Source organism: Schistocerca gregaria, chromosome 4, assembly GCF_023897955.1.
Source record: "Schistocerca gregaria isolate iqSchGreg1 chromosome 4, iqSchGreg1.2, whole genome shotgun sequence".
Taxonomy (NCBI): domain Eukaryota; kingdom Metazoa; phylum Arthropoda; class Insecta; order Orthoptera; family Acrididae; genus Schistocerca; species Schistocerca gregaria.
In genome coordinates this window covers 69,556,137-69,628,225 of record NC_064923.1, presented here as the reverse complement: position 1 = coordinate 69,628,225, position 72,089 = coordinate 69,556,137, and positions in this window count along the sequence as shown.

Sequence of the window (72,089 nt, the reverse complement as noted above, 5' to 3'; positions counted from 1 at the left end):
TCGTGCCATCTCTTATTTTGCATCCTATTTTCGTGTTGCCACCTCCTTATGTTAGTTTCAATTTCTGTTGTCACTGAGTCGCTGCTTTGTCTGCCCGTCAGCGGCAGCAACAGCGCCTATCGATGTAGCATTCACGTGTTATCTTTGCTGCACTGCTATGACTTCCCGGTTGTCATCTGTCGTGGAGTGAGTTGGAACATGCCAGGAGGGCAGTTCGGACCAGCCAGTCGTGGAGTAGGAACGCGGCACTAGTTCAGTCGAGTTGGAGGCCTGCATGTCCATGGCTCGCCCGACCGTTGCCGCCACACATCACTTGAGCCGGGAATGGTCTTCGTGCATCGTCGGTCTGTCGCTCCACTGGACGACGTGAATTGGCTCGCCGATCGCTTATGGGTTGGCTGGCTGTGTGTGTGTGTGTGTGTGTGTCGACTCCCGATTTGTCTTCATGATTGCACAGCCACTGTTGAGTGCCGTTCAAGTCTTCGTGCAAGTGTCAAATTGTGTGTGTAGTTGGTGTCATTTCCACTGACACCTTGTTTTAAATGTTGTCGGCGTACAGGCAGTGAGTCGGTTGGTTGGAGCGGATCAGCGAGCAAGTCTCCGTGTGTCGCAGTTAGCGAAGCCCGCTGGCGCTTTCTATGCAGTGTCAGGGACTGTGGCGCACGCCCGAGTGCTACGAGGTTCGTGGCTCACCGACCCAGGACATGATAGCTGAGCGGTGATTTGATTACCGAAGCCACGTCTATTCAAGTAGTCCCCTTGGTTGGTGGTTCGCTGTTAGCAGTATTCCTGGGAGCAACAGCGAGTGTTCGAGTTTAGCCGCCCTGTGGTGGAGTTAACTGTATTCAAGAGCACCAGAGGAATTTTATACCTTGTGGCCGTTAGTGTTCCGGTTACCTGCCCTTGTCGATGACGTCAATTCAGGCAGTGTCCATTCCTCACAAGTTGTCGCTGTCCAACATGGTGTGTAGTTTTTGTCAGCTAAGTTTTGGATCGGGAACTCTGGTATACGGTTCGGTGGTTAGCAAGTCGTCTTGTCAGTGAGTCCCTGACTGTCTCTTGGTTGTGTTGCCGGTGAATTGAACAGAGTTGGGCCGACTTCTTCTCTGACGTAAGCGAACGTTAAGTTCTCCAGGGGAGAATGGGCCCCCTGGAAACTTACGAGCGCCGTTGCCTATACTGTTAGCGTTTAATTGTGTATTTTTAATGGCTCGCAGCCGACGGTTGGAATTTGTATGCTTGTAATTGTGTTTTAAAAACAAAGGCCTTCACCCGTTTTAAAAGTAAGAAAACGCTTGAGCCTTCTGCCTGTAGATAATTTATTGTATTGTTTTTAAAAGCATCGGCCTTCAGCCGCTTTAAGTTTTAAGGATCTTACTTATCTAGTATTACCTTTTGGAAGATAAAGGTGTGGGCTTTCTGCCTCTTGAAAATTTATTGTAGTGTATCGTTTTTAAAAGCATCGACCTTCAGCTGCTTTAAGTTTTAAGGATCCTATTTCTCAAGTATTAGACATTTGAGGATAAAGCTGTGGGCTTTCTGCTTTGTGGGGACGAGCGTTATCGTCCACCAGAAGGACACCATCTCCAATGATAGCAGCGTGGAGCACAACAAAAGGTAGAAGGATCTAGTCTCTATTACTCTGAGCCAGGGCCGGCCAAACGCTGCACAGTGTGCAGACGTGTGGAAGTGCTGCACATGTGCGCACGTGTGCGACAGAGAGCTTTTCGAGGATGATGCTGTAGTATACAGAGAAGTTGCAGCATTAGAAAATTGTAGCGAAATGCAGGAAGATTTGCATCGGATAGGCACTTGGTGTAGGGAGTGGCAACTGACCCTTAACATAGACAAATGTAATGTATTGCGAATACATAGAAAGAAGGATCCCTTATTGTATGATTATATGATAGCGAAACAAACACTGGTAGCAGTTACTTCTGTTAAATATCTGGGAGTATGCGTGCGGAACGATTTGAAATGGAATGATCATATAATATGAATTGTTGGTAAGGCGGGTACCAGGTTGAGATTCATTGGGAGAGTCCTTAGAAAATGTAGTCCATCAACAAAGGAGGTGGCTTACAAAACACTCGTTCGACTTATACTTGAGTATTTCTCATCAGTGTGGGATCCGTACCAGATCGGGTTGACGGAGGAGATGGAGAAGATCCACAGAAGAGCGGCGCGTTTCGTCACAGCGTTATTTGGTAACCGTGATAGCGTTACGGAGATGTATAGCAAACTCAAGTGGCAGACTCTGCAAGAGAGGCGCTCTGCATCGCGTTGTAGCTTGCTCGCCAGGTTTCGAGAGGGTGCGTTTCTGGATGAGGTATCGAATATACTGCTGCCGTGGAGATCACGAATGTAAAATTAGAGAGATTCGACCGCGCACGGAGGCTTTCAGACAGTCGTTCTTCCCGCGAACCATAGGCGACTGGAACAGAAATGGGAGGTAATGACGGTGGCACGTAAAGTGCCCTCCGCCACACCCCGTTGGGTGGCTTGCGGAGTATGAATGTAGATGTAGATGTAGACAGCGACATCTGTTATTAGACATGTGCCCTGAATGAGCGGTGGCGGCTCCACTTCCCTGTGGTACAAGCAAGAGCGCAACATATCCATTCTCGTTTACCCCTGGTTACAGTAAACCTTAACTGAAAAGTACTGAGAAATGGCAAGTACTGTGAAAAAGCAAAGGACGGGCGATCTATGCACTCAGCCGTTGAAAAATGACTGGGAACAGAAATTCTTTTTTGTAGCCGATGGTGAAAACTCACAGTGTTTGCTGTGCCGCCGAATAATGTGCGGCCAGCGTAAGTTCTCAATTGAAAGACATTGCAATACAAGTGTAGTGTACTTAACAGTTAAGAACGGCAAGCAAAATTAAATGTCCTTAAGAAAATAGTTGAGACACATCAACTCGATTTTACTGTACGCCAAAGTAACTGATACCTCTTGAAGTCTTAGTTTCTTGTGTTATATTTATGTCTGTTTTACTGTGCGCTGTACAATGTACTGTTTTCAATTTTCCAGAATGACAACCACACTAAATCATCACTGCGAGCAAGTTTTAAAAACGTATTAAGAATTGCACAATCTGGGAAACCCTTTTCCGAGGGGGAGTTTGTGAAAGGGTGTTTGATTGATGCTGCAGAACTTGTGTATTCCACGAAAGTTTGCAGGTTTCAAGAAATCAGTCTATCATAACAAACAGTGCAAGACGTATCAGTGCTATGGCCGGCGATCTGCACAGGTAGCTAATAAATACTTTGTTGCTTTCTCTGTTGCTCTCGATGAAGCAACAGATCTTACAGATACAGTCCAGGTTGTCATATACACACGAGGTGTCGATAACGCACTTTGTGTAACAGAGGAGCGACATCTGTGCGCAGAAACATGCACTACATGAACGCTGACGGCTGCGGCGAGCACGCTGTGACCCGGAAGTTGCACATGTGCAAGAGCACAGCACGCGTGCAGAATTTCTGGCCGCCCCTGCTCTGAGCAGGGCACAGAGGCCCGTACGTCCGCCAGTACTGACTCCTGCCCACACCATCCGTCCACCGCCATGGTACGGTTGCACGTAAGTTCCAAATTATATCCGGATGAGGGAACGACGATAATTCGACTAAACACAAAACGCTGACTCATCTGCGAACAGCAGCCGGCCTTTGCGTTGTGACTCAGTCCTCCTCCGCCCAGTTTCTGCGGGCTAAACGGTGACGTAGATTTAATGGGAGACACACATCATAGGCCTCCGCGTGTGGAGACCACGTTCCCGAAGGCGATTTCAGACTGTTTGTGTTGATACTGCGCCTTCTGTTGCTGCCTGGTGGGTACGTAGCAGCAGAGTTGCAGTCAGCCTCCTGTCTCGACTGGCTGTTAACCTGAGATAACGGTCATCTCTTGCTGATGTTACTCTAGAACGACCTTGGCATTGCTTTCTTTAAACGGTTGCTGTTGTCTGAAATCGCGTCCAGGTCCTGGAAATTACACTTTGGGACACTCCAATAGCTGCAGCCATCTCCCTCTGTGCGTGTCCTGGCTCCAACCGCAGTAGGGCTCTCCAGTGCATGGCTTCGGGTAAGTCGCGTTGTTGTTGCATTGCACTATCTGCTCACTACACTATCTGAACCCAACTGCTTGTGTAATTCGTTTGGTAGAGTAAACACAAGTCAACACCAGCCTCCCTGCAGCACGTTTCCGTTATTACCACTATTTCGGTGACCGTAATTGTCTCCTCTCCATAGAACTGACAGAAAAAGGTCGAACAACTTCAGTTCATTCTGCCGATGACAATACTTCAGAACCTAGATATCTCAACTGAATCTCTTATTGTTATGACCAGTGTTCATTTACGTCCTTCAAAATCAAATTCTTTACTGTTCGTTTTCCTATGTTGTTAATGCTACTAATGCCCTTTACGTCAATTTTCTTTTTACAGTTTGCTGGTAACACTAAAGTTCTGACTATTAATTTATTTTCCGGCTTATATTTATCTTCATTGGATTCGTACTGAAAACACACACTGATCATCGCTACATAGCATTCTTTATCACATTCCTACATAAGAATATCAAGATTTGCAAATGTTATTGTATTCTGCATTCCACTTACCTTAACGGTCATATTGTCCTTCTCCAAATTGACGACTTGAGCGTAGTGTACCAACAGATTCCTTCCCATAAGAGAACTGACACATTCATTAGTTACCACCACGTTAATCATTCTCACTCCCTTTTCTCTACATCTCATTTTCTATCAATATTCGTTTCTTTATTCCACCAGCATCCACGACCTAAAATCCCTCCTCTGGTACGTTCTTTCTTTCTGTTATTTGTTAATACGACCCTCCTACTGAAATTGCACTTAACTTGCTGACTATCACAATGATCGCTACTGTTTGAATACTGCCAACTTTAAACCTCACGCTAAGCTGATAATTCTCTTTATTCCAATTTCTTGACATTTTCCTCTTATCCATATTATTATTATTATAAAGTCATCTGTTATTATGAAATATTGAACTTATATCAGGGTTCTCACTGTTTTCACTACATCATCAAAATGTACAGCCTTGTCAGTGTTTTCCCAGTGACAATCATTATTTTTTTTACTGTCTCGAAAACGTAAGCCCCGTCGTTTTCCATCTATTCCTCTCCTGGGAAAACCATTACCGTATCTTTCAGTTTCATTTTTGGCAACATTGCTTACCTTATTAATGTTCTCTTTCCCATTCGTCTTTGATTCCCATCTTACGCCTTCCTAAGTATCACCTTTAGTTGGTTTCTTTCGCGAAGTAACCACTTAACATGAAGCTTTCACAACATTCCCACGTTTCCTTGTATGATTCCCAATATGGCATATATTTCTCTTAGTCTTATGTAATGTACCTATTTTCAATCAGTGGCCTTCAACCCTTCTTTCGACTTATGGTTATCTATGATTACCCTTAGTAGCAAACTGCAGAAAGTAACTACACTGAGGAGCAAAAGAAACTGGTACACCTGCCTAATATCGCGTAGGGCCCCCGCAAGTACGCAGATGTGCCGAAACACGAAGTGGACTCGACTATAACTGAAGTAGTGCTGGGGGAAACTGACACCATAAATCCTGCAGGGCTGTCCAGGCTGTCCATAAATCCGTAAGAGTGTGAGGGGGTGGAGGTCTCTTCCGAACAGCACATTGTAAGGCATCCCAGATTTGCTCAGTAATATTCATGTCTGTTGAGTTTAATTGCCAGCGAAAGTGTTTCAACTCAGAAGAGAGTTCCTGAAGCCATTCTGGACCTGTGGGGTGTCGCATTGTGCAGCTGGAATTGCCAAAGTCCGTCTGAATGAAAAATGGACATGAATGGATGCAGGTGATCAGACAGAATGCTTACTTAAATTTCACTGTTAGAGTCGTATCTAGACATACCGAGGGTCCAATGTCACTCCAACTCTACACGCCCCACACCATCACAGGGCCTCCACCGGCTTGAACAGTCAATTGCTGACATGCACGATCCATGGATTCATAAGGTTGTCTCTGTACCGGTACACGTCCATCCATTCGACGCAATGTGAAACGAGACTTGTCCGATCAGACAACATGTTTCCAGTCATCAACAGTAGGATGTCGGTGTTGACTGGCGCATGCGAGGTGTGAAGCCTTGTGTCGTGCAGTCATCAACGGTACACGACTGGACCTTGGGCTCAGAAAAGCCATTTCGATATTTCCGTGAATGGTTCGCACGCTGACACTTGTTGATGGCCCAGAATTGAAATCTGCAGCAATTTGCGAAAGGGTTGCACTTCTATCACGTTCAACGATTCTCTTCAGTTGGCATTTGCCCCGTCCTTGCAGGACCTTCTTTAACAGGCCATAGCGATGTCGGAGGTTTGATGCTTTACCGGATTCCTTATATTCACGGTACACTCGGGAAATGGTCGTACAGGAAAATCCCCACTTCATGGCTCCCTCGGAGATGTCGTGTTCCATCGCTCGGGCTCCGACTATAACACCACGTTCGGACTTACTTATATCTTGGCAACATGCCATTATAGCAGCAGTGACGGATCTAACAACTGCGCCAGACACTTGTTGTCTTGCAGAGGCGTTGCCCACTGCAGCGCCGTATTCCACCTGTTTACCTATCTCTGTATTTGTATACGCTCGCCTATACCAGTTTCTTTGGCGCTTCGGTGTATTTTTTACATTTTGGTCTTCTTCATTAGCATTTCTCCTATCAAAAACAAACAAACAAAAAAACAAGCGCGACCACGTTTCAGATTTATTTGTTAGCAACCGGTTTCTACCCCTCGCTAAGACCATCACTGTGACAACTGTACTTCTACGGATCTCGCACCGTCTGCCACCACCAGCAACCATAATGGCGGTGTAAGCCTAAAGATGGTCCAAGGAAAGGACCGAAACCAGTTTCCAACAAATAAAAAGTTCGAAAACGGATCAGAACTGTTTTTATTGGTTTTAACATTGTATACCGATCGCTGTGCTGCAGTCAAGAACGCATTCTAAAATCTAAATTTCCTCTATTGTTGTTTACTGCAATAAGTTTCCTCAATTCTGAAACTAATTTCTCTTCTACCCATTTAGCGGTGATGTCAGTTGCTCTTTAAGTAAAATCACTGACCCCTGCTGAATACTGGTTACATTGTCAATTATCTCTTGAGTTCAAAAAATGGCTCTGAGCACTATGGGACTTAACATCTGAGGTGGTCAGTCCCCTAGAACTTAGAACTACTTAAACCTAACTAACCTAAGAACATCACACACATTCATGCGCGAAGCAGGATTCGAACCTGCGACCGTGGCAGCAGCGCGGTTTCGGACTAAAGCGCCTAGAACCGCTCGGCCACACAGGGCTGGCTCTCTCTTGAGTATTAGTTTCTATTAGACAAAGAGTGTGGTATCACATATCAGTATCACCATACAGCCGTCATAGGAACGGAACTGCAAGTTTCCGTCTGACGCCGATAGGAACTGTGCACGATATAGCGGACGCAATGGAGCACGTTCGCTGAGCCACAGGCTACTTCGAGCGGCCTCTGCCGCCGCAACACAGGACGGACAGTGGCAGGTACTCAGTGCACTCACACCAGCAGCTACTTCGCTACGTGATGCTTTGAGACGTCACCTAGTTATGGCTTCAGCTTCATCGTTAGTGCTTTAGTGCAGAGAAATTTTTGCTTGTAGACATTGTGATACCGGACAGTACTCTTGTTGCAACAGCTGTAATAAGTATTTGTACATTTCGAGAAATACACTACTGGCCATTAAAATTGCTACACCACCAAGATGTGCAACAGAAGCGGAATTTAACCGACAGGAAGAAGATGCTGTGATTTGCAAACGATTAGCTTTTCAGAACATTCACACAAGGTGGGCGCCGGTGGCGATACCTACAACGTGCTGACATGAGGAAAGTTTCCAACCGATTTCTCATACAGAAACAGCAGTTGACCGGCGTTGCCTGGAGAAACGTTGATATGATGCCTCGTGTAAGGAGGAGAAATGAGTATCATCAAGTTTCCGACTTCGATAAAGGTCGGATTGTATCCTATAGCGAATGCGGGTTATCGTCTCGCGACATTGCTGCTAGCGATGGTCGACATCCTATGACTGTTAGCAGAATACGGAATCGGTGGGTTCAGGAGGGTAATACGCAACGCCGTCCTGGATCCCAACGGCCTCGTATCACTAGCAGTCGAGATGGCAGGATCGATCCCTGGTTCAACAGATGGGGACGTTTTCAAGACAACAACCATCTGCACGAACAGTTCGACGACGTTTGTAGCAGCATGGACTATCAGCTCAGCTTGACGCTGCATCCCATACAGGAGCGCCTGCGATGGTGTACTCAACGACCAACCTGGGTGCACGGATGGAAAAACGTCATTTTTTCGGGTGAATCCAGGTTCTGTTTACAGCATCATGATGGTCGCATCCGTGTCTGACGACATCGCAGTGAACGCACATTGGAATCATCTACTCGTGATCGCCATATTAGCATATCACCCGTCGTGATGGTGTAGGATGCCATTGGTTATACGTCTCGGTCACCTCTTGTTCGCACTGACGTTACTTTGAACAGTGGACGTCACATTCAGATGTGTTACGACCCGTGGCTCTACCCTTCACTCCATCCCTTCGAAACCCTACATTTCAGCGGGATAATGCACTACCGCATATTGCAGGTCGTGTACGGGTCTTTCTGGATACAGAAAATGTTCGACTGGTGCCCTGGCCAGCACATTCTCCAGATCTCTCAGTAATTGAAAAGGTCTAATCAATGGTGTCCGAGCATCTGGCTCGTCACAATATGCCAGTCATTAGTCTTGATGAACTGTGTTATCGCGTTGAAGCGGCATGAGCAGCTGTACCTGTAAACTCCATCCAAGCTCTGTTTGAATCAATTGCCCAGGCGTATCAAGGCCGTTATTACGGCAAGATATGGTTGTCTGGGTACTGGTTTCTTAGGATCTATCCACCCAAATTGTGTAAAAATGTAATCACATCTCAGTACTAGTATAATATATTTTTCCAATGAATACCCGTTTATCATCTTCATTTCTTGTTGGTGTAGCAATTTTAATGGTCAGCAGTTTTAGTAAATACTCTGCTTTGTTACTTGTTCATCAATCATTTCTGCTCCTCTCTAGCTTTCCTGTAACTACAGTTGCCGCACCACTCTGAAGGCCATCTTTCCTTGCTGTTATGTCTGAAATCATGCACGACACCTGGAGACGAGTTGTAGCCTACGTGGAGCAGTCACATCTAGTAGTTTTCCTCTTTCCCTGTCGTCTTTTGGTATTATGTCCTGCCTTGTTGTCAAATATGATGCGTTTAAGAAGCAAATATTCAAAATGTGTGTGAATTCCTAGGGGACCAAACTGCTGAAGTCATCGGTCCCTAGACTTAATACACTACTTAAAGTAACTTACGCTAAGAACAACACACACATCCATACTGGAGGGATGACTCGAAACTCCGTCTGGAGGGACCGTGCAGTCTGTGTCATGGTGCCCCAAACCACGCGGCCAGTCGAATCCTGCCTCCTCGGATCACTGGGCAAACATTCAAACAAATCGTATTAATCAGTTTTATTACAAAAAAGGGTATGACAGTTCTCTGACAATTGCACAGACGTGTCGCGCGCGAAGGGCGCCATACAAGATAATCAAGGTTCTTCAATATAAACAAGTCGAAATCTGTTACACAGAGAGAACAAGCGAAGTAACTTGTGTCGATGCTGCTATAGAACTCACTGATCTTGAAGCTGATATGGAACTGGGTCATCGCCAGTCGGTCGCGGCGCGTGTGCCCACTTCACACAGGGGCCGCTGCAGTCGCGTTGTCGTCCTGGAGAAAGGTGGGTCAGGGTGTGATTGGCTGACGTCTTCTCACAGCCGTCTGTTCTCTATGGTTCACGACTGGCGTGCCTGCGCTTCACTTTACGCCGTAACATTTTGGTTGCTGTTCTGGGTACCCAGTCTTTGCCTTGCTTGTGGTGTTTATGCTCGGGGTTCTGGGGTTGAAGCATTTGCACGCCCGTTTTTGCTTTTTCTACGCTTCATTTCGAGAATTCGACAGTAAGGAAATGGAGAGAAGGAAACAAATTAGGTGAATATGGATTGGGGCTAAGAAATGAAAGAGGAAGCCGTGTGGTATAATTTTGCGCAGAGCATAACTTAATCATAGCTAACACTTGGTTCAAGAATCACGAAAGAAGGTTGTATACATGGAAGATTCCTGGAGAAACTGATAGGTTTCAGATAGATTATATAATGGTAAGACAGAGATTTAGGTACCAGGTTTTAAACTGTAAGACATTTACAGGGGCAGATGTGGACTCTGACTACAATCTATTGGTTACGAACTGTAGATTAAAACTGAAGAAACTGGAAAAAGGTGGGAATTTAAGGAGATGGGACCTGGATAAACTCACTAAACCGGAGGTGGTACTGAGTTTCAGGGAGAGCATAAGGGAACAATTGATAGGAATGGGGGAAAGAAATACAGAAGAAGAAGAAGAATGGGTAGCTTTGAAGGATGAAATAGTGAAGGCAGCAGAGGATCAAGTAGGTAAAAAGACGAGAGATAGAAGAAGCCCTTGGGTAACAGAAAATATATTAAACTTAATTGATGAAAGAAGAAATTATAAAAATGGAGTAAATGAAGCAGGCAAAAAGGAATACAAACGTCTCAAAAATGATATCGACAGGAAGTCCAAAATTGCTAAGCAGGGATGGCTAGGGGACAAAAGTAAGGATATAGAGGGTTATCTCACTAGGGGTAAGATAGATACTGCCCACAGGAAAATGAAAGAGACCTTTGGAGAAAGGGGAACCACTTGCATGAATATTAAGAGCTTTGATGGAAACCCAGTTCTAGGCAAAGAACGGAAAGCAGAAAGGTGGAAAGAGTATGTAGAGGGTCTATACAAGGGTGATATACTTGAGGACAATGTTATGGAAATGGAAGTGGATGTAGATGAAGATGAAATGGGAGATATGATACTGCGTGAAGAGTTTGACACAGCACTGATAGATCTGAGTCTAAACAAGGGCACCGGAGTAGACAACATTCCATTAGAACTACTTACAGATTAGGAAATGAGACACTTAAAGTAGTAAAGGAGTTTTGCTATTTGGAGAGCAAAATAACTGATGCTGGTCGAAGTAGGGAGGATATAAATTGTAGACTGGCAATGTCAAGGAAAAAGTTTCTGAAGAAGAAAAATTTGTAAACATCGAGTATAGATTCAAACGTCAGGAAGTCGTTTCTGAAAGTATTTGTGTGGAGTGTACGCATGTATGGAAGTGAAACGTGGACAATAAATATTTTAGACAAGAAGGGAATAGGAGCTTTCGAAATGTGGCGCTACAGAAGAATGCTGAAGATTAGATGGGTAGATCACATAACTAACGAGGAGGTATTGAATAGAATCGGGGAGAAGAGGAGGTTGTGGCACAACTTGACTAGAAGAAGGGATCGGTTGGTAGGACATGTTCTGAGACATCGAGGGGTCACCAATTTAGTATTGGAGGCAGCGTGGAGCGTAAAAAGTGTAGAGGGAGACCAAGAGATGAATACACTAAGCAGATTCAGAAGGATGCAGGCTCCAGTAAGTACTGGGAGATGAAGAAGCTTGCACAGGATAGAGTAGCATGGAGAGCTGCATCAAAACAGTCTCAGGACTGAAGACCACTACAGTAACATGCTTCATTGCATTGCTTTTTGGTTTTCGCCGTTTGTCTTTGTCTACTGCTTTATTGTCGTCTTATTTTTCACATTCGTTAACATTGCTACTGAGCCACAATCGTCTGCTGCAACGCCTGCAACTGATCTAACTCAGTTTAATCTGTTTCAGAGTCACAAATGGCGCAACTGCTGGAAGTGATGACTCCCTACATGATGGCGCAGATGCTTTCACACAACATGTCGGGCCCAGTGGCATTGCAACTACCTGCACAAGTTACGCATGCACCACCATTTTGTTAGTTTCACGAGTCGAGGGAGGATTGGACAAAGTAACTCTCATAATGGAAAATGCACACGGCAGCACATCACATACAAGGTACTGACAATCATTTCTATTTCTTGACCACGACGGGAGTGACTGTTTATCGGCTATCCGCTCAGTTGTTTCCTACGTCACACTTTGATTTGGTAAAATATGAGGGCGTGTAGCAGGCGCTTACAAAGTGTTACGAGGACAGGTTACACGTGGCAACTGCCCGTTAAGAATTTCTCAGGTTGCGTAAACAACAACGACAGACGTACAATCAGTGGGTAACTAAAATGCAACACCTTACTGGACAATGTAGATGAAAATGTGACAGTGGCAAATGTTATAGTGATGCTATCATATGTGATGCTACCATAAGTGATGTCATCACGCACAATGCGGATGACTCTCGAATTCGAGAACGGACTCTTAAATACCTGGGCCAATGCTTGCAACGATTTAGAAAATTCTAGACTGTCAGCATTCCGTGAAAGTGCCGGACACCGTTTTGAGATAGCGTCTATTTGTTTCGTAGATAGCCGCACAAAAGGTCACGCAGCCGGCTCACAAACAACGGTCCGCCAGAGTACATACGGCCACAGTGCTTGTGCCAACAAACTGCGCATCCGGCACAAGGTGTGCCCTCGCTGTAGTACGGATCTTAATCGTCGATCTTGTCCCTCACGTGAAGCGACCTTCTTCTTTTTTTAGTGGCAAACGTGGACATGTATAGTCTGTGTGCTTACAGAAACGTAAGCCATCCGCTCCTGTTACTCCTTCACGCAAATCTAAGTCACAGAAAATGTGTAGCGTGTGTTCCAAAACCTACGGTGTCGTTAATGGAAACAACGTCGTAATAGCCGTGCATGAAAATTTCCCAACTCATATGCAGTGCTACGTGAGGACAACAAACTTTTTGTGTCATATTATTAGATAATCAGTCCATTTGTAGCTTGACACTGGAACTTCAGTGTCTTTGGTCAGCCATAGCACTTACTAATTGCTTAGCAAACCTAGGTTGTCAACATCGTGCCATGCGCTGACGGTGTGTTACAGCCGAGACATTCCTCTTTTAGCCACTTATAGCCTGCCTTCAAATGTTACAGTGGTTACCTTGGGAGACAGTGCCAATATTTTTGGTCTAGGCTCTTTTGGTTTGCTTGGGTTAAGCATGCACTTTCTGTTTGTTCCTTAGATCCCAGGGAAAGTGTAGCTAAGATGTAAGCAGAATTTCAGGAGTTGTTTTCTGATGGTTTAGGCTAAGCCAATAATTTTGCCCTTGTCGCAATGAAGAATAAGGCACAGCTATGTTTTGCTAGAGCGTGTCCTGTCCTCACCTTCTAGAACTGGTGGCTCAGGAACTTACTGCTTCGCAAGAAAACGCCTCATACCACCCATTACTGCGTATCAGTATGCATCCTCTTTTGTTATTCTAAAAAGCCGTCTGGCGGACTCAGAGTGCACACCAATTTTAAGAAAATTGTAAGTCGTCGCACATTCAGTGACAGTTTTGTCTCCACACCCGGAACAACTGATGAATAAATTGGGTGCTAGTTGTCACTTTTCCATAACTGACATGTGAGACTTACTTGAAATCCCTGCAGATGAGCGGCGTGCACCAAGTCTTTGACATTAATATTCATGTTGATCTCTTCAAATTTTTGCGATTTCCATTTGGAAATGCTTCCCAACCCGCCATATTTCAGCATTTTCTGGAGCAGCTGACTGCAAAAGTTCATCATCGTTGACGGTTCCAAAAATTTCCTTTCGTGGTTCCTGTGCACCCTGTTATGATTCATTCGACAGTCGACTTCTTGCAGTCAGTTTGTCGTCTCGAGGAATTGCCTCAAGTGATTGTGACTGACACCAGACCTCAATTTATTGCCGCCGAGTATGAACAGTTCTGCACCGCCTCCAGCATCAGGCATATCACGAGTGCACCGTACCACCTGCAATCAGACAGCGAAGCTGAATGCTTTGTACGAATATTTAAGCAGCAGATGTGCTGCGGCCTTCTCCACCAGACGTCACGGCGCCTAGAGTATCAGCAACCAAACTGACAGCCTGCAGCCGCGGTTTGCCCAATTTGCAGGCACACCGAAGCACTACTCAGCCAACAGGCAATATTGATGATCGGCCACAACAACAACAACATTACAGCAAAGACACCAGGGGCTATTACCGGCCCACATAAACGTAAGCAAGAGGTCGTTGCAGATCCTGGAACTATTTTCACACGTAAAACCATGTGATGGAAAATAGCTCCGAAGTACCCATCCGCTGAGGCGCTATAAATGCCGGCACTCGGCCACACATCGGCAGTTCATCGACCGCCAGCAGACGTGGATAGCTGCCGCCCCGGCAGCCAAGATCGGATCTTCTCGCTGACCTCTGGATTAGGCATGGTATATCGGAGAAGTCTTTGGCGGAGATTAGTAGGAAAATATTTCAGTTGTCCTCTATTATTCTTGTATGTAGTTGTGGTTTGAAGACAGATCGCTGTTTTGTGTTAGTGTTATACTTGGAGAACTTCTTTTGGTTAATTGAACAGACCAATAAATTGTTTTCGGACTTTGATCGTTAGTTTCTTCTGCTTACGCAGACATATCAAGATGGACAAACTACGTGCCTCCCATGTGTGGAGTCAAGTTCTGTTGTTATACTTGTCCTCTTACTGCTCCCAGCCATTCAAGCACCCATCGCTGGCTGAGTTGTTATATGGAAGATGCCAACGTACCTTGCTTCACCTGCTGCACCCTCCTCCCCTCCCCCCGCCTCCTCCCGGCCGGCAGCGTCCACCCCACCCAGGGTGGCAAAGTATCACACTAAGAATTCGGTGTTTTGTATGGCGCATGGAGGTACTGTGAGTGAGGTTCCATTGTACTACTTGGTGGACACACTGTACTTCTCCTGCAGGGAACTAGACAGTTGCTAAGACTCACCAGAATCAAATCAGTCCATGTGAACTGCATTATCCAGCTGCATCCTTTGTGCTTTCAGGTTTCATGCGTGCCTGGACGCAGCAGCCCTCGCTGCATCCAGCTCTCGCAGACCCCATGCAGTCAACGCTGATACCGGACCCAATGGAAGTCGACTCCCTTTCGTGGTCGTCGCTGTCTCAACAGCCACCGCTTGTGGATGGTCGCTCTTCCAGAGACTGTCCCATGTGCCACCTTGTGTTCCACTGTATTCGTTGAAACGCCTCTGTTTTCATTTGCCGCTCCACCTCTGGATGCATTTGCGCACCTGGATTTCAGCTGGTGATCCTGCTCAAGCTTAAGGTGTAAGGCAGGGAGCAAGTGTGAGCTTGGCATCAGCTTCAGTTTGGGTTCCTGCTCCTCACTGCTACCTATGCCCACTACTCCCTCCTGTAGTCGTCATTCATCTACACTACACGACGATTGTGAGAAGGTTTGTGGGAGGTGGGGGGACGTGCTATGGCATATCAATACAGGTGTCATAACAGTGGAATTACACCTTCCTGTCTGACGCCGAGAGCGGTCGTGCAGGATCTGGCGGACACAATGGGGCATGCCCCCTGCGCCACAGCTTTGCCTGGCCGGTGGCAGCCGCTTGCTCCACTTGCCCTCAGAGTCACTTGATGCTGTGCAGGTATCATCTGGCTGCATCGTTAGTGCTTTAGTTCAGAGAGGCATATCCTTGTGGGTATTGTGATACCTGCATTATTTCCTTGTTGCTTCATCTGTAATGAGTCTTCGTACATTTGGAGTAATAAAAGTTAAGTAAATCTTCTGTTTTCTGAGTTACTTGATAACTAATCATCCGTGCCCCACTTTCCTAAAACAGAGGTTGCCACACCGCTCTGTATCTCACCTCTCCTTGCCACTGTGTACGAGCTTGTACACAGCAAAGATGACCCAGTTTCATCGGTATTTTTATTTATATTAGAGGCTGACAAATCACATTTTTCAGGCTGTCTACTGAAAATTTCCGAAGTTTTAATATTCTGTTGCATTTCGTTTATGCACCTGCTCTCATTTACTGCAGCTTATCCTTCTCGTGACTAATTTTGATAAATCTTTAGCTTATGCCCTCTGTTTCTTTATCACATTTTCTATTTTCTCGTCTACGGCTTTAAAACATTTTTCAGTCTCCCTGATGTATTTCTGTAATTTATTTGTGGTTTTTGTTAGTTTTCTGAATGACTTAAATTAGCTGTCGTTTAGTACTCTAGTCAGTTTCTTCTGTTTTATTATTAGTCACTTCTAGTTCTTGATCAGTCTCAACTTGTTGTTGCTTAGTGGTTCCAGCAGTTTCTACTCTTTTGTTCTTAGTCTCTTCCAGTTTACTACTTACAGCTGAAAACATCCCTTACATACTAAATTCTGTGCCTTTATTTTGTATACCTTCACTTCCTGCAGTTGTACGTTCGCTGTCAACCGCCTGAGTGCTCGAATCACATACGCTCTCTGTCGGCATTAAATTATGTACTAGTATTTCCTACTCCTCGTTTCCCACAATACCTCTCATTTTAATTACTAATACTTCCCTAGTTATTGCAAACGAAAACATACCACCATTCTCTCGCTCCATAAATGATTCTACACTTATGTCACTCATCATAATTTTTCACTCATACTCTACTGCTTCTATGGAGGGCCGTCTTTAATGTATTAGAGGCCCTGGGCATATTTGGATATTGGGGTCCATATGACCTTGACAGAGCACTATGTTGTTAGAATAGGCAAACAAAGTAGGTAAGCGAGGTTCTAGATATATTTTTATTTATAATGAAAAGTACCAGTTTGCTTTTAATTTGTTATAATGTTGTTTTACCAAGAACTGACGGAAGATTCTGTTAATGTATTTTTATTTCTTTACAGTCACATTAAATGAATAGATAGCACAATATAATCCCCGAAAGTAACTCATAGAATTCACAGGTGAGCGCTCAAAAATCTATTTTGATCGAAGAAGTACCTATCTAGATTTGAGATGAACAAAATCTTTAATCACTTCTTCAATATCTATATTTTCGAGCATATCATATTCTATACCAATCAGCGATAATATGGTTGATCTCTCCTGAAGCATTGTACTTCTTAATTCATGTTTTATTCTTTTCAATTTGGAGCAGGAGTGTTCCACACTGCAATTGGTTACCATTAAGCTTAAAAAGATTTTCAATGCGATTTCTACATTTGTAAATGTGTGTTCAATTTTGTTTTCTTTCAAAAGGTGATATATTTCCAGTATACTATTGGTTCCCCTATTTTTACGATGAATTTTTTTAAGTGTTTTGTTAAATGCAGACATTCCGTTTCCAATTCTCGCTCATTAACACCTTCATAATAAATTTAAGTAAATTCTTTGTAGCTTTGTGTCAGCTCTTCGCAATTCAGAGTTTTCATGAAAAAAAAACCAAAACATTGACTAAACTCGTACGAACTTAATCGCTGTTCTAAATGAACTCTTACGGTATCAGTTATGGGAAGAAAGATTTGTATTTTGAATTTCTCCTTTCCATTCAGTTGGAGTGACGGTGCAGAGCCACCAAAAAACTCGTGAGCTTCTACGTTCTGTTATTTGAGATAGGTCCTCGTAATCAGATTCCGTGTTTCTTTCTTTGGCAGACGATTCGAAGTCATCAGATTTATCCCTGAGGTTAATGATAAAATCATCAAGTGTAGTGAACACATTAATTGCAACGAGCAGTGTAATTCTTTCTTACTTGTTTTGTCAGTTCCTTCCAACATTAAGCTACAAAATTCCGTTAGTATAATAAATTCTAGCTTTCCTATTTTTCTGGACGGACTAGATTCTATTGCCAGTTCTGTATATTCTGCTATGGACATAAAAGTTTGCATAATTTGCTTATGACAATTCAAGGCGCTAACTGCATCTGCTAGGGCTGACCACCTGGTTTGTGAAATACTTTTAACAACATTTTTTGAACCTAAATGTTCTGTCAGTATACTCCATCGGTGGGTAGAGCTCGACAGAAGTTGTACACTTTCTAAACCATTTCAAAAGACTTCGTTGCCTGTTATGCAAATCTAGCAGCTTCGACACCTACGAAGTTTAGTGAATGTCCCGCACATGGCAAAAAGGTGGCAAACTCACAGTTCTCTTTGATTCTTCCTAGCAGACCTACTTGTAGAATTGTCGTGGCTTTGTCCTCTGGAATCTATCTAAAAACCTCAGGATGGTTTCAGATAAGTACTCAGGTTTATGGTCTTTAGTAGGTATAAATTTCAGGAACCTTTCAAGACGGACGCAGTTTTTTACGTATCGAATTATAAAAGTTAGCTGGTCAGCACGACATACACTCCTGGAAATGGAAAAAAGAACACATTGACACCGGTGTGTCAGACCCACCATACTTGCTCCGGACACTGCGAGAGGGCTGTACAAGCAATGATCACACGCACGGCACAGCGGACACATCAGGAACCGCGGTGTTGGCCGTCGAATGGCGCTAGCTGCGCAGCATTTGTGCACCGCCGCCGTCACTGTCAGCCAGTTTGCCGTGGCATACGGAGCTCCATCGCAGTCTTTAACACTGGTAGCATGACGTAACAGCGTGGACATGAACCGTATGTGCAGGTGACGGACTTTGAGCGAGGGCGTATAGTGGGCATGCGGGAGGCCGGGTGGACGTACCGCCGAATTGCTCAACACGTGGGGCGTGAGGTCTCCACAGTACATCGATGTTGTCGCCAGTGGTCGGCGGAAGGTGCACGTGCCCGTCGACCTGCGACCGGACCGCAGCGACGCACGGATGCACGCCAAAACCGTAGGATCCTACGCAGTGCCGTAGGGGACCGCACCGCCACTTCCCAGCAAATTAGGGACACTGTTGCTCCTGGGGTATCGGCGAGGACCATTCGCAACCGTCTCCATGAAGCTGGGCTACGGTCCCGCACACCGTTAGGCCGTCTTCCGCTCACGCCCCAACATCGTGCAGCCCGCCTCCAGTGGTGTCGCGACAGGCGTGAATGGAGGGGCGAATGGAGACGTGTCGTCTTCAGCGATGAGAGTCGCTTCTGCCTTGGTGCCAATTATGGTCGTATGCGTGTTTGGCGCCGTGCAGGTGAGCGCCACAATCAGGACTGCATACGACCAAGGCACGCAGGGCCAACACCCGGCATCATGGTGTGGGGAGCGATCTCCTACACTGGCCGTACACCTCTGGTGATCTTCGAGGGGACACTGAATAGTGCACGGTACATCCAAACCGTCATCGAACCCATCGTTGTACCATTCCTAGACCGGCCAGGGAACTTGCTGTTCCAACAGGACAATGCACGTCCGCATGTATCCCGTGCCACCCAACGCACTCTAGAAGGTGTAAGTCAACTACCCTGGCCAGCAAGATCTCCGGATCTGTCCCCCATTGAGCATGTTTGGGACTGGATGAAGCGTCGTCTCACGCGGTCTGCACGTCCAGCACGAACGCTGGTCCAACTGAGGCGCCAGGTAGAAATGGCATGGCAAGCCGTTCCACAGGACTACATCCAGCATCTCTACGATCGTCTCCATGGGAGAATAGCAGCCTGCATTACTGCGAAAGGTGGATATACACTGTACTAGTGCCGACATTGTGCATGCTCTGTTGCCTGTGTCTATGTGCCTGTGGTTCTGTCAGTGTGATCATGTGATGTATCTGACCCCAGGAATGTGTCAATAAAGTTTCCCCTTCCTGGGACAATGAATTCACGGTGTTCTTATTTCAATTTCCAGGAGTGTATATAGGACGTACTGTAATGCCAATGCTAAAATATTTTTCTAATACAACTTCATTTATATTTTTTTAGGATCTGTCTTTTCATTACATCAATAAAGCAATTACAGATATTCGCTGATAAATAGCTACCTTTTCTAGGATTCCCAAACAATTTAAATAATGTGAAAGGAATTGATCGAATTCGGTTAATAATTCCACACATCACAAATAATTTCCATTGTTGGGAGATCCTAGTATTTCACTGTCACCGCGAAATGAAAGCTCTCTCGATGCCAAAAATTTTACAGCACCTACACTCCGTTTAAGTACAATTCTCCGGCAATCGACTTCTTTTGGATGTTGAGATAATGAGTCTATATCTATTCTACTAACCGCTTTCCCTCGTGCCAGGTAAGTCATCATGGATTGCGTATGTGCGGAGCTATTTTCATATGTTAAAATTATGTAGTTAATCTATTTCCAATCATTACACCCACTCGGAGAGCATAGATTTACATCAGAAGGGTTAAATAAGCAGCATGAAAAACAAAATACGGAGTTTTGGAAAGCGAGTACAACAACCATTTTCTTTCGACGCTTACCTTGTTCTTTAATTTCCTAAAAAATTATGCTTTGTTGAAATACATAGTTCTGGTTTATTACCATGGTTCTGGATGCCTCGAAAAAGTCAGAAACTTTATTATGAATATATGCAGGTCCCTTACGAATCAAAATTTCACGGTTTCTTTCTTTAAAATTTTCATGAAAATAATCAGCGTGATCGTGTGATATTTCGTCTTGGGTTGGAAAACTGTTGTTCTAGTGACACAGTTGTCGCTGTTGGTGAAGTCACCGAAGTTGTTGCACTTTCTTCCTAGGGACGGTCGCTTTCTGATTCAAACCCTTTTGCTAAATTGGTAGAAATCGGAAACTGGTGTAGAACATAAACATTCAGAAATTCCAGCACTTTGCGATCACCACGATTCAACGTGTGGAAGATTTATTATCTGATTGCTACCTGCAGAAGTTACTCCAGTTGTAGAAGTAAAATATGCTGTTAGTGTTGTGTACTTTTCAGTTACTTCCTTCTGATGTATAGCGTTTTTCCTTTTTGCAGATTCACTGGGCTTTGACCGCTTCGACATTTTGTATTATAATTTAGTATTTATTTTTACACTGAAAATAGTCGCTAAACAAAACAAAACAGGGTCAAAAGGATGAAATGGCTCTGAACACTATCGGACTCAACATCTGAAGTCATCAGCCCCATTGAACTTAGAACTACTTCAACCTAACTAACCTAAGGACATCACACACATCCATGCCCGAGGCAGGATTCGAACGGGTGACCTACGGAGCCGCGCGGTTCCAGTCTGAAGCGCCTAGAACCGCACGGCCACACCGGCCGTCTAAAACAAAAGAGGCAAACGACAATTTAATCAAAAAATTCCTCAGAGCACAGTCAGTAACAACTATAAACAAACCAAACGTCACAACACCGCAGACAAATGCAGAGGAATTTCCGATCGTCGAGTCGATTTATTTAAGTCGGTCGGTCACGTGTAATTTTAGGATGCTATTCGCTCCGTGAAGAACTGTGCATTTGCGAAAAGCTAATAAGCAAGTAGGTATTGTAGTCAATCATTATCGTTAGATTTTTCCGAAATAAATTGGTTTTTTGGTAGTAAATATCGGTTATCGTTTGGTGATCTGGCAGGAAATAGGGGGTCCCTATCATTAGCGGGACCCTGGGCACGTGCCCAGCGTGCCCAGTGGGAAACAGGGACCTGTTTGTAAGTAGCGTTAATTAAAATTAAGCAGTGTTTATCGAACTGAATTTAAACTTACTTCGGGTAAGTTTCAATACTCTATTGTGCATGCCTGCATGCCTCCAGGGTATTCCTTTCCTGCCGCTGCCTGTGCTGAGCTACACTTCTGGCCATTAAAATTACTACACCACGACGATGACGTGCTACAGACGTGAAATTTAATCGACAGGAAGAAGATGCTGTGGTATGCAAACGATTAGCTTTTCAGAGCATTTGCAAAAGGTTGGCGCCGGTGGCGACACCTACAACGTGCTGACATGAGGAAAGTTCCCAACTGATTTCTCATACACAAAAAGGAGTTGAGCGGCGTTGCCTGGTGAAACGTTGTTGAGATGCCTCGTGTAAGGAGGAGAAATGCGTACCATCACATTCCCGACTTTGATAAAGGTCGGATTGTAGCCTATCACGATTGCGGTTTATCGTATCACGACATTGCTGCTTGTGTTGGTTGAGATCCAATGACCGTTAGCGGAATATGGAATTGGTGGGTTCAGGGGGGTAATACGCAACGCCATGTTGGATCCCAACGGCCTCGTATCACTAACATTCGAGATGAAAGGCATCATATTCGCATGGCTGTAACGGATCGTGCAGCCACGTCTCGATCCCTGAGTTAACAGATGGGGACGTTTGCAAGACAACAACCATCTGCACGAACAGTTCGACGACGTTTGCAGCAGCATGGACTATGAGATCGGAGACCATGGCCGCGGTTACCGTTGACGCTGCGTCACAGACAGGAGCGCCTGCGATGGTGTACTCAAAGACGAACGTGGGTGCACGAATGGCAAAACATAATTTTTTCGGATGAATGCAGGTTCTGTTTACAGCATCATGATGGTCGCATACGTGTTTGGCGACATCGCGGTGAACGCACATTGTAAGCGTGTATTCGTCATCGTCATACTGGCGTATAACCGGCTTCATGGTATGGGGTGCCATTGGTTTCACGTCTCGGTCACCTCTTGTTCGCACTGACGGCACTTTGAACAGTGGACGTTACATTTCAGAAGTATTACGACTCGTGGCTGTACCCTTCATTCGATCCCTGCGAAACCCTACATTTCAGCAGGATAATGCAGGTCCTGTACGGGACTTTCTGGATACAGAAAATGTTCGACTGGTGCCCTGGTCAGCACATTCTCCAGATCTCTCACAATTGAAAACATCTGGTCAATGATGGCCGAGCATCTGGCTCGTCACAATACGCCAGTCACTACGCTTGATGAAATGTGGTATCGTGTTGAAGCTGCATGGGCAGCTGTACCTGTACACGCCATCCAATCTCATTTCTGACTGAATGCCCAGGCGTATCAAGGCCGTTATTACGGCCAGAGGCGGTTGTTCTGGGTACTGATTTCTCAGGATGTAAGAACCCAAATTGCGTGAAAACGTAATCACATGTCAGTTCTAGTATAATATATTTGTCCAATGAATACCCGTTTATCATCTGCATTTCTTCTTGGTGTAGCAATTTTAATGACCAGTAGTGTACTCCCCCCGCGATGACATCGCGCCGCGTTGCTTCCTCTGGTTACGCGGCTTGCCTTGCCTTGCTTTGCCTTGCCACGCCACGCCCCACGTCGCTATCTTCCCTTTTCCCCGCAACAACGTCTTCTCGATGGGCGTTCGTGAAGATTCACTCGTAGAATGTACGTAATATTGCAGACGAATTTTATTTTCCGCTTCTTTTCCGTCATTAGTCTTTTGAATGGTTTGAGGCACCCCTCCACGACTTCATCTCCTGTGCGAGCCTCCGCTCAACTCAGAGTAGCACATACAACCTACGTCCTTAATCACCTGCAGGATGAATTCCACCCTTTATCTTCCTCTACGGTTTTTCTCTCTATAGCTACCTCTAGCACCATGGAAGGTATTCCCTAATGTCTTAATAGATGTTCTGGCATCGTGTCCCTTCTTCTTGCCGGTGTCTTTCAGACGAGGGTCACTCCAAAAGAAATGCACACAATTTTTTCTTAAATCCATCTTTTATTCTACATGTTTGAATGTTTTACAGTGTGTAGATACATCCTTTAGGAACAACATTTTCATTTCTCCACTTAATTTCCATCCTTCTCAACTGCCTTACGCCATCTTAGAACCAGCGCCTGTATACCCGCACGGTAAAATTCTGGACCAACCTGTAAGAGCCACTGTTTGGCAGCGTCCACAAGGGAGTCATCATCTTCAAACCCTGTTCCACGATGAGAGTCTTTCAGTTTCCCAAAGATATGATAGTCACATGGAGCCAGGACAGGACTGTAAGGCGGGTGTTTCAGTGTTGTCCATCTGAGTTTTGTGATCGTTTCCATGGTTTTTTGACTGACATGTGGCCGTGCATTGTCATGGAACAGCAAAACATTCTGATTTTGCCGATGTAGTCGAACACGACTCAGTCCGGCTTGAAGTTTCGTCAGTGTCGTCACATGTGCATCAGAATTTATGGTGGTTCCCCTTGGCATGATGTCCACAAGCAAGATTCTTTCGGAATCGAAAAATACCATAGCCATAACTTTTCCAGCAGAAAGTGTGGTTTTGAATTTTTTTTCTTGCATGATTTTCCATGATGCCACTCCATTGATTGCCTCTTTGTCTCTGGTGAAAAATTATGGAGTCATGTTTCATCAACTGTCACAGTTCTTCCAAGAAATTCATCTCCACCATTCTCGTACTGTTCCAAACGCTCGCTGCGTACCGTTTTTTTTGTTTCTTTGTGAGCCACTGTCAACATCCTGGGAAGCCACCTGGCAAAAACCTTTTTTAACTCAGTATTCTGCAAACACGTACTTCCTCTATCCCATCGTAGCGTGACAATTCGTTCACTGTGGGCGCAGTGGTTAGACACTGGACTCGCATTCGGGAGGACGACGGTTCAATCCCGCGTCCGGCCAACCTGATTGAGGTTTTCCGTGATTTCCCTAAATCGCTCCAGGCAACTGCCGTGATGGTTCCTTTGAAAGGGCACGGCGTGTGTCAGCAGTCACCAATTCGTTAACTCGCTGCACATTTTCTGGAGTGTGTGCAGTACGAGGCCTGCCGCTGCGAGGACAATCCTCAATACTGCCGTGCACGCTTTCATCACGTAACCTGCTTGCCAACCGACTAACTGTACTGCGATCTCTATACACCTTTTTCAACCTCTTGTGGATGTTTCCCACTGTCTCGTTTTCACAACAGAGGAATTCTATAACAGCACGTTGCTTTTGACCTACGTCAAGTGTAGCAGCTATCTTGAAGACACGCTGTGACGGTGCCACTAATGGGGACAGTTTGAACTAAGTTCGAAAACAAGCGGGAGGAATGTATCTACACACTGTAAAACTTTTACAAATGCAGAATGAAAACTGTATTTTTATAAAAATAGTGTCTATTTCTGTTGGAGTGACCCTCGTATATTCCCTTCCTCGCCGATTCTGTGGAAAACCTCCTCGTGCATTACCTTCTCAGTCTACATAACTTTCAACATTGTTCTGTAGTACTACATCAGTAATGCCTCGATTCTATTCTTTTGCCGTTCTCCCACAATCCATGTTTCACTAAGATACAATGCTGTGCTCTAAACTTACATTCCCATAAACTTCTTCCTCAAACTAAGGCCTATGTTTGATACTAGTGGACTTCACTTGGCCAGGAAAGTTCTTTTGGCAGGTTATAGTCGGCTTTTGATGTCCTCCTTGCTCTGTCTGTGATTCGTTATTTTATTGCCTACGTAGTAGAATTCCTTAACTTCATCTACTTTGTGACAAGCAATCCTGATGTTACGTTACCCGCTGTTCTCATTTCTGAGGCTTCTCATTAATTTCATCTTTCTCTTATTTACTCACATTCCATATTGTGTACTCATTAGACTGTTCATTCCATTCAGCATGTCCTGTCATTATTCTTCACTTTCACTGAGCTTATCATTGTCATCTGCGAATCTTATAATTGATATTCTTTCGCCTTGATTTTTAATTCCACTCTTGAAACTTTCTTTTATTTGCGTCACCGTGTTTTCGATGTATAGATTGAACAATAATGGCGAAAGGGTGCGTCCATACTTTACACCCAATTTAATTCGAGCAGTTCGATCTTGGTCGTTCACTCTTGGTCTTATCCTGTTGGCTCTTGTACATATTGTATATTACCCGTGTTTCCCAATACGTAACCCCAATTTTTCTGAGAATTTCGAATATCTTGGGTCATTTAACAAAGTCGAACGCTACCTCCAAGTCGACTAATCCTAAGAACGTGTCTTGATTTTTCTTTATCCTTGCTTCGATTATCGACTGCAACATCAGAAATTCGTCTCTCGTGCCTTTACCTTTTCCAAAGCCAATCCGTTGGACATCTAACATATTCGCAATTTTGTGTTCCATTCTTCTGTATATTGTTCTTGTCAGTAACTTGGATGCAACAGCTGTTAAGCTTGACAATTCTTCCAATCTTCTGAATTGTATGGATGACGTTTTTCGGAAAGTCATGTATGTTGCCGGACTCATAAATACTATGCACCAACGCGTATGGTAGATTTGTTGTCATTTTTCCCAAATTATTTTAGAAATTAAATTGCAATGTTATCTATCCATTCTGCAGTCCTAGATGTTAAGTCTTCCAAAGCTCTGTTAAAATCTGACTCTAATAATCGATTGACTACCTCTATCAAACCAACTCTTGTTTCTTCTTCCATCATGCCATCAGATAAATCTTCCTCTTCATAGAGGCCTGCAATATATTCTTTCCAGCCATCAGCTCTCTCCTCTGCATTTAACATTGGAATTCACACTGCACTCTTAATGCTACCACCCTTGCTTATAATTTTACTGAAAGCTGTTTTGACTTTTCTACTTACTGAGGCAGTCCTTCCAACAGTCATTTTCTTTTCGATTCCTTCACTTTTTCATGCAGCCATTTTGCCTTAGTTTCCCTACACTCCCTCCATATTTCATTCGTAAGTGAGCTGAATATTTGTGTTCCTGAACTTCCCTCAAAAGTTTTCTTCTTTCATCGAGCAACAGAAGTATTTCTTCTGTTTCCCAAGGTTAGTTATCAGTTAACTTCTTTGTACCAATGTTTTTCTTTCCAGCTCCAGTGATTACAGTATTTAGAGATTTCCATTCCTCTTCAACAGATCTGTCCACTGAACTACGGCTTACCGCAGTGTCTCCAGCCCTGGAGAATTTCAAGCATACATCTCCATTCCTTAGTGCTTGCATATCCCACTTCTATGCGGTTTGATTCTTCCTGGCTAGTATCATAAGCCTCAACCTACTCTTCATGTCTACTAAACTGTTATCTCAGTCGCTTCTGGATACGCCTTACAAACCAGTGTCAGATTTCGGAATCTCTGCCTGACCAAGTAAGATGTAATCTAACTGAAACCTTCCCCTACCTCCCGGCCTTTTCCAAATGTACCTCCTGCTCTTGCGATTCTTGAACAGATTACTAGCTATTTTTTGCTGAAATTTATTACAGAACTCAGTTAGTCTTTCTCCTCTCTCATTTATAGTACCAAGCCCATATTGTCCCGCAACTGTTTCTTCTACTCCTTCCCCTGTAACCGTGTCCCAATCGCGCTTGACTATTTGATTTTGATACCTGTTTATGTACTGAATTACCCTTTCAGTATCCTCATATAGAGGCGAAACACTTTCTGCATTGTTCGACTCCCATAGTTTTACTGTCCGCAAGTCAAAAATTTCAGTCATTTTTATAATTATTCACTTTTCGCTTCCTTTTCAGTGCACGCGCTATCGAACTGCACTTCCTGTTGTTCACACAAATTAGTAAATAGCAGTTAGTTTCATCGCAAGTTATCCAACTACGCTCTTATTTGACACTCGAAAGGTGCCTCATACGACCACTGCAATTTTGCCGTATGCGACCAGTTCATCGCAAGACAAGCCAAGTGCAAGAACTTCCCGTTTAAACTCTAAAAACGTGCCACTTTAGCTAATGAGTCCGTAGAGGATGGTATACGAGGCGTACAACATGACTGCCCGAGCTCTTAAGTCCGAGTTTTGCGGATATTAAGACGATCTGTCCTTGCAAGACCTTAATGAGTCGTCGTGCAAGAGTGTTTCTATATGTTTGGCTAAGAGAGTCTCCAAGTTTGTCCCTAGCAGAACTAGTATCAGCGCCATCGGGTTCTTTGTAAAGTGCAATTATACTTCCTGCGATTCTAAGCGATAGAGGGGTAAGCTATATTATTCGGAAGAACGTTCAGAAACACTACATTATGGCTTATTTATTTAGTAAACACCGTAAAATGATAATATTGACACCCTTAGTAACAGCTAACTGGAAACTAATAATTTCCTCACAGTATGGTCTTACGAAATAAGTAGATCTCAAGTCATCGTATTACCGGTGACTATGGCACGCAGCCTGTACCTTGTACATTTACTTCCTTGATTGATTTCTGGCATTGTAACCTCTAGGCTTCAAATATCTGTACTGGAAAAAGCGACTTCTATTAGCCAAGATTACTTGCTTCGCACCGTAATAACTGTGCTTGCACTAATGTCTTCATGCTGAGGTCACGGGTGTTCTCTTGTCTAACCACAGCGCCTCACACCACCTTCTACTGGCAACTCCATATGGTCCACCGGTTCCTTCACCCGACGTCGGGACTGGACTCTTACTCCTGATTGTGTGTGTTCTGCAGCAACGCTTTAGTAACTGAATGCTACAAGATATATGCAGATACGATACAGAACAGTAAAACTGGAAAGTAAGGAAATAAAATAGAGGTTAAACGGAAGGGGGGGGGGGGCTTACAAGTTGCGACAACCACCTCTCCAGTACAGTGTAAATGCGGATATAAACTAGTTTTAGTCCTCAAGATGAATCTGCCTGATCATGACCTAATTGCATTTATTCTACATGCGGCTGCTATTTGCTAAATAGAATGCTGCCTCCTTCCCCTCTTCAACCGGTCTGATCCTCCCTTCCATACACTAACTGCGCCATAATGGCATGAATCTTCCTTTGTAGCTCTTTTCTAACCCAATGCAGGAAATCAGGGGAGGTTCCGCCAAGTTGACAAATAATGTTACAAGTGTATTTCCAATTCTCCCATCCCCCAACTCTCCAATCCTCACACTGCCACTCCTCCAGATAGTGCTTCCATTGCATGGAGCCCACAGCTCACGAAACTATAGAAGTTCGCACTTTTCTGATTCATATGCATTTTGATATTTGGGAAGCAAAATAACTGATGATGGTCGAAGTAGAGAGGATATAAAATATAGACTGTGAATGGTAAGGAAAGCGTTTCGGAAGAAGAGAAATTTGTTAACATCGAGTGTACATTTAAGTGTCAGGAAGTCGTTTCTTAAAGTATTTGTATGGAGTGTAGCCATGTATGGAAATGAAACGTGGACCATAAATAGTTTAGACAAGAAGAGAATAGAAGCATTCGAAATGTGGTGCTACAGAAGAATGCTCAAGATTAGACGGGTAGATCACATAACTAATGAGGAGGTACTGAATAGAATTGGAGAGAAGACAAATTTGTGGCACAACTTGACTAGGAGAAAGAATCAGTTGGTGGAGCATATTCTGAGGAGTAAAAGGATCACCAATTTAGTATTGGAGGGCAGCGCGGAGGGTAAAAATCGTATAGGGAGACCAAGAGGTGAATACACTAAACAGATTCAGAAGGATGTAGGTTGCAGTAGGTACTGGGAGATGAAGAAGTTTGCACAGGATAGAGCAGCATGGAGAGCTGCATCAAACCAGTCTCAGGACTGAAGACCACAAGAACAACAGACGTCATTCCTTAAAACAAGTCTGTCACTGTCTCACGTGATTCACCGAACTACATTTATTTACTTCACAGTTATCCAAAGAAAGTACAAGAAAAGGAATCTATATTCTACAGTTTAGTGACGCAGTTGCTAGCTGCAGAGCGTTCCAAATAACATGGTGTGAATACCTGAATCGAAAGATAGCTACAAATACAAAAATCACATATAAGTGATGTTCACTGCTTATTTTGTAACATACTGAGTGTTTCACTGTTCCCGACAGTTTTCCGCCCGTTAGACATGTAGGAATTTGCTGACTGTTATAATATTCATCTGTCGAGCTGTAAAACCAAATCGTAGCACGCAGCGTTACTGTTATTAGTAGCAGTTTTAATTAAACCAGGCAGTAGGTAATAATAAAATATGAACAATCAAAACATTCAAATAATAATTATTTTGTGAGATGTGAACAAAATAACAAATAAAAAATAACTGAAGAAAATAACTAATACGGTTTCCAGTTCGTTTCCTAACTAACTGAATTTACTGATACTAATTTACACTATTTAGAAAGCCCTCGAGTACTCAGCTGTGTCAAGTATCTAAATATGTAAAACATCGTTTCCCTTAGTAAAGTCAGACATACCTGTCCAGTAGAAGTTATTTTAACATTGATTCAGATTAAATTAAAACTACAAAAATACGAAATGTAATTAGTGGAAAGCGAATAATACACTTGACAGCAGATACGAGTCACAACATATTCGCAGTCTCACACAAAATTAAGAATTGTCTGAAATGAACTGAATGTTTGCAATTTATTCTGAATACGATGATACGTACTGTACTATGTGCTAAGCTAACTTGAGAAACGTATAGGAAATGAAAATACAAGTCATGTAATGACTATGCAAACTCAAATGTGTATCACTGTTAACGAAACCTATCATTAAACGTAGGCATACTTCCAATTTACAGCCACAAAATGAGCAAAAGTTTACTTAGAGAACCGTTTGATTCACTTATTTATCCTTAATTAGTCATTTCACATATTAGTAATTCAGATCAGGAAGTAGTAAGGAACGTATAGAGGATACTAATCCAGCTGAAATAATCAACCTGAATAAGGAAAAACTATTGTCAGTCTAAGGACAGCTTTCATTAACAAGGTGATTTATCGGCTTATCACGGTTGGAGGTTGCTTCCTGAACTCTTTGAACCGATTTTGAGCACCCAGATATAAGAGGTTGGCGAAATAATGTAGGCTAGAATCAAGTTTCAACTTTGTTTTTTCAGATTTACAAATCAGTGTTAGAGATGAAACAAGTGATAAGTGACAAAACACATAGGGCAGTGACCCAAGCCACTGGATTTGTGGTTTGACAACCATGCAATGTTTTAACCCATCCTCAAATTGCCTTCAACGACGTTAGCTCTTTGGCCATTAAGTTTCGTGTTTCTGTATCTTAAAGTAAGACTATGTCTTTTGATTAAATCATTTTCAAACATTTGCAGAAGAGAAAGCGAAATATACTATTAATCTCAATCCAGTTTTTCCATTATACTGAATCAATTAACAATCCAAGTTTAAAGTGAAACGCAAAGGAAAATAAGCAAATGTCTCCTTACTTATCATTGCCGACCAGAACACTTAATCTTCCTAAGAGAGATATGTAAATTTACAATCTTTTTTTTTCGACTTTGACTTCTTTTTCGGAAAAACATGGATCTTCAAATGTTCTGTCCATAGAAGTTCGTCTCCAACTAAGTACATCCCTTACGTTGCTACCACGGAACTGTATTTTTCGAGTTCCTCATGTGAAAGTGAATATGTCAATGTGTTGTGTCGCGTAACTGTTTCACTCTCGTACATTCGGGAAATTTCATCACAGTTGTTCCGCACCGCTATCATGACTCATTAATATGTCCGCCCGGGTTGGACGTTACTCTCCACGGAAATTTGTTAGTTCCTTCGGAAACATCTAACAGGTACTGACGGCCGTATTCTGACATTCCGCATCACTTTCTATCGCAACCAGTTACGTTCCACATGTTGCAACAAGCCCTAAAACTTCGAACGTCCCTAGCTCCCTAATTGAAAGTCATAGAAATTTGATTTTAATTTATTTGTACACCACTTATTAAATAAACAGCAGTTACTTATTGGATAAAATTTACGTTCTATTTAAAATCTTACAACTAGTCGCTGTAAACCCCATTCAGATAACTAATTAACGTTCTGAACGCTGCAGTAAGAATAACATTTCACACTTTTCCCTATATTACATAGGTACATTTTTCTTATTATTTTATAAGTTACAGAGGAAAACATATATAGCAAGGCTGGCCAAGCTTTTTGGCAGGCGGGCCAAATTTATGAGAGTGGATTTTCCTGCGGGTCGCATTACGAATTTTTGATTTTGTACCAAAACTAGTAAAAAATATTAATTAATTTATTTAAGAAAACAAAGCAAATCTGAGGAAAGAACATTTATTTAATTTAATGGAATACAATGTTATTGGGTTGTCTGGCTTAGTCTGAACTAAGAGAGTCAGTGTTGATGACAACTGAAGTTGTTGCTACATGCAAAGAGTTTTCCAGATGAATATCAGTAGTGCGTTTTCTCATTTGTGATTCCATGTAATTCATCCAACTAAAAAGAAGTTCACGAACGTGTTTCCAAACAATGATATCATTTTTAAATTCTGCTTGTTAAACATTGGATATTTCTTCTTGATCAAATATGTTTTATGGAATCTTCCAAACGATTCGGATTAAATTTCTATTTTAACTGTGGTTCACATTGCATTTCGCAGAAATCCATTTGTAAATGTCCCGAAACTGAACTCGTGTCTACGGAGAACGGCGTAGCAACTGCTGGAAAAAAAGCCAACGGTGGTTCTTCAAATCTTGAAATCTGTTTTTGAATTCGAATTTCAAGTCACATATAAAATAAGTGTGTTAAATCGCTGCCGACTGTTTAACACCCTATTGTTTTGACACTGTGTGAAGATTTTTGTTCGTAACTGTTGTACCCAAACCCGAAGTTTAATTTGGAATGCGGAAATAAGATCATGCGTAACATTGATCAACTGATCGATCAGATCAACTGGAGTCTAGTATTAATATCTTTTAGGTGGCTAGTTACATCGACCAAGCCCTCCAGGTTAGCCGCACGGTCCAATGCACTGCTTTCCGGATGGGAATCCGCGTCTGTCCCCGGCACGAATTGGCCCGGTGGATTAGTGTCGAGGTCCGGTGTGCCGGTCAGCCTGTGGATGGTTTTTAGGCGGTCTTCCATCTGCCTCGGCGAAAGCGGGCTGGTTTCCCTTATTCTGCCTCAGTTACACTATTGTTGAGTGGTAAATTCGAGGGCGAATTTCTCCGAAGGGTGGAGGAATGTTGAGTGGTACTTAAGATAAGTAAATAAATTAGTGAAATCAAAGTGAAATATAAATCAGAATATAAATGAAAAACTTGGTTTAGTTTAGAGAATTACATACTGGCAAATAGCGGGCAGAACAGCAGAGCAGAAGAGACCATGACCATGAAGTCAGCAAGTTCCACATAAGCGGACGCTGTCGATTCAGCCGTCAGGGCATCGCCCGACCGGCTCACGTGTTTCTCTGTTGTCACATGCGAGCAAAGGCCCTCGCCTACATTCCAACAGCCAGTGACCGACGTTAAGAAGATTCTTCGAGAAGCTTTTTAACGTGACAGAAGAGGCAAAGGCCGGCTCACGAGTTTTTCAGTCGTCACATGTGATGAAAGGCCCTCGCCTACATTTCAAGAGCCAATGACCGACGTTAAGAAGTTTCTTCGAGAAGCTTTTCAACGTGACAGAAGAGGCAATGACCGTGAAGTCGTTCACCTCCAGTAAACTGAAGTGAATAAATACGCGAGACGCAGTGGGCCCGACAGGGAAGAAGACGAAGGAACAAGAGAAGAGAAGAGTAGCAGTAGCCTTTAGTTTCGGTGCTGAAGACCGTCATGTAAGAAGAGACTACATCATGCACAGACACACCAAGTCCGCCGCTGTAATGGAATAGCAAACAGCAGCCTCGGCGCCAGAAGACAGAAGTTAAAAGGTATTTGATTTTTACGAACCCGGGTGACTCGTGAGGACGGGAAGGAGACGGCCTCACATCAGCTGTCACCTTTGAGCTGGGATGAAGATCTGACAGCCAGCGAATGGCAAGCGGGAGTCCGTGGATCGAGTCCGGGACATTGGCCTTCCCCGCCGCGCCGCTCCGCTGGCCGACGCACAACACATGCGGACGCTTAGAGAAGAGAAACACTGGGACACCACATCCAAGGTATCACCATCCGATCCACGACTTGGCTCGCAATAATTAAACGAGCCACCTCGCGCTACGCGTGTCTAGTCAGCTGGGCGAGACGGCGACACGAGATACACACCGACAGGCGTAATCAGACGCCACCGCAGCCGCAGCAGAAGGCTTCGCAAATGACACAGCTGCCGTTCTCCGATCCAGAACATCGAGTAAGAAAACAGTTGTACGAAACTTGCAATAAAAGTTATCTTATGTAAAAATGCTGTTTTACTCTACATCATACCCGAGCCAAGGAAGAACCCACCCTGCCCACATGTTAAGAGAGAAAAATTTATTTATTTAGGATTTTCGCCCTGTCATAATGCTCTAGAATTAAATGCCCATTGCAGTAATGCTCATCCTGACAATTGACTAGCATCACAAGAGAAAACCCAGTTACATTTGTAAGTGGGCTGTTTAGGTTTTCTTACTGGTAACGCCAAATAGCGCTCTGTATGAAAAATCACTGGCTGTGCTGTGCGCAGTCTATGGCTAGTTTGCATTGTTGTCTGCCATTGTAGTGTTGGGCAGAGTGACAGAACTGTTACACTATGTCGGCTATTGCTGTGCAAACACTTTCTCCACGTACGTGTACGCCATAATTACTCTAGCACAAAACCATTGGGGTTACACTCGACTGGTGTGTGACATTCGCGTGGGGGAGGGGGGGGGGGGGCGGGGAGGGGGGTGGACTGGGGGCCGAACCGCACAATAACCTTGGGTTCGGTGGGGGCTGCGGTGGGGTGAGTGGACTGCTGTAACCTGTTGTGGGGTTGTCAACCACTGAGGGCGACGGCAGGGACGAAGCCTCTCCGTCTTCTCTAGGTCCCCAGTTCCATACAATACAATACAATACAATACAATACATCGACCAAGAAGGCAAAGTCAGAAAATCATTCTTTATCTTCGAATACCAGGTGTCTATTTGACTTGCTTTCAAACAATGATTGTATTTCTTGCTTCAAATCAAACAGTTTCGCACGGTACGCGTAGTACGAAATATTATCATGATCCGAATCCAAAGACTTAAGAAGTTCTTGTAACTGACGTTGATTTAATCGTCTCGACTTCTTCAAGTTCACTGTTCTGATAGCTACCTTCACGACATGTTCAGTTTTGATGGACTTGGCACATAAATTCTCATGATGGATAATGTAATGACAGCATCGAAGTGTTGCCAATTTTGTCGGCCTCGTTATCAATCAACTGAACTAAACCTATCGTGTTTCCCGGCCATTGTTGGAGCACCAACCGTTCTTAGCGCCGGGAGGTTGTCAAGTTTTAACGAAAAGCATCTTAATTTGTATAACTGCTTCCAACTAATCTCGAGATCCTTAAGTGGGTACATATCGCTAATTCTTCTGTTTTATTACAATGAGTATCAACACTTCTGACATAAATTGCCTCTTGGGTGGTATCTGTCATACCCGTGCACTCATCCAAAGTTAGACAATAAAATATAAACTCAGATGGACGATTTTTTAAATTACCTTCAGTTTGTCTTCCAATGTCGTCCGCATGTGTAGAAATAGTTTGACAAGACAGGCATATTTTTGAGAAATCCTCTTTCTTTCCTGGACGTACAATTTCAACTTCGCCATCTGAATATGAGTTCGATCTTTGTCCTATATCAGAGCTACTGCGTAACTCTCTTTCGCATGGCATTTTGGCTCTGAAATCGTTTTTGTAAGTATCTGCTGTTCAGCAGAAAGTTTCCTTTTTAAGTCATTTACCTGGTCTTGTCGAAATTGTCTCTTGGACCCATCAAACATATCTGCACGTCTAGACTCTTGACTCTGTATGATGTTATATTCTTTTTGAACCGAGATAGATTCATTTTATATGGACTTATCGCTTTATTCTTATATCCCACAACAAGATAGTTTACTGCGCATGTGTCTTGTAAAGTTCTCAAGTCCTCTATAACTTTCCTCTTATTAGGTCCTATTTGTTTACCACACAAATCAAAAAAGTTGTGCATCACCCCTGTTCCGAGAACACCTGAAGATAGACGGTTGATTGTGGATATTGTATCACAGATACAATCCATTTGAATGTTCAGAGATGTCACTAAACCCTCCCAAAGATGTAAACAACCATGCATGAGCAGCGCCTATTAGACGGAGTGAGTCCGACAGTCGCTCAGTTCCAGTCATTCCATAGCTAGGTTCGATCGCGTCCGCATTGTTAGTTTGTGCCAGGAAGGATTCTCAGAAAGAGAAATGTCGAGGCGTCTTGGAGTGAACCAAAGCGATTTTGTTCGGACATGGAAGAGACACAGAGAGACAGGAACTGTCGCTGACATGCCTCGCTCAGGCCACCCAACGGATAGTACTGCGGTGGATGACCGCTACCTACGGATTATGGCTCGGATGAACTCTGACAGCAACGCCACCATGTTGAATAATGCTTTTGTGCAGCCACAGGATGTCTTGTTACGACTCAAACTATGCGCTATAGGGTGCATGATGCGCAACTTCACTACAGACGTCCGTGTCGAGGTCCAACCTTGCAACCACGACACCATGTAGCGCGGTACAGACGGGCCGAACCACATGCCGAATGGACCGCTCAGGATTTGCATCACGTTCTCTGCATCGATGACTGTCGCACATGCCTTCAAAAAGGCAGTCGTCGGAGACGTGTCTGGAGGCAACCCGGTCAGGCTGGACGCAAATGAAGCAAGGTGGAGGTTCCCTGCTGTTTTGGGGTGGCATTATGTGGGTCCGACGTACGCTGCTGGTGATTATGGGTGTACGAAACGTGAATGCCATCCTGCGACCGATAGTGCAGCCATATGGGCAGCATATTAGCGAGGCATTCGTCTTCGTGGGCGACAATTCGCGTCACCATCCTGCACACGTCATGTGAATGACTTCCTTCAGGATAATGACACCAGTCGACTAGAGTGACCAGCGTTTTCTCCATACATGAACCCTATCGAACATACCTGGGATAGATGAGCTCTTTATGGACGACGTGACCCACCAACCACTCTGACGGATCTACCCCGAATTGCCGTTGAGGAGTGGATCAATCTGGACCAACAGTGATAAGGGCATGAATCAAACCATAGGACTAGCTACTTGGTATTAGATCTACCAGTGTGTACAGCAGTCTGGATCACCACCTCCGAAGTTTTCCCATTACATATTGTCTTACTACGTCCAATGCTGGGGTGCTTGCCGATATCGGAGAGCCCTGGCAGTAGTGACAATATGTAAGGGAAAATGGAAGTTTGTGTTGGGGAGGGCTCTCAGCTTGGGTAGTTCGTGTAGCAATGTAGCTCATCGTACTGCGGTAGTGTAATTGTCTGCATAGCAAGCAAGAAGACACGGATACCAGTCCCGGCTGCAGCACAAATTTTAATCCATTTCGTCTGCTTCGATCATTAACATGAAATGTTTGGCTATGTCTCACTCCCGCAGAGCTGCAAACGTATCCGATTGCGCAGTCCATACTACTTTTAATTGTTGGTTGCATATAGGCAAAGCGAACTATGGTTTCCTCAAGTGACGGGCGTGTTTTTCAATATAAATCCAACATAATGACTTTTTTTCTAACAGGAATATAGACGAAAATCTAATGACAGATGAATCGATGAACTGAGATATTCCTATTGTAACTGGATATAATACGAAAAACGCTAGATGGAATGCCTTTGTCTTATTACGTCCAATGCTGGGGTTTTACTTGAAATAAATGTTAACAGATCCACGGGTCAAAAATTAGGGCGTGCTAGCCACCCCTGCCACATAGGATGTTTAAGAAAGGCGCTATGTATTCGTACTGGTGAAAATTAGATGAATAATTCCTATGACGATTTGTCCAGAAACCAACACCTGTCCAGAATAGGCCGTTGAAAATCCGAAACACAGTTTACCAGCCTTCACAGAGGTACTTCATTTTCTACGGATCCTGCGACAGTCCGTCAACGCAATTTTTCATCTGCGACGGACTGACCGAGGAGGTCCGGTAACATAAATAGCCTCCTCGTTCGCTAGATCGGAATCCGCTGGATTGCTGGCTATGGAGACATTTAAAGGAAATGGTGTATGCCTAACACACCAACAATGTGAAGACCTTATAACAGCTTCTGAACAATGTATATGACACAATCCGAATGGAGCCGGATGTATTCGAAAAAGTGTGTGTTTTGATTCAAAGAACAGCTGATGGATGTGTCAGGATACATGATAACACATACAGCACCGCCTCTAGGGCTACTACTACGTAACAGATAGATGGGAATAAGGAAGCAGGTTGGGTCATGCCTCAATAGATGCTGGTTTCAGGTCATATCAGAATCGGAAATTTCCTTCTCGTGTTCACCAATACTACCTTAGGCAGGAATACGTGACACACTTCTAATCTTATATATTTCACTTCTGAAATCACACACACACACACACACACACACACACACACACACACATATATATATATATATATATATATATATATATATATATATATATATATATATGAGTGCAACAATGAACTCGTCTCTCAAATGAGTTGCGAATCCTCTCAGGCAGACTTGGGGAATTCTGTAAATGCTGGGAGGCTGCTACAATCTGTAAGCATAAGATTTGAATTCGGCAGCGTAAAGCAGGATTTTGACATGAACACACACACATAAATCCATGGGATTTGAATGCAGAGACCTAGGAGCCCATGGCACGGGCCCACCTGTATCTCTCCAATATTGACAAGTATCTGTGGTAGGAAATGGGGTCCAAGTAAGCGGTCTCTTAGCAGTCCTCCGCAACGAATAACGCTGCTGATGTCGTGATACGTGTGTTTCATTAGGATTTACATCGGTCCAAATGTGACAATTATGGTACTTGAAAATACTCTCGTAGGAAAATTCAGCCTCATGTGTGAACAGAATACTGCTTACAAACGGGGTTTCAGGGTACACTGTAGTTGCAACCATTACCAGAAATTTTCTCTAGGAGGGAAGTCTGAATTGTTGCGGGCTTTTACTCGTTGGAGATGGTATCGATAGAGTACTTGCCGATGTAAAATCCACCACACATTGCTGTGGCTCATGATACATTTTACCACAACTGAAATGTGATTACATATTCACGCAATTTGGGTGCATAGATCCTGAGAAATCAGTACCCAGAACAACCACCTCGGGCAATAATAACGGCCTTGATACGCCTGGGCATTGAGTCAAACAGAGCTTGGATGGCGTGTACAGGTACAGCTGCCCATGCAGTTTCAACACGATACCACAGTTCATCAAGAGTAGTGACTGGCGTATTGTGACGAGCCAGTTGCTCGGCCACCAGTGACCAGACGTTTTCAATCGGTGAGAAATCTGGAAAATGTCCTGGCCAGGGCAGCAGTCGAACATTTTCTGTATCCAGAAAGGCCCGTACGGGACCTGCAAGATGAGGTCGTGCATTATCCTGCTGAAATGTAAGATTTCGCAGGAATCGAATGAAGGGTAGATCCACGGGTCGCAACACATCTGAAATGTAACGTCCACTGTTCAAAGTGCCGTCAGTGCGAACAAAAGGTGACCGAGACGTGTAACCAATGGCACCTCATACCATCAAGCCGGGTTGAACGCCAGTATGACAATGACGATTACAGGATCCCAATGTGCGTTCACCGCGATGTCGCCAAACACAGATGCGACCATCATGATGCTGTAAACAGAACCTGCATTCATCCGAAAAAATGAATGACGTTTTGCCATTCGTGCAGCCAGGTTCGTCGTTGAGTACACCATCGCAGGCATTCCTGTCTGTGACACAGCGTCAACGATAACCGCAGCCATGGTCTCTGAGCTGATAGTCCAGGCTGCTGAAACGTCGTCGAACAGTTCGTGCAGATGGTTGTTGTTTTACAAATGTCCCCGTCTGTTGACTCAGGGGTGGAGACGTGGCTGCACGATCCGTTACAGCCATGCGGATAAGATGCCTGCCATCTCGACTGCTAGTGATACAAGGCCGTTATGATCCAGCACGGCGTTCCGTATTACCCTCCTGAACCCACCGATTCCTTAATCTGCTAACAGTCATTGGATCTCGACCAACGCGAGCAGCAATGTCGCGATACGATAAACCGCAATCGTGATAGGCTACAATCCGATCTTTATGAAAGTCGAAAATGTGATGGAACGCATTTCTCCTCCTTACATGAGGCATCAGAACAACGTTTTACCAGGCAACGCCGGTCAACTGCTGTTATTGTATGAGTAATCGGTTGGAAACTTTCCTCATGTCAGCACCTAGTGTTAATGCTCTGAAATCTAATCACTTGCATATTACAGCGTCTTCTTGCGGTCGGTTAAATTTCACGTCTGTAGCGCGTCATCTTTGTGGTGTAGCAATTTTAATGGCCAGTGGTGTACATTGTCCAGCAAGGCGTTGCAATTTAATTACCCACTGACTGTACGTCTGTCCTTGTTGCTTACGCAACCTGAGAAATTCATAACGAGTAGTTGCCTCGTGTAAACTGTTCTCACAACACTTTGTAAGCACCTGCGTGACGTAGGAAACAGTGGTTCTTGGGAAGGGGACCAAACAGCGAGGTCATCGGTCCCATCGGAATAGAGAAGGGTTGAGAAGGAAGGGGAACCATCCCGACATTTGCCTGGAGCGATTTAGGGTTCAAATGGCTCTGAGCACTATGGGACTCAACTGCTGTGGTCATTAGTCCCCTAGAACTTAGAACTACTTAAACCTAACTAACCTAAGGACATAACACACATCCATGCCCGACGCCGGATTCGAACCTGCGACCGTCGCAGTCGCACGGTTCCGGACTGCGCGCCTAGAACCGCGAGACCACTGCGGCCGGCAGCGATTTAGGGAAATCACGGAAAATCTAAATCAGGATGGCCGGAAGCGGGATTGAACCGTCGTCCTCCCGAATGCAAGTCCAGTGTGGTAACCACTGCGCCACCTCGCTAGGTCGTTATTTAGGCACGGGCGATTTGAAGTACCTGAAGGGGGCCTACTGGAGCCAGACCAGAGGCGGCTGGACCCAGAACCGACAGCAAGCGGGCGAGCTGGACAGGGTACCGCACACAGTACACTATAACACACTGGAAAAAGACCTTGGAGCCCGTGTTACTACACCATTTCAGAGAAAGCGGGCGGGGGGGGGGGGGCGGCAAACATTAATTCCTCAATCGTAAAATAACTACGATGTATAAAATAATAGCCTATTTCACGAACCTTGAAATAAAATAGTCAAAGGTGAATCAATAACTAATGCCTTTGACGTTACCTTAAAGGACGAGGGCGGATAGCATAATACCAAGTCAGCTTAGATATTTAAACTATACTAGCAGATTAACATATGCTCACTGAAACTGGGGAGCTCATTTAAATTACCCCTTAACAGGATACTGATAAACAGTCAAGTAAGACTACCATTTCAGTGTTTACGAGTGAACAAGTAATGCAAGGAGATAACACAGAACGTTTAACCAATTATAACAACGTCCACACAGCTCAGTGTACCAGGAAAAATATTACAGTTTCACCATACTGGCTGATGCCGTTCGTCACTCCGAACAGTAATAGTACCAATATGGCTGCGAAGTCTTCCGCGATGTATTTCTTAAATAAAAATATCTCGGTGTACATGCTGCGACAATTCAGGATAAAACTCCAAGCTTTCTAGCACTACCTCAATGGTCGTCGTCAGGGCTAAAACTGACTGTCGTGAACTAGCGAGGCTCCCACTTTTATATGCCAAGGACGGCTTCTAATTGGCTGGAATACGTCATAGGAACAGCGATATTGCGCGTAGTGAAGTGGTGCCCTCTACTTCCATAGACGTAGTTTCTATCCCGCGTTGATTGCAGCGCCATACCTTGAATCAGTCAGTTTCACGACAGTCACTTTTATCCCTGACGACGACCATGCAGGTAGTGGTCGAAAGCTTGGAGTTTTATCCTGAACTGACGGGGCATTTACACCGAGAGATCTTTATTCAAATAATAGTACCAATTCATACTCCTCGCTCACTCGGACTGTATCACATCGCAAATCCAGATAAAACTTTAATCAAACACAATAACACGTGTTTATTTAAACAGCACTAAATAGAAGGGACCTTTTTATTGGCAAGACGACAGTTTCCAGTCATGGTGTCGGTACTTGGGAAGCACGGATCAGTATAATGTGCGCACCAAAAACGTGACAAGCAATTCTCACCAAATCATTTACGAAATCCTTCACAGATCCAAACCAGGGCCGCACGACTCGATTCGGGTAACGTGGCCGAGTCCACTTCCCACACTACAAGCCTGTTCGGTCCTGCAAACGTGTCGGACACACCACAACCTCTGCGTCGTGCCCCGGCCTGCTCAACCTCGCTCCCCGGCTCTCCGGCTGTCCCTCTCTCGCGCCACACGCCCGTCGCGGCCATGAGTCACCTCAAACGGCCGAGCCCAAATATCACACAATGCCGACCCTATCGATCAATCGATACGAGCCGGCACAGCTCAACGGTCACGGGAGTACGGTAAAGTCGCCCTGGCTCTGTTCGAACCACGCACGTACAGAGCGAGCTGTGTACACGTCGTGTTGTTCTGTTGCTAAATGCTATAGCGCTGAGGGAAAAACAAACTGCATGTAAGGGTGGCCATGGTCTCGGAGGATGGATACACACTTATGATTCCTTTCAGAATGACGAGATTATCCAGGAATTGCCATGAAAACATTCCCCCGACGCTTCCGATGATGACTCCAGGGCGTACATGGCAACGGCTATCTATCTAATTAGGCATATAAAGTAATTAATCTGAAAAGGCTTTCTGTGGCCAGTCAGTAGACGTCCAGCGGCATTATTGGAGTGGAAATTGCAGTCTTCATCGCCGATGAACAAGAGTCAGCATGGATCTTTGGACCGGACTCCTGAATGGTCGTTGAGGAGATACTGTTGGTAGCTCTTGGTTCATCTGTGCGGTTAGTTGTCACAACAGCCTCAACTGTATTGGCCCATACACAGTTCCGCAGCTACAGGATAGCGTCATTTTGCATAAACGGTACACTTTAACTACGGTGATTCACGAATACTTTGCGAACTTTGCCGGTTGGGAAATGTGTCCAACCTTCGCCCGGAAGCCAATGATCATGTCCTTTTCGATATCAGATAAATCTCTCCGTTTCATCGTTACAACAACGACTCCACTCCCTTATGCATCCACGACACGCTTTACATACCGTTCACAGCTATTGTTGCCACCTGCCTTTTGTGAGTCGTTATCGCACGTTGACGTCGAACATCGGCGATGGTCGCATGTGAATTGACCGCGCGCGCGCGCGTGTGTGTGTGTGTGTGTGTGTGTGTGTGTGTGTGTGTGTGTGTGGATGGTGAAAGGAGCGATGGAGGGCCCTCTCTGATCAAGGAATCGAATAACAAGAGCGACTACGTTTCCACATGACGCTGCCTTTCTTTTATCCACCCACACAGTGATGCGTGTGAACAGGTGGCCAATGTCGCAGGCGAGGAATGAAAAACGCAGAAGTCCTCTTCACTAAAACTTTGCCGGCTGAAACGTGCAATTACGCGTGTGCATATCGGATAGCGACTGTACTGAAGCCCGCAATGAGAGGCCGATTTGATCAACCGCCGGAGCGCTCCAGTGAACATGACTCTCTCTCAGTTTCAAATTTTGCACCATCTGCGCTCCCAGCAGGACGTAACAGGGTAATTTTTTATTGTATATAAAGTTGTGTGACAAACGTGCAGGCCGTCTGGTGCATGACACGCCGTTCCGCTCTAATGGCTGCGCAATAACTCACGATAAACCGCTGCTGGAAAACTGTAATTCCACTCATTGGAACTAAATGCCAGTCAGTGTACACTCAGCCATGAGTACGCAATACAGATATTCACAAATGAAATGACGTATTGAATGCCTGATTCTTGGCTGAGTGCTAGTAACCGAGTTTGGGACAGTATTATGTATGATTAATTCCACAGCAAGGAAAAGCTCTTCCTTTTTCTCCGTTTCAAGAAGAATTACGATGAATGTTGTTCACTATGGGAACTATATTCCTGTAAGCAACAGAATTTTTTTGTACCTTCTTAAAAACAAAAAAGTATTCTGTGCGGTTGCAGAACGAAAGTTCTGCAACATGCAGCCATCGACAAATGACTATCTACCAAAATTAGGCAACGTCCACAGTTTTTATAATTGATACCATCTCGTAGGAATGCAACACAGTCTGGATAGATTGTTTATTATCGACTCCAGTATCAAACTGCGCTGCATATCATGAAACCGGGACAGGGACGAGAAAAACCGGCTGCAACAATAAAAATTACAAAAGTGCGACATTATAAACATTGCCATCAGATACGAATGGGGACCGAAAGAGCCCTGACGGAGAGGGCGCTGCCATTCGTAGACACAGTAGAGAGCTCTCCCGCTAGATACATCTACATCTACATCTAGGTTTAGGAGACACCTTCACGAAGCAACTGTATACACTCAACCTCGAATACTCAGTACATATATATGCAAATGAATTCGTAGTGCTGTGTTTATCTGATGTCGTGTTCCACTTGCTTAAGTCGTTACAGCAACTATAAAAGAACAAAGAACGTGTGTGAAATGTTCTTTCGCGCTTAAAATATCGGCAACGCAAAATAACTAAACGCTTCAAGAGGCTTTCCAGGAGAAAGTTGTCAGCCTTGCACTAGATTTCTACCGGTCTGGGTGCTTTAGACATGGAGAGATCAGTTCTGAAGACCAACCTCGTTCTGTATGCCCTACAACCTCGCGAAAAGAGGAAAACATTTTAAAATCTGTCAAAAAAAAAAGAATAACAAGGACCGTCGTTTCACGATCGACCAAATTTAAACAGAGATGCGCGCGAGTTGGAGCTCGTGCCAGAGGATTTTGAATGAGCATTTGCACACGAGACGTGTTGTCGCTAAATTTGTTCAGCGCCTTTTCGCACAGGACCGATAAACTATGCGCATTTATGTGTGCCGGGACTTAAAAATAGAGATTGAAAGTGCTCCAAAGTTTTTTAAAAAAGTCATTACAGGTGATGAGAGTTGGTGGTGTTGGTGTTACGGGTATATCACAGGAACCTAGCAAGTGTCAAGCAAGTGGAGGACTCCCAACTCTCCCAGACCCAGGCAAGTGTGATCGAATGTGAAGACGATGATCATTGTCTCTTTTATGTTAGTGGAATTGTGCATCGGGAATTTGCACCTCCTGGTCAGACTGTTAACCAGAAGCTTTATTTGTAATTTGTAAGACGTGTGCAAGAGGATGTGCAGAGGAGACGCCTGGAACCTTGGAGATCGGGTGACTGGTTCATTCATCACGACAATGCCCCGCAAACACATGTCCTTACCGATGACCCACTATTTGGCATCTCACCGACAGTGTGTCTTCCCCCACCCGTCGTATTCGCCAGACGTAGCCCCATGCGACTTTTCCTAATGCCGCGAATGAAAAATAAAAAAAATAAAACCAAAAGGGAACCGCTATAATGATTTGGAGGCTGTAAAAATAGCTTCGCAAAGAGCACTTTATGATATCAAAGTCGAAATGTTCCACACATTCTTGAAATAGGGGGAAAACATATGTCAAGTGCATTGTATCTAATGGACAGTACTTTGAAGGTCACTGATGGAATTTTGTAGAAATTCTCTGTAGAGTCCTCGTCACCACTGTACAGTCTCGTGCCGAGGAGGATAGGAGAGGATGTTATTATGGTTGGCCGGTATCCTCTTTCTGCAACACAGATGCACACTTGGATTTACACGGTTCTTTATTTACACGAACAGATAGCTGTTACTGAACTTTAATACAGTTAATGTGTTTTGGTACAAGCTCTTCGCCGGCTGGAGTGGCCTAGCGGTTCTAGGCGCTACAATCTGGAACCGTGTAACCGCTACTGTCGCAGGTTCGAATCCTGCTTCGGGCGTGGATGTGTGTGATGTCCTTAGGTTAGTTAGGTTTAAGTAGTTCTAAGTTCTAGGGGACTGATGACCACAGCAGCTAAGTCCCATAGTGCTCAGAGCCATTTGAACCATTTGCACAAGCTCTTCATTGAAAGTCCTCCTGCAGACCCTATCGGTAACCTTGCTGTAATCTGACGCTATGTAATGTCATAGCTAAGTCCACTCTCCAGATGAATGGCAGACACGAAACTGCAGTGCAAGTAAGTGCGTAAGTGACTGAGTCAATATGGCCCTGGCCGGCCGCGATGGTCTCGCGGTTCTAGGCGCGCAGTCCGGAACCGTGCGACTGCTGCGGTCGCAGGTTCGAATCCTGCCTGGGGCATGGATGTGTGTGATGTCTTTAGGTTAGTTAGGTTTAAGTAGTTCTAAGTTCTAGGGGACTGATGACCACAGCAGTTGAGTCCCATAGTGCTCAGAGCCATTTGAACCAATATGGCCCTCCGGTCAGAGGCAGCGGCTTAAATACTTGTTGTCGCGAGGCTTTGGGAGCGTGTTCCTTGTGAGTCTGTCTCTGGCGTCTCTCTCGTGATAGGCGCGCTTGATACAGCTTCTACTTTCGACCTTCTTGCTATATCTTTGCCGAACGGTGTGCTGGCGCAAGCTGGCGCCAGCACAGTTTCATGAATAAATTTTTATAACAAAAAATCCGGGTATTTTAGGTCCATATATTTTATGAATTCGTGGTGTCCATTCTTTTGGACATGTGCCGGACCGGGATTCAGGCATGTCTGAAAGAGAAGACACCACACATTCATATCAGTTATCATTTCTATGGGCTATGAATCCACCACCTTCAGTGCTGATGCACCATCACGTTCGACCTCCTGCGGAAAATCTCAAAGTAGCGAGCATGCAGGAAATGGATGGTGACTGCTAATAGGTGACGCTAAGTGTGAATGTGTGTCGGCCGAGGGAGTACCAAGATATTCCGCGGAATTGTGGTAAACATTATGGTCGCGTGGCGCAATGTGTAACACAGCAGCCTCGTAATCGAGAGATCCCGGCTTCGAATACCGATCTGGCACACGTTTTCACTCAACTCCGCTAACTGCGCAAAAGCTCCTGATGCAGCTTATAATGAGTTCCTTCCCCTTCCTTTCCTTCCCTTCCTTCCCCCCCCCCCCCCCCCCCATCTCCACCTTGAATTTACGTAATCTGACCACCAGAGGGACATGCACTGCAACCAGATTTCCAACAGATTTCCATATACAAAATACACCATGCAATAAAAGAAAAATCTCACAGTAAATGTGTATCTTACATATTCGATCTCGTTTTTGTATTTTAAAAGACAGTCAAAAATTAATAAAAAATAACAAATCAATATAATTTGAGTCTTCCATCTGTTAAAACACAGCCTTAATAATTGATCTTCAGTTTAATGAAGAAAGTTCCAAATATACTGAGGATCATTACCATAAGGCAAGAAATGGGAGAACGGGGAACAAAGTTACTAAAATAACTTCACTAGTAATCTTAAAGAACGATTACTTTAATAGTTATGAGGTTCTTCATTAGGTACGCAGTGATTGGTGTTTCTCGTCATTCTAAAAAAATTAATCTGTTTATCTGTGTGGGAGTGTGGTAGGTAGTCGACGAAGACTGCACTCTGTGACACGCATAAACTTATTACTGTATAGTTCGTCGCTTTAGCTGCTATGACAGGTGGCATGCTGTAGCGGCCACTCAGTTTAATTTCTCACATTATTATCATTAAATGAGTTTATAATTTGTAGTATTTGCAAAGAACTACTGTTATTTTCGTAACTGTGCCCATTTCTCGCGATTCTTAGCTCACACTAATGGTCCACTTTACATCTGTATTCTGCTTCTTTACAATGCGGGACAATTTTTAAAGTTGTGTTTTAGGAGATGGATGACTCAGACAGTGCTGACTGCAAATGTTTGCTAATTTTGGACCGTCTTTTAAAGCACACAAATAAGAACGGATATGTACGATAACTTTGTACTGTGAGACTGGTTTTTACATTTCTTTTTATCTTTTATTGTATGACGTATCATACATACGGAAATCTGTTTCATGATCATGCCTTTTAATCCATGATTTCTAAATTTATGTTAGTTTATTTTATAATGGAAATCTCTTGCGCTGTTTTGATATACTAGTCTATAAAATATTCACACGTCACGTGACTATGCAAAAAAAAATTTTTTTTGCCTTTGACATATGGACTCGTCATGTGAATATACAATGTCTGCCGGTTACGTTAATAGAGAAACTGTACTTTGCAGTAACGGGTATGTGTAGGTTCTCATAATATATTTCTGAACATTGGGCAGCCTCTAATGCTAATGTTTGTAACGTCACACTTTTTTAATTTTTTTCTGTTGCACACTTTTACCTGTTCCAGCTAGGCCTGAAGGTGATATGCAGCTCAGTTTCAAACGGTAGTCGGTAATAAAGGAAGTTACGCAGGCGGTGTTTGCTTATTTACTAACGCAAAGAGCGTTGACGGACACACAACACCAACAATGCACTTTTTCAGGTCACAGCAAGACTGATTTTTGCTAACTGAAATTTTGCTAACTTTTCGCTAAACATGATGGTACCAAAAATAAGCTTACCATTTTCCTAATAGCGAAACAATGTAAAAGAACTGCATCTCGTGAAGTTCAGACTAAAACATTAACAATCAGAGATTAGAATTCGGAACTGAACAGAGCTGTTAGTTAGGTTACCAACTATAGGCTATTTCACAACAAATGTTAGATTGGTTCTATCAGTACTTATAAATGACTGACCCACCGTCACAGCAAACAAGTATAACAAAAGATAGGCGTTCAGTTTGACTGTAAACGTATTTTAATGCTTACATTCTACGCTTGCAGTAACATGTCATTTATCATCTGTTTAGAACGCAGTTTATTTGTGGCAACCTGTCACAACAGAGATGACACATACCTAATTTGGAACTTTACGGCCCTAGGCAACGGGTAAATTCGATGATACATAAAACCGACAAAATCTGATACTTGATGACAGCGGTCGCAGAATACATGTACTGATCTTTTCGGTTAAAGGAAGTTACAACGAAATAGGATTGCATCAAGTGGTGTCAGAACATTGAGGAAATTCGAAAGAAAAGAGTCAGACGGAATGAGTATAACCGAGTCGTGAATGCAGTTCATAAGGTAGTGATGGAAGATCGCCAAACCTTCCCTCTCATACGCCACGTAGCGAGAGAAGAGACACTGCATTTTAGGGCAACGAAAACTATCGTAGCGGGACACAGCAGCCGTCAATGTCGACAGAATATGCCAGGAGGTACAACAGAATGTTAAAAAAGTTAAAGAAAATTCCTATCGATCTCAAGCGCCAATCTCCGCCAGCAGTCGGAAACGTCAGGAACAATACCCTCGGCTACATCGTATATGCTGCAGCCGTCTAAGGCAACACAGCTTCCGACCAACACAGTTACAGGCAACTCCTCCTCCAAGTGTGACTACCCGCTGAAGAACATGTGTCTGGGGGACAAAGGACTACACGCCGTTGTTTTTCCACTATGGTCGCCATAGAAACATTTTGCGCTACTGTCGGGAAGGAAGGCGAGTTTTCAACGACTACTGCGCCACCAGACATCAACACCACAACAGTTTCTATTCTCGTCAGTCAGCTGCAGATGACTACAGTCGACCTGTGGTACGAAGTTCAACGTCGTATCCTGGACGAAGTCATACCCCAACACAGCGTAGACGTTTTTCATCAACATACAGAGTTATCAGCCGAATTCAGGGAGATCTATGTGAAGACTATCGAGGATTATTGGTCCTACACTGAAGAGCCAAAGAGACTGGTACACGTAACTAACATCGTTTACGGCCCCCGCGAGCACGCAGGAGTAAATGTAAATGTCATGTGACTATGGCCTCCCGTCTGGTAGACAGTTCGTGGGTGCAAGTCTTCTGAATTGACGCCACTTCGGCGACTTGAGTGTTGATGAGGATGAAATACTGATCATGAAGACAAAACAACACCCAGTCCTTAGCGGAGAAAATCTCCGACCCAGCTGGGAATCGAACCCGGGCCCTTAGGATTGTCATTCTGTCGCACTGTCCTCAGTTATCGAGGGCGGACCACGCAGGAGTGCCGTAGCATGACGTCGTATGTACTCGACTTATGTCTGAAGTAATGCTGGACATAACTGACGCCATGAATGTTGCAGGGCTGTCCACAAATCCGTAAGAGTATTACGGGTGGAAATATCTTCTGAACAGCACGTTGCTAAACATCCCAGATATGCTCGACAATGTTCATGACTGGGGAGTTTGGTGGCCAGCGAAAGTGTTTAAACTCAGAAGAGTGTTGTTGTAGCCACTGTGTAGAAATTCTGGGCATGTGAGATGTCGCATTACCCTGTTGGAATTGCCCAAGTCCGTCGGAATAAATAATGGACATGAATGGATGCATGTGATCTGAGAGCATGCTTACGTACGTTTCACCTGCCAGAGTCGTATCCAGACGTATAAGGAGTCCTATATCACTCCAACTGCACACGCCCCACACCATTACAGAGCCTTCACCAGCTGGGACAGTCTCCTGTTGACAGTCCATGGATTCATGACGTTCTCTCCGTACCCTTGCATGTCCATCCGCTCCATTCAGTTTGAAACGTGACTCTTCCGACCAGCAGCATATTTCCAGAATGAGAATATCACTCTGCGACGGAGTGTGCGCTGGTACGAAACTTGCTGGCAAGCGCTGTTTGCCCGCGAAAGGCAAAGGTCCCGAGTTCGAGTCTCTGTTCGGTACAAAGTTTTAATCTGCCAAGAAGTTTCATATTAGCGCACACTCCGCTGCAGAGTAATAATCTTATTGTGGAAACATCCCACAGGCTGTGGCTAACCCATGTCTCCGCAATAGCCTTTCCTATAGGAGCGCTGGTCCTGCAAAGTTTCGCAGCTTCTCAGAAGAGCTTCCGTGAAGTCTCGAAGGTAGGAGACGAGGTACTGTCACAACTGAAGCTTTGAGAATGGTTCGCAGTCACGCTTACGTAGCTCATTTGGTAGAGCACTTGCCCGCGGAAGGCAAAGGTCCCGAGTCCGAGTTTCGGTCCAGCACATAGTTTTAATCTGCCAGGAAGTGTCAACTTGTTTCCAGTCAAAAGTGCAACGTAGGTGTTGACGGGCGCAGGAGGAAGGTAGGAGACGGATACTGGCAGAAGTAAAGCTGTGAGTACCGAACGTGAGTCGTGCTTCGGTAGCTCAGTTGGTAGAGCACTTGCCCGCGAAAGGCATAGGTCCCGAGTTCGAGTCTCGGTCGGGCACACAGTTTTAATCTGCCAGGAAGTTTCATATCAGCGCACACTCCGCTGCAGAGTGAGAATCTCATTCTGGAAACATCCCCCAGGCTGTGGCTAAGCCATGTCTCCGCAGTATCCTTTCTTTCAGGAGTGCTAGTTCTGCAAGGTTCGCAGAAGAGCTTCTGTAAAGTTTGGAAGGTAGGAGACGGATACTGGCAGAAGTAAAGCTGTGAGTACCGAACGTGAATCGTGCTTCGGTAGCTCAGTTGGTAGAGCACTTGCCTGCGAAAGGCATAGGTCCCGAGTTCGAGTCTCGGTCGGGCACACAGTTTTAATCTGCCAGGAAGTTTCATATCAGCACACACTCCGCTGCAGAGTGAAAATCTCATTCTGGGATTAAAATTGTTTGTGGAAGAATATCGCTGATAAGATATGCTGACGACACTGCTATCCTATGTGAAAGTGACAATTAAGTACAGGGTATATCGAATGGAAAGGTCCTGCGACTACAAAATATGGTTTCAGAGCAAAACTTGAAAAGCCAGAAGTAATGAGAAGTAGTAGAAATGACAACAGCCAAAATTTTAACATGAATATTGGGGGCAACACATTCAGTAGAAATGACAATAGCTAGAGTCTTAACACCAAATTTAGTGGCAACACTTCTTGTGATGTGCTGAACATCCCTCAGCTCTAAGGGAGGAAGTTGTTAGAGAACCTGAAAAATCATGGTCTCGACATTTTCATTTTAAGATACACTAAAGAAGATACGCTGCTTAGCAGGAATTAAAAAAAAAAATTGTGGAAGTTAAAATGTGCGACGAAATGGACTGTCAAGAACCATTAGTGAAAGGATGGTCTGTAGTGATAAAGAAGCAGATGTGTGTCATTTAACTACACTACGTGATCAAAAATATCCGGACACCTCCAATAACATATGTTTTTCATAATTGGTGCTGCCACATACTCCATATCAGCGACCTCAGTAGTCATTAGACATCGTGAAAGAGCAGGACGGAGCGCTCCGCGGAGTTCGAATGTGGTCAGGTTCTTGGTTGTCACTTCAGTCATACGTCTGTACGCGAGATTTCCACAGTCCCAAACATCCCTCGGTGCACTGTTTCCGATGTGATAGTGAAGTGGAAACTTGAAAGAACACGTTCAGTACAAAAGCGTATAGGCTGACATCGTCTGCTGAGTGACAGAGACCGCAGAAAGTTGAAGAGGGTCGTAATGTGTATCCATACAATCACACAGAAATTCTAAACTGCTTCAGTATACACTGCAAGTACTATTACAGGCGAGAGCCGAGAAAACTTTCATGGTCGAGCGGCTGCTCATAAGCCACACAACACGCCTGTAAATTACAAACGACGCCTCGATTGGTGTAAGGAGTGCAAACATTGGACGATTGGACAGTGGGAAAACGTTCTGTGGACTGACGAATCACGGTACTCAATGTGGCGATCCGATGCCAGGGTGTGGGTATGGGGAACGTCCGGTGAACGTCATCTGCCAGCGTGTGTAGTGCCAACAGTATAATTCGGAGGCAGTGGTGTTATGGGCTGGTCGGGTTTTTCATGGAGGGGGCTTCCACCCCTTGTTATTTTGCGTGGCTCTATCACAGCACAAGCCTACATTGACGTTTTAAGCACCTTCTTGCTTCCCACTGTTGGAGAGCAATTCGGGTATGGCGACTGCATCTGTCAACACGATCGAGGACTTGTTCATAATGCACGGCCTGTGGCGGAATGGTTACACGACAATAACATACCTGTAATGGACTGGCCTGCACAGTTCTGACCTGAATCTTATAGAACACCTTTGGGATGTTTTCTAACGCCGACTTCGTGCCAAACCTCACCGACCGACATCGATGCCTCTCCTCAGTGCAGCACTCCGTGAAGAAAAAGCTGCCATTCCCCAAGAAACCTTCCAGCACCTGACTGAGCGTATGCCTGCAAGAGTGGAAATTGTCATCAAGGCTAAAGGTGGGCTAACACCATATTGAATTCCAGCATTACACATGGAGGGCGCCAGGAACTTGAAAGTCATTTTCAGCCAGGTGTCCGCATACTTTTGATCACATAATGTATAACCATCGTTGTGAATTCTCCAAGTTCACAATTGTGAGACATGGATTCAATACAAAGCTATGTTTTCTCCCCCGCGGGAATGACAATACTACAACAAGGGTGTACACGGAAAAATCGCCAAGGAAGCACTGGAAACCATTTCGAAAAACTACAAAAATCCTGTGACTGTATCATATAACTGGTATTAGCCAATGTTAAAATGGATCATGTAATGGAACAACCACCTGGAATACTGCAGCAGCTCCGTGTAGACTAATATTAACGTTTGGATAAGGATGTAAAGGAAGATTTAGCTGAGATTTTTAACAAAGTTGTGCTGTGCGACTACCTAATGTCAAACCATAACTTCTGCGTAGAAGGAGACTGCCAGCGAAATTGCAATGTGATTTAGGACAACCAAGAGACGGTTGGCACTGGCTGTTTATTGTGGGTCAGTTCCAGATGTAAAGATGTAGAACAGATTTATGTGTGACATCACAAGCTCACTGTAAACAAAGTTACCGGTAGCCACCTTCCAGATTTTTTAAAGTGTTCAGACATGCGCCTTTTATACATGTTTATAGCTTTCTTGGCTAAAGGACGTGGTATTGTCAGGCTACATAATGGACTGTGTGTTTGACCTTGTGCTAGACTCTTGTTGTTGTTGCTGTGGTCTTCAGTCCTGAGACTGGCAAGACTCTTGAACTGTGTTAAAAACGATCCAACAGTATTTACCACGTGCTCCAGTGTTCTCGAAGCTAATTGGTTCCATGTGTTGTAAATTAACGTACAGAACTGATGCTTTGTGGTGTTTATGAAAGCTCTGCATTTTGTCTACTGGGGTAACAGGAATATCCGAAAATGGACTGGTGAAAAAATGAGTTTTCAATCACTCAAGACCAACAAAACTTGTAACTTATGTTCTACCTGAACACAGTTTTAATTATCTCTTTATAAATTACAAGGATGTTTGTAATTTGACTTCAGCAAAGATAATACAAATGTTATACAGAAGTGTTATCTTAGAACAGGAGAAAAATGTTTTTCTCAATCTTGGACATCGTTCTCCACAGTATCATCAAAAATAGATGTTGTTGATTTAGGGCTGGTTCCCACAAACAAGGTTATTCCATAAGCCTTAAGAAAAAGAACCAAACTGTAAAACGGACCTGAACCATTCCTCTTCAGGAAATTACTCTCCTACATACAGTTACTGTGTTATGTTTAGGAAGCCTGTAAATAGAGGACGTTAAAGTCAAGAAACGAGAGCTGGTATGTAAGAAGAAAACGGCCACCATAAACGAAGAACGTAAACAACAATTAGAGAAACATCAAGGTACTGCAGATGTGCTAGTGCAGTTTATACATTGTTTCAGACACAATGTTTGTAGAAATATGTCTATGGTCGGACATCACAAAATATTTGCATTTAGAGTAGACAGCAGAGGAAATTGATCACAAGTTGTAGCGCTGACCGAGATCAAAGGAATCGAGAGCATTTACTGCCTTAAAGGATACATGAAAAAAATATATATTGCTATATTCCCATTTGTAGTAGCTTAGTGTAGTGAATTTCATGTTCTGCACTAGCAATAGAACAGCCATTTGTGAAATTTAAAACCAATGGAATATCTACGTTAAATGGACACTCATCTGAGAAAGTTATAGTTCTATGACGTATAGAGAAATTCAGCAAAACTGAGTAGAAGAAAGTCTGTTAGCGTACGCACAGAATGTATGAAGAGCTTTAAAATTAGTGTCATGGAGGAACTAATGGTTAAAATTACAATCGCCCAATGTAAGAACAGAGCTAATAGTTAAACCCGTAAAACAGGCATTTCACATCAGGAAAATTAGATATATATTACAATTCGGGAACACACTATATGGTAATTGTCAAATTATTGGCTGGAGAAAGAAACAGCTGATTCAGATTTGAATTTAAGTTACAGGTTGAAAATTAGGCCGGGTGTTATGTAAGCTCTGACAAACGAAAATAAAAAAATAGTTTTTTATGTGTGGAAATGTATATGCAAAATTAATGATAGATTCTGTACAAGAGAGTTTATTGTTATTCGTCACTGTACCAAAGTACTAAAAATGTCTCCAATGTAAGATGATTACTACGTATGTCTTTTGAATGGGGGATGTTGCTAGTTGGGTCACATTGAATAGCTGTTGAAAGTAGGTAGTTGAGAGCATTGCGACTCCGTTTCATACCTATAGAAAAGGTGAGAAAGTCAGTGGTAGTCCTGAAACAGTTGAAAAGTTTGTTTCATTTTCCAGGAGAATCAACCCAAGAACACGACCACCACTCCCTGTATGCACTTCACTTCGTGTACGTGTTTCTTCAGAAAGTTGCTGAGACAATGCAGCAGGACTTGCATACCACCAGGGCTACATGTCCTGGTGATGCAAACTTTCAACTTGTGACGAAGAAGTGGGTCTTCCAGCCGAATACCTAGACTCGTTGGTGAGACTCAGCATAATCACACTACCAGACATAACTGCATTTTGCGTAAACAAACAAGCACTGCCATAACGGATGCAGAGTATGAGCATGCAATGAATGTCTGGTAGACGTTAGGTATCTCTGTTTTAGGACAACATGCTAGGTTGTGCATTAAGATGATGTGTACCTGCTCACAGACAATTTCGAGAAATTTTGCAGTGTATGCCTGTCCACATTCCATATGGATCCTGCCTTCAATTGCTTTCTGGGTTGCAGTGTTAAGAGCACTTCTTGGCATTAAATTATTATCTGAAGCTGCATGCCGCTTTTTAGCGTGTGCAGGAATCGTACGAGATTTTTCTATTGTGTGCAGAGGTAGACCAAGCTTTATATCCCGTGAATGACTGACGAGGAGTGCAGGCCATCTGGCGATACAAGTCACATTGTTTAGTTGGCTGTAAACAATGTATGTAGGTAAGCCATGCAACAGAGTCTGCAGTCTGGTGGGTTCCAATTGATGTCCAAACGGAATTGGAAGACTCAAGTAAAACGTCCACGATATTTCTGTTGATGCTGGTGATCGATATATTATGCAGGGAGAAGTGGCACATCCTACCCATTTGCAGTGCAATACGTGCACGACACGCACAGCGAGTTATCACTCTTTTTGCAACGCTTAGTCCTGCGAAATTGTTCCATGCTGAAGCTGTTGACAATGCTTGGGAATAAGCAGCGACAAATTTTACACTACAGAAACTTCCAGTTGTTGTTGTCGTCTTCAGTCCTGAGACTGGTTTGATGCAACTCTCCATGCTACTCTATCCTGTGCTAGCTTCTTCATCTCCCAGTACCTACTGCAACCTACATCCTTCTGAATATGCTTAGTGTATTCATCTCTTGTCTCCATCTACGATTTTTACCCCCCACGCTGCCCACCAATACTAACTTGGTGATCCCTTGATGACTCAGAACATGTCCTACCAACCGATCCATTCTTCTGGTCAAGTTGTGCCACAAGCTCCTCTTCTCCCCAATCCGATTCAGTACTTCCTCATTAGTTATGTGATCTACCCATCTAATCTTGAGCATTCTTCTGTAGCACCACATTTCGAAAGCCTCTATTCTTTTCTTGTCCAAACTATTTATCATCCATGTTTCACTTAAATACATGGCTACACTCCATACAAATACTTTCAGAAATGATTTCCTGACACTTAAATCTATAGTTGATGTTAACAAATTTCTCTTCTTCAGAAACGCTTTCTTTGCCATTGCCAGTCTACATTTTATATCCTCTCTACTTCGACGATCATCAGTTATTTCGTTCCCCATATGGCGAAACTCCTTTACTACTTTAAGTGTCTCATTTCCTAATAGAATTCCCTCAGTATCACCCGACTTAATTCGACTACATTCCATTATCCTCGTTTTGCTTTTGTTGATGTTCATATTACATCCTCCTTTTAAGACACTGTCCATTCCGTTCAACTGCTCTTCCAAGTCCTTTGCTGTCTCTGACAGAATTACAATGTCATCGTCGAACCTCAGAGTTTTTATTTCTTCTCCATGGATTTCAATACCTACTCCGAACTTTTCTTTTGTTTCCTTCACTGCTTGCTCAGTATACAGATTGAATAACATTGGGGAGAGGCTACAACCCTGTCTCACTCCCTTCCCAACCACTGCTTCCCTTTCATGTCCCTGAACTCTTATAACTGCCATCTGGTTTCTGTACAAATTGTAAATAGCCTTTCGCTCCCTGTATTTTACCCCTGCCAGCTTCAGAATTTGAAAGAGAGTATTCCAGTCAACATTGTCAAAAGCTTTCTCTAAGTCTACAAATGCTAGAAACGTAGGTTGGCCTTTCCTTAGTCTTTCTTCTAAGATAAGTCGTAAGGTCAGTATTGCCTCACGTGTTCCAGTATTTCAATGGAATCCAAACTGATCGTCGCCGAGGTCGGCTTCTACTAGTTTTTCCAGTCTTCTGTAAAGAATTCGTGTTAGTGTTTTGCAGCTGTGGCTTATTAAAGTGATAGTTCGGTAATTTTCACATCTGTCAACACCTGCTTTCTTTGGGATTGGAATTATTATATTCTTCTTGAAATCTGAGGGTATTTCGCCTGTTTCATACATGTTGCTCACCAGATGGTAGAGTTTTGTCAGGACTGGCTCTCCCTAGGCCGTCAGTAGTTCCAATGGAATGTTGTCTACTCCCAGGGCCTTGTTTCGACTCTGGTCTTTCAGTGCTCTGTCAAACTCTTCACGCAGTATTGTATCTCCCATTTCATCTTCATCTACATCTTCTTCCATTTCCATAATATTGTCCTCAAGTACATCGCCCTCGTATAGACCCTCTATATACTCCTTTAACCTTTCTGCTTTCTCTTCTTAGCTTAGAAGTGGGTCTCCATCTGAGCTCTTGATGTTCATACAAGTGGTTCTCTTATCTCCAAAGGTCTCTTTAATTTTCCTGCAGGCAGTATCTATCTTACCCCTAGTGAGATAAGTCTCTATATCCTTACACTTGTCCTCTAGCCATCCCTGCTTAGCCAATTTGCAGTTCCTGTCGATCTAATTTTTGATACGTTTGTATTCCTTTTTGACTGCTTCATTTACTGCATTTTTATATATTCTCCTTTCATCAATTAAATTCAATATATGTTCTGCTAGCCAAGGATTTCTAGCAGCCATCGTCTTTTTACCTACTTGATCCTCTGCTGCCTTCACTACTTCATCCCTCAAAGCTACCCATTCTTCTTCTACTGTATTTCTTTCCCCCACTCTTCTCAATTGTTCCCTTATGCTCTCCCTGAATCTCTGTACAACCTATGGTTCTTTCAGTCTATCCAGGTCCCATATCCTTCAATTCCCACCTTTTTGCAGTTCCTTCAGTTTTAATCTACAGGTCATAACCAATAGATTGTGGTCAGAGTCCACATCTGCCCCTGGAAATGTCTTACAATTTAAAACCTGGCTCCTAAATCTCTGTTTTACAATTATATAATCTATCTGATACCTTCTAGTATCTCCAGGGTTCTTCCATGTATACAACCTTCTTTCATGATTCTTAAACCAAGTGTTAGCTATGATTAAGTTGTGCTCTGTGCTAAATTCTCTTTCATTTCTTAGCCCCAATCCATATTCATCTACTGCGTTTCCTTCTCTTCCTTTTCCTACACTTGAATTCGAGTCACCCATGACTATTAAATTTTCGTCTCCCTTCACTATCTGAATAATTTCTTTTATTTCACCATACATTTCTTCAATTTATTCGTCATCTGCAGAGCTAGTTGGCATATAAACTTGTACTACGGTAGTAGGTGTGGTGGGCTTTGTATCTCTCTTGGCCACAATAATGCGTTCACTATGCTGTTTGTAGTAGCTTACCCGCATTCCTATTTTCCTATTCATTATTAAACCTACTGCTGCATTACCCCTATTTGATTCTGTGTTTATAACCCTGTAGTCACCTGACCAGAAATCTTGTTCCTCCTGCCACCGAACTTCACTAATTCCCACTATACCTAACTTTAACCTATCCATTTCCCTTTTTAAATTTTCTAGCCTACCTGCCCGATTAAGGGATCTGACATTCCAAGCTCCGATCCGTAGAACGCCAGTTTTCTTTCTCCTGATAACGACATCCTGTTGAGTAGTCCCCGCCTGGAGATCCGAATGGGGGACTATTTTACCTCCGGAATATTTTAGCCAAGAGGATGCCATCATCAATTAATCATACAGTAAAGCTGCATGCCCTCGGGAAAAATTACGGCCATAGTTTCCCCTTGCTTTCAGCCGTTCGCAGTACCAGCCGTTTTATTTATTGTTACAAGGCCAGATCAGTCAATCATCCTGACTGTTGCCCTTGCAACTATTGAAAATGCTGCTGCCCCTGTTCAGGAACCACACGTTTGTGATAATGTCACATATTTCGGATGGAATCACGTATGGCATCTTCGTCAGCCAGCTTGATGTAAACACCGAACTGAGTGCCGTCTTGACATGTCACATTGAAAAATAGTTTTACAAATTAATGAATAATTCACTATCCGGAACGACAATGGGAAGCGTTACAAAACATCGCAAAATGCATTTAGTTTCCACGTGGCTGGAGGGATGGGGTCGTTATGAGAAGATACGACATTTTCTAGGGGTCATCTAAGGCGCTGCAGTCATGGACTGTGCGGCTAGTCCTGGCGGAGGTTCGAGTCCTCCCTCGGGCATGGGTGTGTGTGTTTGTCCTTAGGATAATATAGGTTAAGTAGTGTGTATGCTTAGGGACTGAAGACCTTAGCAGTTAAGTCGCATAAGATTTCACACACATTTCAACTTTTTTTTTCAAGGCGTCACCATCTTCAGTGTGGGACTAGTCACTTCAGAGATGGACATCTTTTCAGTGCATTTCACTATAACTGCCTATATCGTCATGTGTATTGTGTTCCCCTCCGTACAACTATGAGTTTGCGAAGCCAAACTTCATCAACCCCAAGTAAGTTAATATGAGTACAGATAAATTCATCTACTGGATAAAACGCACTGATTCGTATGAAGTGATTGGTATAATCACGAAGAATTCTTTTGTAACAACGTTACAAAACAAGAACGTTAACTTCCTGATGAAAGACGAGGCACAAGCTGCACAGATTGTGGAATTGTGTGGATCAAGTCCAAATTGTACACATATTGTATAGGTACATCTGCGACTGAGAGGCATTTTTGCGATGTGCATCTACATCTACATGGTTACTATGCAATTCACATTTAAGTGCCTGGCACAGGTTTCACCGAACCACTTTCATACTACTTCTCTATTATTCCACTCTCGAAGGGAGTGTGGCAAAAAGGAACACCTAAATATTTCCGTTCGGGCTCTGATTTCTCTTATTTTACTATGATAATCATTTCTCCCTACGGATTTGGGTGTCGGGAAAATATTTTCGTATTCGGAAGAGAAAGTTGGTGATTGAAATTTCGTAAATAGATTTTGCCGCAGAGACAACCTCCTTTGTTTCAGTGACTACCACCCCAACTCGAGTATCATATCAGTGACACTCTCACCCCTATTGCGCGATAACACGAAACGAGCTGCACTTCTTTGCACTTTTTCCATGTTCTCCTTCCTGATAAAGATCCCATACCGCGTAGCAGTGTTCCAGCAGAAGAAGGACAAGTGTAATGTAGGCTGTCTTTTTAGATGTTTTGTCTCATCTTCTAAGTGTTCTGCCAACAAAGCTCAGTCTTTGTTTCGCCTTCCCACAATATTTTCGTATTCGGAAGAGAAAGTTGGTGATTGAAATTTCGTAAATAGATTTTGCCGCAGAGACAACCTCCTTTGTTTCAGTGACTACCACCCCAACTCGAGTATCATATCAGTGACACTCTCACCCCTATTGCGCGATAACACGAAACGAGCTGCACTTCTTTGCACTTTTTCCATGTTCTCCTTCCTGATAAAGATCCCATACCGCGTAGCAGTGTTCCAGCAGAAGAAGGACAAGTGTAATGTAGGCTGTCTTTTTAGATGTTTTGTCTCATCTTCTAAGTGTTCTGCCAACAAAGCTCAGTCTTTGTTTCGCCTTCCCACAATATTATCTATGTGGTCTTCTCAATTTAAGTTGCTCTTAATTGTAATTCCTAGGTATTTAGTCGAATTGACAGCCTTTAGATTTGTGTGATGTATCGTATACCCAAAATTTACCGGATTTCTTTTAATACGCGTGTGGGTGACCTCGCACTTCTCTTTGTTTAGTGCCAATTGCCACTTTTCGCACCATAGAGAAATTCTCTCTATATGTATTTGTAATTGGAATTGAGGTTCTGATCATTTTACAAGACGGGAAATCACAGCGTCATCTGCAAACAATCTAAGGGGGCTGCTCAGATTATCTCCTATATGATTTATACAAATCAGGAACAGCAGAGGGCCTATGACACTACCTTGCGCAACACCAGATATTACTCCTGTTCTACTCGATGATTTACCGTCTATCACTATGAGCTGTGACCTCTCTGAGAGGAAACCATGAATCCAATCACACAACTGAGTCTTGCTATGCCATTTCCACCTGGCGCCTCAGTTGAACCAGCGTTCGTGCTGGACGTGCAGACCGCGTGAGACGACGCTTCATCCAGTCCCAAACATGCTCAATGGGGGACAGATCCGGAGATATTGGTGGCCAGGGTAGTTGACTTACACCATCTAGAGCACGTTGGGTGGCACGGGATACATGCGGACGTGCATTGTCCTGTTGGAACAGCAAGATCCCTTGCCGGTCTAGGAATGGTAGAACGATGGGTTCGATGACGGTTTGGATGTACCGTGCACTATTCAGTGTCCCCTCGACGATCACCAGATGTGTACGGCCAGTGTAGGAGATCGCTCCCCACACCATGATGCCGGGTGTTGGCCCTGTGTGCCTCGGTCGTATGCAGTCCTGATTGTGGCGCTCACCTGCACGGCGCCAAACACGCATACGACCATCATTGGCACCAAGGCAGAAGCGACTCTCATCGCTGAAGACGACACGTCTCCATTCGTCCCTCCATTCACGCCTGTCGCGACACCACTGGAGGTGGGCTGCACGATGTTGGGGCGTGAGCGGAAGACGGCCTAACGGTGTGCGGGACCGTAGCCCAGCTTCATGGAGACGGTTGCGAATGGTCCTCGCCGATACCCCAGGAGCAACAGTGTCCCTAATTTGCTGGGAAGTGGCGGTGCGGTCCCCTACGGCACTGCGTAGGATCCTACGGTCTTGGCGTGCATCCGTGCGTCGCTGCGGTCCGGTCCCAGGTCGACGGGCACGTGCACCTTCCGCCGACCACTGGCGACAACATCGATGTACTGTGGAGACCTCACGCCCCACGTGTTGAGCAATTCGGCGGTACGTCCACCCGGCCTCCCGCATGCCCACTATATGCCCTCGCTCAAAGTCCGTCAACTGCACATACGATTCACGTCCACGCTGTCGCGGCATGCTACCAGTGTTAAAGACTGCGATGGAGCTCCGTATGCCACGGCAAACTGGCTGACACTGACGGCGGCGGTGCACAAATGCTGCGCAGCTAGCGCCATTCGACGGCCAACACCGCGGTTCCTGGTGTGTCCGCTGTGCCGTGCGTGTGATCATTGCTTGTACAGCCCTCTCGCAGTGTCCGGAGCAAGTATGGTGGGTCTGACACACTGGTGTCAATGTGTTCTTTTTTCCATTTCCAGGAGTGTATTAAAAGCATCTCGTATTGACCCCCGCACTAAATTTCGTGCTTTCGTGAAACTTAGCCAGTTTGGGGATTTTGTGTTCTTCTGAATTTGATATGCTTTTTTCATTGCTTCTGCCACAGTGTTCTGACGTGTTTTGTGTAGCATAGGGGATCAGTCCCTTATCTTATTAAGTTATGCGTTATGAATCTATCTACTGCTGTTGATACCGAATCTTTGAATTTGAGCCATATCTGGTCTACACTTATATAATTAGCTTGGAAGGAATAGGGCCTCAACTGCTGCATAGATGGATGATTGCAACGCCTTGGCTCTACTTCACATATAGTGCACAAATGGTTCATCTATGGAGACTGGATAAGCACCCTATTGGACTCAGGCTATTCATTAAATGATAGAGTGTGTGGTTGGTTAATTTACTTGTAAACAGTTGATGTGTGTAAAGAATAGTTGGATGAGACACTTCTCATACATGTGTGTAATATACACTACTGGCCATTAAAATTGCTGCGCCTCGAAGATGAAGTGCTACAGACGCGAAATTTAACCGACAGGGAGAAGATGCTGTCATATGCAAATGATTAGCTTTTCAGAGCATTCACACAAGGTTGGCGCCGGTGGCGACACCTACAACGTGCTGACATCAGGAAAGTTTCCAACCGATTTCTCATACACAAACAGCAGTTGACCGGCGTTGCCTGGTGAAACGTTGATATGATGCCTCGTGTAAGGAGTAGAAATGCGTACCATCATGTTTTCGACTTTGATAAAGGTCGGATTGTAGTCTATTGCGATTGCGGTTGATCGTATCGCGACATTGCTGCTCGCGTTGGTCGAGATCCAATGACTGTTAGCAGAATTCGGAATCGGTGGGATCAGGAGGGTAATACGGCATGCCGTGCTGGATCCCAACGGCCTCGTATCACTAGCTGTCGATATGACAGGCATCTTATCCGCGTAGCTGTAAAGGGTCGTGCAGCCACTTCTCGATCCCTGAGTCATCAGATGGGGACTTTTGCAAGACAACAACCATCTGCACGAACAGTTCGACGACGTTTGGAGCAGCATGGACTATCAGCTCGGAGACCATGGCTCCAGTTACCCTTGACGCTGCACCTCAGACAGGAGCGCCTGCGACGGTGTACTCAACGACGAGCCTGGGTGCGCGAATGGCAGTATTCATTTTTTAGGATGAATCCAGGTTCTGTTTACAGCATCATGATGGTCGCATCCGTGTTTGGCGACATCGCGGTAAACGCACATTGGAAGCGTGTATTCGTCATCGCCATACGGCGTGATGGTATGGGATGCCGCTGGTTACACGTCTCGGTCACCTCCTGTTCGCATTGACTGCAATTTGAACAGTGGACGTTACATTTCAGATGTATTATGACTCGTGGCTCTGCCCTTCATTGGATCCATGCTAAACCCTACATTTCAACAGGATAATCCACGACCGCATGTTGCAGGTCCTGTATGGGCCTTTCTGGATACAGAAACTGTTCGACTGCTGCCCTGGCCAGCACATTCTCCAGATCTCTCACCAACTGAAAACGTCTGGTCAATGGTGGCCAAGCAAATGGCTCGTTACAATACGCCAGGCACTACCCTTGATGAACTGTGGTATGGTGTTGAAGCTGCATGGGGCAGCTGTACCTGTACACGCCATCCAAGCTCTGTTGGACTCAATGTCCAGGCGTATCAAGGCCGTTATTACGGCCAGATGTGGTTGTTCTGGGTACTGATATCTCAGGGTCCATGCACCCAAATTGCGTGGAAATGTAATCACATGTCAGTTCTAGTATCATATATTTGTGCAATGAATACCCCTTTACCATCTGCATTTCTTCTTGCTGTAGCAATTTTAATGGCCAGTATTGTATATGTATATAACTAGTGGACTATCTGCAGTAGGAAGAGTACTGATTGAATCTCCACAGATGAGCCATTTTCCGTCATGATGCACGATTTTAAGTAGCAATACACTATGTACCTCATCATCTGTCAATAGAAACATTCACGTGTGCAGTATAAGCCCAGTAATGGCCACACATCGCAATCGTCGGTATAGACAGCATTTGAAGCTGCATGATGCACATCCCTATTCAGTAGTCATATACACTGATGGAAAAAAAATGGAACACCATCACCTAAAAATCACAGGTTAATGTAGACGTAAGATAAACCACTGAAAATGTGAAATTCTGTACCCATCAGAATGTCGAATGCAACCAAGCAGCCGTGCATACATTGTTATTGTTCAGGTACCGGAAGTCAGTTTGCGGTATTGAAATTCAAAGCTAGTTTCATTTGGCAGGTTAAACCAGGAAGCGTTAATGCTGGCTGTGGATGAGGCTGGAGTTCTTGTGTGATGGTGTCCAGTTAATGCTTCATTTGAGACACATTTGTTGATCGAGCAGGCCAAGGCAACATGTCGAGCCTCTACAGAGCATGTGAGGGTAAAACAGTAGTGCCTGGCCCTCGTGCTGGGAAACACCCCCTGAAATGCAGATCATGAACGGCAGCGCAACACAGTGATGGACACATTTGCAATCAGGATGCGTGGGATAACCGCAAGAGCACATCACTGTCATACCAAATCGCACGACAGACCGTAACTCCAGATGTAGTTGCAGTGTGCGTAGCAGGCATTCGGGTTGGTTGCAAGCCCTCAACTGGCTTCTTTCTAACCAACATGCGGTCATCGCTGTCACCGATGTTGAACCAGCTTTCGTCAGAAAATACAACAGACGTCCACCCTGCTCTCCAACGAACACTTGTTCGGTACTACTGAAGTCGCAAATAGCGGTGGTTTGGGGTCAGTGGAAATTTCAACTGCTGTGCAAGTCGCTGCTGCAGATGCAGTACCATGTGTCACTGCCATACGCCGAACTTCGTCTTCCCTCTCAGTAGTGCAACGTGCCCATACGGAGCCCGGCCTTCTTGCCACCCGAACACACTGACCACCGCTGTCAGCGATCATGTACACTGGCTACATTCCTGCCAAGTCTTCCTGCAGTATCGCAGAAGGAACATCCAGCTTCTCAGAGCCACATCACACGAGCACGTTAAAAATCAATGTGGTGTCGACAATAGCGTCTTTGTCGTCTTAAATGCGTTCTTGACTAACGTCTGAGCACCACATTCAAATTCAACCACTCACGACAGATACAGCGGGTATCTGAAGCTAATCTCATTTGCATCCTCACTGTGGCGCTACTGGCGCGATTGGTGCGAAGTTCGAATAGACATCATCTTTCAGATGTACCGGGTGATCAAAAAGTCAGTATAAATTTGAAAACTGAATAAATCACGAAACAATGTGGATAGAGAGGTACAAATTGACACACATGTTTGGAATAACAGACGGTTCTATTAGAACAAAGAAAAAATACAAACGTTCAAAAAATGTCCGACAGATGGCACTTCATCTGATCAGAATAGCAATAATTAGCATAACAAAGTAAGACAAAGGAAAGATGATGTTGAAAGATCCTGGCAGATTTAAACTGTGTGCCAGACCGAGACTCGCACTCGGGACCTTTGCCTACCGCGGGCATGTGCTCTACCAACTGAGCTACCCAAGCACGACTCACGCCCCGTCGTCACAGCTTCACTTCTGCCAGTATCTCGTCTCCTACCTTCCGGCTCACACTCCGCTGCAGAGTGAAAATCTCATTCTGGAAAGATGATGTTCTTTACAGGAAATGCTCAATATGTCCACCATCATTCCTTAATAATAGCTGTAGTCGAGGAATAATGCTGCGAAGAGCAGTGTAAAGCATGTCCGGAGTTATGGTGAGGCATTGGCGTCGGATGTTGTCTTTCAGCATCACTAGAGATGTCGGTCGATGACGATACACTAGCGACTTCAGGTAACCCCAAAGCCAATAATCGCACCGACTGAAGACTGGGGACCTGGGGGGCCAAACATGTCGTTAAGTGGCTGCTGCGCACACGATCATCGCCACACGACGCGCGCAAGCGATGTTTCAAGCGTCTAGCGATACTTTTTTTTTGTTCTAATAAAACCCCATGTCATTCCAAGCATGTGTGTCAATTTTTACCTCTCTATCTACATTATTTCGTGGTTTATTAAGTTTTCATATTTATACGGACTTTTTGATTACCTGCTATAAACACGCCTACAAACTTTCTTTTATGTCACACAACCCCTTATTAGAGCTTACATTATTTCCTTAACTGAGCATACATTGTAAACAGAAAGTCATGATTAAAATGTTAGTGCTTTACGTAGAATGGCCAGGATGAAAATATAGATATTGTAGGAAATAGTTTATAGAAACATAATTTGAAACATAGTACTTAATTTCTTCTCTATACTAGCCTTAGTGGAAATAAATGTACCTAATAGTTGTACGTCATCAGAGGAATAAAAATTATTTCTAAATAATGTATAATAATGTATATATTTACCAAAAAAATTGTTTTGTAACTAACGAAACAAAAAAATTGCAAACTGTTGTATGTAAGAAAGATATAGCTTTGTAAAAGATCACAATGTGTGTGTGTGTGTATGTGTGTGTGTGTGTGTGTGTGTGTGTGTGTGTGTGTGTGTGCATGTAATGAGCAGTTATTAGAAACAAATAACTTAGAAAATAAAAGAAAACAAAATTGTTACCAAACAACAGAAAGATGTATTAAGTTAGTTTGTTAGGTCATTGTATTTATTTAGAAACCTGAACCTCTCCATATGATGCACAGGCCTTGCAAGAACAGGGCTATTCAGTTTAGTCAGTTACAACGAATGAAAGGGTAATAAGAGTCAAGCGGAGCTCAAATCATATTTGTCCACGGGGAAGAGGTGGGAAGGGGGGGAGGGGCTCCTGTCACATTAATGTGCTCCAATTGATCCTGGGGTTCAACCACCCCATTTTGTATCAAGGTACTGATGTCGAATTATGTCATGATGTAGTCCACTTTCCTCAGGTGCGTGGGTAGTGCGGAGGCTCATTGAAATGTTCTTAAATATTGCTCACACATTTGACTAAGTTGCGTGGGTAGCACAGGGTTTCCCTGGATGACCATGATCAGTCCACTTGGGAGTAGGAGTGAGGGCTGACCTTGACTATAAGTGACCCAAGCGTGTAATCACACACTGGAAGTTTAACCTGACACCGGAAGGTACCTCGAGATAATATTGTCATCTCTGTTTATAGTGCCTTTGATAAGCTACTGCCCAGAATATATGAAAAAGTTCACTGCTAGAAGGGAGAGGACGATCAGACATGTTTTAAGAAATTAAGTAGTCACTTCCATTGTAGTTGAAGAAGTTGAAGTGGGTAAAAACTGTAGAGACCAGAAGACATTTGTGTGCCCAGCTTCTGTGATTGCCTATTTTAGTGCCATTTCAACTTGACTGTCTATTTTGATATTCACTATCGCAGTATTAAAACCTCGGATACTTCAAATAAACCTAGTTGTTCCTCGGTGATTCTGTATCCCAGTTCTACCCTGATTGATCCTACATGACAAGTGTCTTAAACGTTTAGTACACTCTACATAATTACTTCATTCAGTCTAACATCTGATTTCTAAATCTCTGTCTGAGCATTATGTAATCCAGTTGGAATCTTCCCGAGTCTCGGACCTTTCCCAAGTGCACATATTCTTGTGATTTTTCGAACAGTGTATTCGCTATTACCAGTTTACATTTAATGCAGAACACAATCAGCTTTCGTCTCCCTCATTCTTATTACAGAGCACTTACTTTCCTGTAACTCCGTTTCCCATTCATTTCCCACTATAGAGTTCCGATCACCCAAGATCTGTAGATTTTGATTTCTATTTAAATACTGAAGTACACGCTCATTATCCTCATTTTCTTTCACTATTTATTTATCGCTATGTGATTTCTGCGAGTGTACTTGAGGTACTGTACGTGTAGTTGGTTTTGTATCGATTCTGATGAGAAAAATCCGTCGACTGCACTGCTTACAGTAACTCACCTTCTCTCCTACTTAACTATTCATGAAGATTTCTACTCTTGTTACAGGATTGATGGCTGCTCTTGACATGACACTAGGTAATTCAGGCCAAAAATCCTTCCACCAAAATTCATTGATACCTGCCATATCTGGACTGAGGCTGTGTTTTTCCCTTAGCAGTATTTCTAGCTTCCATACGATAGATTTCTGACTTTCCGCTTCCTACTCGTCGAATATTAAATGTCCGCTGGTTTTTCGTTTTCTCACAGTCACGTCCGTCCGACAATCGTTTAGCAAAAAGTTCCAAAAATTGACGTAGCCATGTTATTTTACGAATGGAGAGATAATTTTCACCCTATTTCGTATACAGGCCTCATGTGCTGTGAGCATTGTACATCGTCGTTGTAATGGTTTCCTTTGGTTTCTAAATCCTCATTCATTTTATCTTTACTGATTCTTCCGCCTCTCACGGACAGTTTCCCGACCTATGGGAAAGATGCTGTTCCCCAACGCGTGGTCGCTTCTCCACCCTCTTCAACAAGTCTGTTGGCCGCACCTAGTTATGTACACTGACTGGACCCACTTCCTCCTGTGTGGTATCAGAATGTAAGAGAAACGCTGATTTAAAGCATTATTTCACTATGGAAAGGACGAACATTAACTTCTTTGTACAAGATATCTTGCTCCGCAGAGACAATCTACTTAATGAGGTGGACGTAATTTGTCTGGTGCCACTTCCCCTCTAGGGTTTGGCCCCTGTCCAGGACTCTGAACCGTGGGGATCTGTATAATCCGTCAGGTTACAAGGTTGCGGAACAGCCATACAAACTGTGACCAACAGGCTGCCATGGAGACGGTAGAAAGAAACTTTTTCAAATGTCCTTTCGTAATGTAAGAAGGACTACAGAAAAATCGATGTATCCGCATAACATTTATGGGTACAAAAACCCTTCCCAAATACGATGTTAGTGTGTAGCATTCGAAATCGTGAGACAAAAGGCGATAAAGTAAAGTACAATCAACAACCAAATGGAACGAGTTAAAAACGCAAAATTATGTAAGAGACATAAGTGCTGACGAAGGAGTAAAAGAACAGTAGAGCAGGTGTTTCAGACAGAATTATGTAATGCAAAAATAAAGTTATGGCGAATGTTCGATGTAGTTATTACGTAAGGGTCATACGGCTAAGACAAACTGAGAGGAGCACAATAACGACTTAAGCCAGTCGAGACTTACCTGTTTATTAACACCCACCTCCTACATCCCCATTCCTACAGCCTCTCCACTCTCACTGACTCACTTAGGCAGTTACAGTGATCCATCAGTTTACTCTAACGCATGCGACCAGGAGCAGTACAATCATGTATAATTTTCTACAGCAGTTTATGTGCAAATAAATACTTAATGGTAAATGTCTTTACTAAGTGTATTTAGCACACATAGAACAATAAATGGTTGCATGACCATGATACACATGTGAACATATATAAAAAACATAAACATAAAGCTAAACAGAAACAGCTTGATCTAAACAAACTGCCAATTAATCACTACAGATTTCACGCCACAATATATATAGTGAATTAAATTTGTATATGTAGGTTATGTGCAAATAACTATTTACTGGACGACACCCATACCATGTGCGTTTAGCGCGTTTAGAACAATAAATGGCTGCGTGTACGGGATACAGAATAGAAAGTAAGTAAAAAGGTAAACATATAACGGTAAATAGAAATATCTGGATCTAAACAAACTGCTGAAGAATCACTACAAATCTCACGTCACAATATATATAGCGATTTAAATTTGTGTGGTACTACCATTATAGTCACGAACTATGGCCGTCGAGTTTAGGCTTCTTCTGAGCATCTACCTCCGGCGTTCTCCAACAGCCAATGAGCGTCCAGCAACGTTCTCAGTGCCCTGCTGTACATATCGTAGCCAATGCGATCATTAAACGTGATCGTAGGGAGTTATTTAGCGAATTTTTATTCCATTTGTTCCGACTTATCACGGCTGACGTTGGTAAGCGACAAATTATTGCGCAAACTAGCGAGAAATATATAATTTCACAGTGTATGCGCTTACCACAACCGTCACTCGGAAACGGAAACAATACAGTCCCTGACCGTGGCTCGATCTGGGCGAAACGCCATTGTTCGTGGATGGGACTCTAGAAATACCTAAAATGAATAGGCGAAACGTGTCTGATACTCAATAATAAATTTGGATTGCAAAATATTACTAGGAAACGAGGAAAATGGAATCAAATAATAACAATATCTTTATTGACACAAATAAATCCTGAATTGTAGGTGCAGTGCATTGCACCGATTGATAGCACACCACGTACTTGCTGCAAAACGGTTTTATATACGACACCTTAGATAAAAGCTCTCATTTTCTGCTTTTAAAGGATAACCATGTACATTGATGAGGTTCTCAACGCGAGGCTTAATCTTGTAGAAGGCCTTCATTATCTAGTGGGAGTGTCATTCAGTGATATAAAAATTAAAATAACATCATGTCATATAGCACCGGATACTTAAATCATGACGATAGCTTGATTTACTTAAATTAGGTATTGTGAAGAGACAGTGATTGATAAGAAAATTAAATAACAACACAATACTCTGTCCGCGGATCTAGTCTTGTGTGGAGAACACGCGCTCTTGTAACACACGCTATTAGATCCCCTGGACTAATTAACAGCTTGTTTAATCCTTCGATAAAATTCTGTCATTCGAGGCTCGGAAATTTAAGCGGTCCCATACGATTTTAAACAACATGTTATATATCGTTCTCGAAGACTGAGGGGTCAAACTTGAGGTAAATAGAAAGGTGAATTCCCATACGAGTGAACAACGCCTATTAATACAGCATGTTTGAAAGATATTCATATTACTTTTCATAAAACTATATCTTCCAAATGAATAAAGCTAGAAACGTGGGGTAAGTTTTAACTTTTGCATTTAGACTACAAAAGTATTATTCTACAACAATCATATTACTACTTCACACACATGCACGCACAAAACTGGGTTACCTTGCACAGGTACGTCCATCATCAAAATTTTCATCTATGTTTCGCAAAAGTTTAATCTGATTCCCCTCCTCAACCGAACAAACGACAAAAGATAGTCAAACTCATCCCTTAGTTGCGCGATTATGTCCGGAATCATCGAAGACATTGCTGTGGCACGAATTCCTTCACAGACACTATTCCCCTCCTCCTCCTTCCCACCGAGGCTCCATTCCCCCCACCCCACACATACATACGCAGAAAGAAAAATCCACACTTCACGCGATCAAGTGACGTCGGACCCTAATGGCACAGGTTTTCCTACATGGCTCAGTGTGGTGGTGCTACACCCTATACAAAAAAGAAATTTTCGACATGTTCTCGTACTTGTGGAAGTAGATGTATGTTATGCACAGGTACGTAATTCCTGCCTCACGGAAAAAAAACAAGAAATGTGCAAGTAGGACTCGAGTTGTTGGTTTTGAAATTTTTGGCTGGTTTCGCATTCGTGTGTCTTAATTTTTCATTTATTTTATTAATTTGGGAGATATGTT